This window comes from Manihot esculenta, chromosome 9 (genome assembly GCF_001659605.2).
Source record: "Manihot esculenta cultivar AM560-2 chromosome 9, M.esculenta_v8, whole genome shotgun sequence".
Taxonomy (NCBI): domain Eukaryota; kingdom Viridiplantae; phylum Streptophyta; class Magnoliopsida; order Malpighiales; family Euphorbiaceae; genus Manihot; species Manihot esculenta.
In genome coordinates this window covers 416,643-477,590 of record NC_035169.2, presented here as the reverse complement: position 1 = coordinate 477,590, position 60,948 = coordinate 416,643, and the positions used below count along the sequence as shown (strand labels likewise).

At 32.6% G+C, this 60,948-nt stretch overlaps 6 protein-coding genes and 1 long non-coding RNA gene across 14 annotated transcripts; 3 read left to right on the top strand and 4 right to left on the bottom strand.

Annotated features, from left to right (window-relative positions):
- Nucleotides 1-1,208: 1,208 nt before the first annotated feature.
- LOC110623475 (26S proteasome regulatory subunit 6B homolog) lies at nucleotides 1,209-17,867 on the bottom strand. 2 transcript variants are annotated; one of them, XM_021768436.2, is made up of 7 exons: nucleotides 17,268-17,867; nucleotides 15,238-15,468; nucleotides 13,451-13,609; nucleotides 12,989-13,141; nucleotides 12,638-12,721; nucleotides 4,057-4,185; nucleotides 1,209-1,685 (listed from the first exon to the last, which is right to left on the bottom strand). In XM_021768436.2, exons 1-7 carry the CDS (start codon nucleotides 17,766-17,768, stop codon nucleotides 1,551-1,553), a joined length of 1,392 nt encoding a protein of 463 aa, XP_021624128.1. In that variant the 5' UTR covers nucleotides 17,769-17,867; the 3' UTR covers nucleotides 1,209-1,550. The 2 variants fall into 2 exon arrangements, with proteins under 2 accessions (XP_021624128.1, XP_021624129.1); XM_021768437.2 differs by lacking the exon at nucleotides 4,057-4,185.
- A 3,933-nt stretch (nucleotides 17,868-21,800) lies between these two features.
- Nucleotides 21,801-25,815, bottom strand: LOC110622683. 6 transcript variants are annotated; one of them, XM_043960057.1, is made up of 4 exons: nucleotides 25,479-25,815; nucleotides 25,087-25,318; nucleotides 24,653-24,727; nucleotides 21,801-24,511 (listed from the first exon to the last, which is right to left on the bottom strand). In XM_043960057.1, exon 4 carries the CDS (start codon nucleotides 24,371-24,373, stop codon nucleotides 22,121-22,123), a length of 2,253 nt encoding a protein of 750 aa, XP_043815992.1. In that variant the 5' UTR covers nucleotides 24,374-24,511; nucleotides 24,653-24,727; nucleotides 25,087-25,318; nucleotides 25,479-25,815; the 3' UTR covers nucleotides 21,801-22,120. The 6 variants fall into 6 exon arrangements, with proteins under 6 accessions (XP_043815992.1, XP_043815991.1, XP_021622971.1 ...); XM_043960056.1 differs by having other exon boundaries at nucleotides 25,087-25,205; nucleotides 25,564-25,815; XM_021767279.2 differs by lacking the exon at nucleotides 24,653-24,727.
- A 10,267-nt stretch (nucleotides 25,816-36,082) lies between these two features.
- LOC110623041 (protein NRT1/ PTR FAMILY 3.1) lies at nucleotides 36,083-40,147 on the top strand. Its single transcript, XM_021767877.2, has 4 exons — nucleotides 36,083-36,237; nucleotides 37,697-37,914; nucleotides 38,139-38,698; nucleotides 38,997-40,147. Exons 1-4 carry the CDS (start codon nucleotides 36,087-36,089, stop codon nucleotides 39,946-39,948), a joined length of 1,881 nt encoding a protein of 626 aa, XP_021623569.2. The 5' UTR covers nucleotides 36,083-36,086; the 3' UTR covers nucleotides 39,949-40,147.
- A 2,092-nt stretch (nucleotides 40,148-42,239) lies between these two features.
- Nucleotides 42,240-43,709, bottom strand: LOC110623042 (calmodulin-7). The gene is made up of 2 exons (XM_021767878.1): nucleotides 43,491-43,709; nucleotides 42,240-42,917 (listed from the first exon to the last, which is right to left on the bottom strand). The coding sequence occupies exons 1-2, from the start codon at nucleotides 43,564-43,566 to the stop codon at nucleotides 42,544-42,546; spliced, it is 450 nt and encodes a 149-aa protein (XP_021623570.1). The 5' UTR covers nucleotides 43,567-43,709; the 3' UTR covers nucleotides 42,240-42,543.
- Nucleotides 43,710-46,980: 3,271 nt separating this feature from the next.
- LOC110622409 (probable galacturonosyltransferase 3) lies at nucleotides 46,981-52,382 on the top strand. 2 transcript variants are annotated; one of them, XM_043959895.1, is made up of 10 exons: nucleotides 47,151-47,189; nucleotides 47,274-47,326; nucleotides 47,707-47,764; nucleotides 48,064-48,118; nucleotides 49,544-49,594; nucleotides 49,740-49,877; nucleotides 50,112-50,222; nucleotides 50,309-50,643; nucleotides 50,728-51,673; nucleotides 52,027-52,382. In XM_043959895.1, exons 3-10 carry the CDS (start codon nucleotides 47,754-47,756, stop codon nucleotides 52,300-52,302), a joined length of 1,923 nt encoding a protein of 640 aa, XP_043815830.1. In that variant the 5' UTR covers nucleotides 47,151-47,189; nucleotides 47,274-47,326; nucleotides 47,707-47,753; the 3' UTR covers nucleotides 52,303-52,382. The 2 variants fall into 2 exon arrangements, with proteins under 2 accessions (XP_021622594.1, XP_043815830.1); XM_021766902.2 differs by lacking the exon at nucleotides 48,064-48,118 and having other exon boundaries at nucleotides 46,981-47,189.
- Nucleotides 52,383-53,893: 1,511 nt separating this feature from the next.
- LOC122724577 lies at nucleotides 53,894-55,867 on the bottom strand. Its single transcript, XR_006352018.1, has 2 exons — nucleotides 55,245-55,867; nucleotides 53,894-54,238 (listed from the first exon to the last, which is right to left on the bottom strand). It is a non-coding gene; the product is annotated as an uncharacterized LOC122724577 (long non-coding RNA).
- Nucleotides 55,868-56,750: 883 nt separating this feature from the next.
- Nucleotides 56,751-57,780, top strand: LOC110622410 (calmodulin-binding protein 25). The gene has a single exon (XM_021766904.2). The coding sequence runs from the start codon at nucleotides 56,959-56,961 to the stop codon at nucleotides 57,649-57,651; it is 693 nt and encodes a 230-aa protein (XP_021622596.1). The 5' UTR covers nucleotides 56,751-56,958; the 3' UTR covers nucleotides 57,652-57,780.
- The last annotated feature ends 3,168 nt before the right edge of the window (nucleotides 57,781-60,948 follow it).

Sequence of the window (60,948 nt, the reverse complement as noted above, 5' to 3'; positions counted from 1 at the left end):
TTCAAAAAATTTTAAATCTTCTACTTAATAACCGAGAAAACCTATGGCAGTTTATACACATGTATAGAACCACATTTGTAAAAGAAAATAAAAAGAAATAAAAAAATACTAATTTTTGTGCAAAAATATCTTTTTTTTTTCCGATATCAATGGCAGTATATAGATACTTCAAACGCGATAAATCTGTTGTGGTGAAAAATGTTCAACAATCTGTACTCTCTCTTAGAACAATAAGCTTCGTAGGTAGCTTAGTCTTTGATGACTCTTAAAGAAAATCTTCAACCTTCAACATTTGTTTAGCTTTGGGAAATCTATGAACACAAGTCTTTAATGCCCTCCTTTTTCAAGAGAAAAGGGTCAATGAGTTGACACGTGAAACTAATTTACAAACTCATTTGGCAAATTGCAGCAGTCATTGAGCGTGATACTCGCTCATGTGGCAAATCAATAACACGGTCAATGTGTACTTTTGTGCTTAAATATAAAGATTTTAAAAGGTTCAAATACTTAAAAAGGTCACAAAATTATTTCAAAAAGTGTAACAGAAAATCGTTAATAATTCAAAGGATATATTTAACCCTAATTTAATCATATAATTTATAACTAATGTGATTAATGCATCCAAAATAGTAATATCAGCACTAGTAATGCCTACATTTCAATAACATCACTAACATAAAAATAGAAATTAAAAGAAAAACATAAAGATTTATATATGCTGTATCCTTTTTTACCCATTTCTTAATTACATTGTATTAAGGAACTAGAAATATATTAGAGGACTTTGAAAGCGATTAACAATTATAATTATTAATTATGCCATATATCCACTTAATTAAATTAGATAATATTATATTGTATACAATTTTATTAAAACCATATAATATTTTCCTTCGGTTCAATTCAAAACCCCCCAACTAATACCACCATCCCTAAAATTTCAAATTTGCTTCAAACTGTACAATAGAACAAAAAAAAAAATTAAAATTTATTTTTCGATTTAAATTACCCCAAAACAAATTACTACTGATACACTATTTTGCTTTATTTCAATTTATTCACTTTTTAATAATAATTTAAAAAATAAATTTAAACTAAATAATGAAATTTAGCATTTTTTAACTTCTAATATATAGTTTGAATAAATTTAAACGCCCATAACATTTGTGTGTGCGTATGTGTATAGACACAGACTATATACATATAGGTTTACAAAGTACCTAATGTTTTTTTTTTTTAAAAAAAAGAGAGTATCTAAAGGAATAAATAAATAAACAAATAAAAAATGAACACACTACTTGGGAAAAAGAAGGAAATGTCTACGAAAGAACCTATCCTTTGCGCTATTAAGCTTTTCCTCACCAACACGCTGAAACGACTCTAAAGGGTGCATCTTCAGCTACTGCCAAAATACCATATAGATTGACATTGAAGGACGGACATTTGAATCTTTTCAACAATCAAATATTATCAGCTATAACAAAATCATTCCCCAGAACTAAAGACGATGCCATTAAGATGCAGGCCATTCCCATGTGCTTTAGTATCTCTCATTTGTAGAATTCAAAGTTGGTGTCGGGCTTCTTCACATTGGTTCGGTAACCCTTCTCAAAGTCTTTAGGGAGTATGACATACCTATTCTTGCGAACTGCATGCATGCCTGCTTCCTGGCAAATAGCTGCAATCTGCAGAAGGGCCAAGGAATTAGAATATGTAAATCAATCGAGGCAAAACGTGAGTTCAAAACATACCATCATTATTCACATTAACAAGCTAGATTTTGAAAAATCTGCAGCCAGATCGCTAAACCAACCATCTATTTGCCTCTTTAAATATATCTTCCCGTTGTTTTTTAATTTCAAAGTTTGCCATAATCACCAGCAAAACATTTAAATTACAGTTGCTTCTACAAGGACTCTGTGATGGCACAACTCTTTTTAGAATGGCTAATTACAAAAAATCAATAAAAAAGAATTTCTACTACAATTAATTTCAATAATAAAACAGCCCAAGCGCATGTTTCAAAATGCATTACTTCACATTTTATTTCTATTGCCCATCAGCTTAGTTTAAAAAGCAAAATAAATGACATTAAAAGTTTTACATCATCAGCTGAACATGAAAAGGGTATTCCACATTCAAACAATAAAAAATCAAAATCAAAATCAGCAGAAAATAAAAGGCCAAATATTCTGCAATTCTGGAGAAGTTGAAAGTCATGTCAACCAGTAACTCAATTTTGAATATGTTTAGGATTTTTACCTATTTGACTGTTCTCAGCTTGCGATGATTATGATTGTGGCGACACTGACAGTTCAGAAGAGGAAAGCATATAGCAATCAATTTCTTACTTCCCAAAAAAATGCAATTTTTTTTTGGCTGGAATGCTTTAATTTTACATGGACACCTTTTCATCAAACTAAACATCAGTTTTGCTTCTTTGCTTTCAAAATGGAAAACAGGAAAGCCTTTTTAATCAGGTAATTACAAATGGTGGCCAAATTAATGAAAGATTTCAAGTATAAGAACCCCAGCCTGACAGAATAGTGAAATGTTATATATGGGAGTCTGGAGCGTTGAAGTTTTTCTAAAACGTACTAACAAGCGCATGACATAGGCAAAGGTATAATTCATAATCTACAATGCCGCGTTAAAAAATTTTATTAAGAATCATTTGTCTTCATGCTAGTGCTGTCTTAAGTTAGGATACATCCAATCAACAGTATGCTGCTACTATCAGCACATTGTGTGTTAAGATATGGTAACATCTCTTGTAAATAGACTTGATTATCTTTGATTTGATACTATTGTGGAGCTGTGATTAGGGATGTAATATTGTTTTCTTCCTTATTTGTAACTTGTACTGTGTATAAATACCCCAATTAGTCTTGAGGGGAATAATCAGGCTCATATTCTCCCATGATCTTCTATTCTCTCTCTTTTTCACTTCTGTTTCATGATACCAGATCCCAAAAAGACTTGATTTCTTCTTCCTCTCCTTTTCTTTTATGCCATTTTTTGGACAAACGGCACTGCAGCTCTAGGGTGCATTTCTCTGGTGAGCATCTTGTCTAACCGCTTGTCCAAAAGAACTCAGGATTTGCTGGCGAGTCAGATAACAGAAGCCCAACATCCAGATCCTCTCCACGTGCCACCACCTTATTTCTGTCTCGATACACGCGCTGGTGCATGAGCCCATTTACGGCGGGCATTTCACGCTGGCAACATGCCAGAGAGAAACGACTCTAGCTAGTTGGGTCCCGTCACCTACCCACCTCCTCCACAAATAGAGGATGAACCGTAACTCCAGGTCTACTGTCCAAGGTTTAGGTCTCCTATTCCAGTAGCTTTTGTTCAGCCTCCAAGCACTTTCTTTTATTTTCCTCAACTCACTGTTCTGAGAAACAGGGGCCCCTCAATACATATATCACATTGACTGGAGCAGACAAGGAATATATACAATTCCAAACAGCTAAGCAGCAGTTGTCTTCCTTTAATGTTGATCCCTTCGGTAATTTCTATACTTGTGTTATGGATGCATTTGTGGGCAATTTGTGGGCAAGATATACCAGCGGAGAGCTGATTGATTGTTGTCCTCTTAATTTAGATATTATCTTATTATTATTGTTGTCATCTTAATTTAGTTATTATCTTATCATTATTATTTAGGATCGGAATTTGTTGCTATCATTTATCATAAGGATTTGTTGTTATCCTAGTTTAGCTGTTATCTCATTTCAGTAGGAATCTATACTGTAATCTCTCCTATTTAAGAAGTCAATTTACGTTAATAAAGCAAGCAAATTTTCTAAAATACTTCTGAGATTTGAGACTCTCTCTTCCCTGTGAGTCTTGAGGTAAGGGCTCCCTCTAACGAGCTCAAATCAACAGCCAACATAGATTCTGTAAGAGAGGCACAAGAATGAAGGCAAGATCACAGCAGAAACAAACTTAGTATTCCATCGACCCGTGACACAATCCATAACCTAGGAACTTAACAATTGATATCAAAGCCAATTGTCATGGGCGATTCAACACAATCAAAGGCCGACTTACAATCACTTTTGCAGGAGGTTCAAGCGCAAAATGAGGCAAGAGTGGCACAGGCTGAATCTCGGTTTGAGGCCCAAATTCAGAGTTTGTCACGAAAAACACAGGAACCGTTTGGGACCATGAGCAGAAGTCCTGGAAAGGAACCAGAGATAGAATCAAATAGCAGCAACCAAATGAATCAATATCCAAGGGGAAATGATAGGGTGGATGCCAGGCCTAGTGAAGGAATGGCTCCAAATATACTAAACTGGTTTTTCCAGTATACAATGGCTCTAATGATCCGCTCAGTTGGCTGCACAAATGCAACCAATTGTTTTTGAACCAAAGAACTGCTGAAACAGACAACCGGATTGGCAGCTTTTCACCTGACAAGAGAAGCTCAGCTATGGTTTTAATGCTCTCCAGTAGGAAGAACCCAAAATGACTTGTCAAAACTTAAAAGAATACCGCAACCTGAGGTTTAGTTCCCCTCTTTGGGGAAATCCATTGAGAAAATTAGTTAACTTGAAGCAGACAGGGACCATCAAGGAGTACTAGAAAAAGTGTCAAAGTCTCTTAGTAAGAGCCACCACTGTCCAGATTAACCAACAAGTCAATCTATTCACTGCAAGTTTGATTGTGAGCATCCGATTGGATGTTGAAACGCAGAATCCACCGGACTTAGTTACAGCCATGAATTTTTCCCAAGCATTTGATTTCAAAATAACAGATGGGGAATAACACAAATTTCAGACAAAGAACCTGGAACAACCCGAAGCTGCCAACCTCAATTTCTATTCAGCCTCCGACCACAGCAGCTTCAAAGATCACCAACACCTCCTCACCTTTTATTAAAATATTGACTCAAGCTAAAATGGCAGAAAGAAGAGCAAAAGGGCTTTGTTATAATTGTGACGAACTATACAGCATGAGATACCAATGCAAGAAACTGTTCTGGTTAGATATCAATGAGACAAGTGAAGAATTTGAAGAACCTACTGAGGTACCCGGCATGTCTCTACGTGCCATTATGGGACACTATAATTCTTGTACTATGCAATGGGTGGCAAAGATCCGAGGCTGTCCGTTGAAGGTTCTTATCGACTCTGACAGTATACATAATTTTCTAAGTCAAATGGCAGCTCAGGGATTATATGCTACTATCAATCACAACTATAGTCTTCATGTTGCAGTAGCTAATGGGCAAAAGATTCCAAGTTTTGGAACTTGCAAGGAAGATATAAGGGTGGCAGGTTCTTTCTTTTCCATCGAACTTTTTGTTATGCTTTTGGATGAATGTGATGTTGTGCTTGGAATACAGCGGTTTAAGACATCAGGGCCAATTCTTTGAAATTTTGCAACTCTCACCAAGAGTTTAGAAATGAGGCAGCAACAAATTACATTGCATGGCTTGCAATATGATCCTGGACCACTTATTTATTCTAGGTGCCAAGACAAGAAGCAACAACAACTAGAGGACTTATTAAATGAATTTGCAGCTTTATTCCAGGAACCAGCAGGTTTACCACCAATGAAAGTGTGATCACCGCATTATTTTATTTCCTGATTCTCCAATAGTGGTGCGACCCTATAGATATCCTCATCTACAAAAAGACGAGATTGAAAAGCAATGTGCAAAGATGTTATGTCAAGGCATAATCAGGCCAGTCAATCTCCATTTTCTTCTCCGGTGCTTTTGGTTAAAAAGCATGATGGCACTTGGAGATTTTGTATCGATTACCATGAATTAAATCAAAGACAGTGAAGGACAAAATTCCTAATCTAGTGGTGGATGAGATACTGGATGAACTTCACAGAGCACAATATTTTACTAAATTGGACTTATGATTCGGCTACCACCAGGTCTGGATGGCAACAAGTGATGTTGAAAAACTGCTTTCCGCACCTACCAGTACCATGGGCATTTTGAGTTTCTCATTATGCCTTTCAGCCTTAAAAATGCCCCATCAACATTTCAGGCATTGATGAATGAATTATTTCAACCTTAACTTCGCAAGTTCGTTCTGATTTTTGTTTATGATATACTGATCTATAGCAAGACATGGGTTAAACATACTCACTATATTACACTTTTCTTTCAATTACTGTGATCTTATAATTTATTTCTTAAAAAATCAAAATGTGTTTGTGGTGAGCGCCAAGTTGCATATGTTAGCCATGTCATCCATACTGCACGTGTCTCTATTGATGCCTCCAAAATTAATGCCATCACAAAATGGCCACTTCCTCAATCTATCACAGCTTTTCACAAGGATTTCTAGGCTTGACTGGTTATTACTGGAAATTCATTCGAGACTATGGCCAAATTGTTGCACCTCTTACACAATTGTCGAAAAAGGACAGTTTTCAAAGGACGATGAAGACCAAATGGCCTTCACTAAATTAAAAGAAGCCTTAGTACAAACTCATGTTCTTCAACTGCAAACATTCAAAATTGGCAGCCTATGAAAGGGAGATGAAATATGTTAGCAAAGGCAGTGCAATATTAGTGTCCTTATTTATAGGGTAGATCATTTGTTATGCGGATTGCGGACAGACCATTACAACCTCAACCTCAAATATCATTTTGAACAACAGCTTACCACCTCACCTCACCTCAACAATATTGGCTAAACAAACTCATGGGATTTAATTTTGGAGTTGAATATAAAATGGGCAAAACTAACAAGGTGGCCTATGCCCTTCCCCACAGGGATGATGCAGAAGGTTCATGTATGGCTCTTTCCCACTCCACTAATCTCTTCTTTGATGACATTTGAGGTGATATTGATGTCACTGATTCTTTATTTCAATAATGGCAACAGATAAAAGATGGAAAGGCAGGGGCAGATTGGTCGTTGCATGATGGACTGGTTTTAACAAAATTTATCTCTCGGTCACTTCTCCACTCATTGCCTCAATTATTGGTGTCGTACACAACAGTACTCATGAAGGACTGCAGTCACGAATTTATTGATTGATGTTTGGTTTGTCAAAAAAATAAAACTTCCAATTTGCACCAAGCCGGATTTTTGTAGCCTTTACAGTTACCCACACAAAAATTTGGTCGGATGTTTCAATGGATTTCATTGAAGGCTTTACTCAATGTGCATGGCCAGACAGTATTATTGGTAGTGGTTGATTGCTTCTCCCAATATGCATATTTTTTACCTCTTCATCATCCTGTCGAAAGTATGGCTAATGAATTTTTTTTTTAATTTAGTTCACTTACATAGGGTACTTGTATCCATTGTAAGTGATAGGGATGTTATTTTCACTAGCAATGTTTGAAAAGAATTATTTCGGTTGGTTGGGACGAAGTTAGCATTTTCTTCTGCATATCACCCCCAATTAGATAGCCAAGCCGAAGTAGTGAATCACGCTATTGAGATGTACCTTCGTTGCTTTGCGCGAAGCAAACCAAAAGATTAGGTACATTGGGTGTTATGGGTAGAATCATGGTTTCAAATAACGGCTGTTACAAGTTTGGAAGCTTATCGTGGCTGTTATGGCCGATAAAGAATGACAGGAAAAATTTGTTGCTATAATGGCCGATCTGGCCATTACGCAACGGTAAATACTCTCCTTTATTTCAAATCACTTCAAATAACTTGTAGAAGTTCAGTCCGGCAGCTATAGCTCCGGCCTTTGTCTATGTCACGTGAAAATGCATTATTGAAGGGAAAAAAAAGTACTACTTCTTTTTAGTCTTTTGTCTTTCTTCATCTTTAGTCTTTACTCCTTCCATCCAGCACTCTCTCCAGCTACACCTCCAGCACACACATAATTCTTCCATAGTTTTTTCATACTTATTTCCAACCTCCATTTCATCTTTTCAAGCCACAAATTGCCATATTTCTCTTAAATTTTTTAAGAGCGGCCTATATAGTATATACTTAACTTTCTATTCAAGCATCTGTCCTAGACAATCATTTTGGTGGTATTAATTGAGGTAAGTTACTATATACAATGTTTAAAATTTATAGATTTTATGTTTATTTGATATATCTATACTTATTATTAAGTTATATAACTTAATTTTGATTATATCTTTAAATATCTTTTAATTTCATGAACTTTACAAGTTACAAATTTACTTTATTATAAAATTAAGTTTTATGCTTTAAGTATATTAAAAATTATTCTCTTAAATTAAAATAGTAGTTTCTTTAAATAATTTAAATGATTTTGCATAAAGTAAATTTAAATTTAAGTAATTTGCACACCAATTTAATAATATATTTTTTGTTTTGCAGTATACCATTTGATAATGCCAAGAGGGGGATCTGATAAATCAAGTCAAGATATTGGATGGAATTTTACCACTCCTACAGGAAAAAAAAGGAGAAATGACCTATAATTTTTGTGGTAAAAAAATAACGGGGAGAATAGCTCGCTTGAAGCAGCATTTGGCAAATACACCAGGGCAAGTTGCTGGTTGTCAAAAAGTTTCTGCACAAGTAAAAAAAGACATGGGAAATATGTTCAGGGGTTTTGAAACTGCGTGCAAGGCACGGGCGAGGCACCCCCGTGCCCTTCAAGGCGCCATGTGTATAAATAGCTCTAAATTTGCCCTAGATTTAAAACTTTAAGACGTCACAGCAGCACAGCAGCAAGCAACAACAGTAGGAGAGATAAAAAGAGAGAAAAAAAAAAGGAGAGGAAGAAAAAGAGAAAATTAATCTTCAAGAATCAAGATTCATTCTCAAGAACCTTAACATACCAGGTAAATTATTCTTGTTCTCTTTTTGTAATTTATCATTCTCCTTCCCTTTTTTTTTCTCATTTTCTTCCTTCTCTCTTTTTCTCCTTCTCTCCTATGGTTGTTATACTGCCGAAATGCTGCCAGCATGCTGCAGCAGCCCTTTTTTATGCTCATTTTGCCGATGGCTGCTCTTCCATAGTTCCATCATTTGCCACCAACCTGCTGCTTCTGTCCATTAATGTTTCTGTTTTTTTTTTTTTCCTTTATGTTAATTATCCATAAATTGTGGTTGTGAAAGTAGCACAAGCATTATAAAAATTTGTGATTATAAATGTGAATTGTAAATATAGATAGCTAGTTTAGCAAGCAAATAAAGATTATAATGTATTATTTGATTATGAATTTGTGATTGTAAATGATAAATGTGAATTGTGAAGATTGAATAGTTGGTTTTATTGTGTAATGGAGAAACTTGGCTTTATTTTTAACTTATGAACTTTTTATTAATGTTTCAACTATTAGTATTTAATATTTGGTACTTCACATTATTATATTTAGCTTTATATTAATTGAATTTTAATGAATTTTTGAATTTTTTTTTGTGCACCTTGCATTGCTCAAGCGCGCGCATGCACCTTGCGCCTAGACTCCAAACCCCCTTTATGCCTTAGTGCACCTTGAGCCTTTCACAACTATGCTCTCAACGGAAATATGCTTTTATGCCAAAAAAAGAATAGAAATATGCTTTGGATAGACTTGAAGAGTTTGGTACGCTAAACTGCAAACATGTGGATACTCCCATGGAGTAAATGTCAAACTTATTCCTAAATAGAGCCATTGAAAGATTTTGATAGATTTTGAAGACTTGTTGGCAAACTCAACTATCTCACGATTACACAACTATGATATTTCCTTTGCAGTCAGTGTGGTTAGTCAATTTCATCAATCTTCATGTAGTAATCATTAGGATTTAGTCAATTTATTCAACCTCCATGTATTAGTCGTTAGGATGTAGTCATTTTTATCCTTAGATACATTAAAGGAGCTCTAGGACAAAGTCTATGATATGAAAATAAAGGTCATTCACAAATAGTTGATGCAGATCGAGCAAGAGCACCTTAAGATAGATGATCTATGTCAGGTATTGTATTATGCTTCAACTTCAAGAGAATCAAACATCCAAGGAGAGTAAGAAGCAGGACGTAGTTGCAAGGTCAAGCGCAGAAGAAAAATATCAAGCTATGGCTTTGGCAACTTGTGAACTTATTCGGTTAAAGCAACTTCTTCAAGAGTTGAGGTATGGTGGCATTGGACAAATGAAATTGATACGTGACAACCACGTTATCTTTCATATCACAAATCCAATTTTCCATAAAAGAACAAAGCATACAAAGGTGGATTGCCACTTTAAAGGCCATAGATCGAGTCAAGGTGCATTACTACTAGTTTTCTCAACTCAAATGATCAAATATCAAGTATCCATACTAAAAGCATGATTTTAACTATTAGATATAATAGATGATTGTTGTTGATAGCTGATAATTGATAGCGGATAACTGATTATACTTCGTTGCGGATAAATGATTCTAACTAAGACATTTTAGGTATTTGATAAATTATGTATAACTATTACTATTAATATGTAAAATGATTAATAAGAATATCCACTAATTTATTATTTTAATGAAATAAATATAAAAGTACTAATTTATTATATAACATGTATAATAATTAAAACAAAATTTTAAAATACAATTGTTTTCTATGCACATGTATAATTTTTATTATATAATAATGAATATTATAACTAATTTAATTATTATTTATAGTATTTTTAATTTATGTATTATGTATTATAATTTTAAATAATTTATTGATGTAAAAAGTTTAATTTTAAAAAAGAGCAATGTAGTCTAAATAAAAAATAAAATCAAAACACCTACCTGCTATTAAACCGCTCCAATTTTAAGAGTTCAAAATACAACTGATAGGTCACATATTAGCTACCAATCAGCTATCCTTTAGTTTTTTTCAAAGCTTATCGAACCCCTTAGTTTAGCTATTTGGATACCTAGCTAGCAGCTAGCAGATATATCAAATTGTTACACCAAACACCAACTAAAACTCTGACCTAGAATCGAATATATTTGTAACAAGCTTGGAGCATATATATATGCTCCAAGAGTGTTAACATATAATGACATATCTCTTGTAAATAGCCTTGATTATCTTTGAGTCGACATGATTGTGGGCCGTAATTATTGATGTAATTTTGGTTGTAGTATTGTTTTCTTCCTTATTTATACATTGTACACAAGTAAAAACACACTATTAGCTTGAGGGGAAAAATCAAGCTCATATTCTCTCATAATCTTCTCTCTCTTTTCTCACTTCTTTTTGATTATGAAATTCTTAAATTAACAATATCGTCAATTATGGGTGTGGGTTCAGTTTTTGGTATAACTCTTCGCTGTTCCAACTCTGTTTGGTTTGATTCTCTATTCTTCAATTCCAGTTCAGGTTTCAATTCATAAAGCAATTTCATAAAATTGATTCTATGGGAAGTAATATCTGAATTCCTATTAAAGTTTTTCATTAACACATACATAATATATCTTATAATACACCTTTTTAAGCAATTTCTTGATAATATAACCTTTAACTATAAGGTGTATACATAATTTAGCATGAAAAAATTACTATATCATGTATCTTTAAGCAATTTCTTAATTATATAATCTTTAACTATAAAACACATAAAATTAAGTAATAAGCATATCATATAATGTAGTAGTGTACTCATAATTAGGAAGGATAAAGTGATGTTAATATATTTATAACTAAAACTATTAAAAGAAAGTATAGAAATGAAGGATAATATTAGTTTCCACATATTTCATAATCATAGTTATATAACATAATATTAACTATAACACATATATTACAACACAATATTTAAATATAAAACACATAAAATTAAGCTTATTATAAAATGTAGTAGTGCACTTATAATTAGGAATTATAAGGTGGTTTTAATATAATTATAAATATTTTTTTATGAATTATGTAGAAACTAATATTATCTTTCATTTCTATACCTTTTATTACTTTTAATAGTTTAAGTTATATAATATAATATTAATTATAACACATATATTACAACCTTAATTGCATATAAATATAAACATATATATATATACACACACAATTGCATTGAAGGTATATAGTATGTTAAAAAAAAAATTTCATAGAAGAACATGCATAGAAAATTGATTCTCAATTCCATATAATTCTGATTCAATTCTTAGTATAGAACCAGAACCAAACCAAAAACAGTAAAATAAATTCGATTTGGTAAGGTGCTTAGAAGTGTGGTAAAATTCTCCACTTTGGTTCAAGACCCCCACCCAACCCCCACCCATCAGAAAAACAAAAAAGCAAAAAGAATCAAGCTAGAAATTTTCTAGAAACAAACTAGAAACATATAACTAAAAAATAGAAAAAGAATCAAGCAAAAAACATTAGTAAAACTCCAGATATGGCCGTCGCAAGGTGGCTGTTTTAGAAATGACAGAAGGCTAAAAAATCCTGTGTTTCACTTCTTGCTTCTTACAAGAAAATTATGAATATAGTAATTTATGATAATGTCAATATAAAGAAAACAATAGAATCAACCAAAATTTACTTTCAATTGGCAATCAACTTCACTTTTTCTCACATAATTAATTCATGAAACCTGAGGTATGTTTGATTGTTTTCCCCATGGTAATTCATTATGCCTATGGTACCTAAGATCTTCTCCAAAGTTTAAGGAGTTGGGTCAAAGTAACCCAATAAAAAAATATATGATAAAAACAGCACAAATTTGAAATATGGAGATTGTAAGAAGAGGGAATAAACCTCAGCAGCACTGATTTTATCTGGCCGATAAACATAATCCTCCAAGTCTACCTCATCACTGAGATTCATTTTAGAAGTGCAGACCTATGCAGGAGGGAAAAAAAAATATAAATATAAATAAGAAACCAACTTTAACATCCATTTAACTTGCAATGAAACATATAAAGTCCACAAAGCTAACATATTGTATAAGGATGAGCCAACAAAAAAATATCGTCAAACCTCAACTCTAAAAAAAATGTCATCAAATGCTCTGAACAGATTCAAATAGGATAAGGTTCAGATTTCAGATGCACACAGTAATGATTATCCTTAATTTCCAGTTTACCACATTAAAAGTAAATGAATTACCTGGAAAACAAGCCTCTTTTGCCGTCTATCAGGCAATGGAAATTCAATTTTTCGGTCAAGTCTACCGGGACGAAGAAGCGCAGGGTCCAAAGTGTCTGCACGATTTGTTGCCATTATGACCTTAACATTGACTGTTTGGTCAAAGCCATCCATCTAGAGTCATGAAGAATTTTGGAAGGAATTTTTAATTATATTCCAATTGAATTAATCTTTACAAGGTTTGAGTATTTATACATGAACAATCAACCTAAATTAGAAATATTTACAATAAGAATAAAATCCCTATAATCAAGCCTAATTAGAATTTCAAAGATCTGAATCCTCCTGATCAGGAACCTCTATATTGGTCAACAGATTGCAAGTCATTCTTATGGAATATTCACAAAATTCATATCTAAAGTGTGATTTTACATAGACTGCAAGAGTATAATGCTACGTCATAGAATTTTAGTAAACTCACACCTGATTCAGAAGTTCCATCAAGATTCGTTGAACTTCTCTGTCAGCTCCAGTTTGAGCATCAAACCTAGCAGTAGCAATAGCATCTACCTCATCGATGAAAATAATTGCAGGGGCATTCTCCTTAGCAAGGCGAAAAACGTCACGAACCATACGGGGGCCCTAAAGTAAAGAAAGAAAAAGTATTATAAAGCAATACAAATCTAGACATAATAAACAAACTTATCTGCCTAGCAGAGTAATAAATATCCTAACTACAATACTATTTCATAATTTTCCAAATCCATACTACAAGTATATTAAACGTCATCAACGCATGATTGTTCCTCCTAAGGGATCATTTCTCTTGGGATCAATGGGGCTGTGTGTTACTCTAGTGACAATTTATCCCTTTCAAAGTGTTTGCTCTAATATGGCTAATGTTTAATCTGCATATCATTCACCAGCAAACATGCTGAATAATTACTCCTAACAACTGAAAGAAGAAAGAGCTTCTGAGGTATGAAAGACGTTAAAGAAATATCATTATACTTCACCTTCTCTCTCTATCTTGATCAGCACTATCGCTATCTAACCTAGATTTCTAATCTCCAAAACACTTTAAAATAAAGAAAACTAACATATATATCTGTCTTTCCCTGCCTTAAACAGCAAAATAATTTGTTCCATAGTTTGACTCAAGATTGGTACATTTCATATAAGAAAATTCTCATCTGTACAAGTTTTCCTATTGTTGCCCTCTTGAATCACTTTCCCCATTTGTTAAAGTTTGGAGTTAAGCTTCAATCACTAGAGAAGACAGCAATAGTTCTATGGGAAAAGTTCATATTTGCCCCTCAACTTTTAGAGAATTTCAAACCAGACAATTCCAAACTTCTTTTCTAAATTAACCACAATTTTTTCATTATGCTCAAATAGGCCCTATTTTAGAAAAAAAAATCTATAAAATATTATTTTTTTTCATATTGCTAAAAATAAAATATTGATTTTTGTATTTTCTTTCGATTTAAATTTTTTTATCATTTTTGGAAAAAGTAAAATATTATTTTTATATGTTCATACAACATTATTTTCTAAAAAAATAATGAATAATTTTAAGTATTTAACAAATATGGAAATTAATATTTTATTGTTTACAATTTGAGAAAAAAAAATTTGTCTAACATTATGCTTATTTGAGCATGATCTTGTAAATTAATAAGACAAAAAGTTTGAAAATTGTCCTGACTTCGTCAAAAGTTAGAGGACAAATTTGAAATCTATTCCATACTTCTATTGCAATTGAGCACTCTGTTCAAAAATGATAGTTTTTTTAGTTTATATATACGTATATGCTAAATTTAACAGTTTTTACTTGGTAAAAGACACAACTTACTCAAGTAATTTAAGCCTATTTTAGTCAAGTAAATGATATATATTGGGAAAAAAATTTCCAATTTCTTTTAACATTTTCACCAAGCATGGTTGACCATTACTAGGTTAATCAACATCATCTCCAAAACATGGTCAATAGAGAAATGGTTAAATGCTTCTCCAACAGGAATACTAGTTTAGTAGTTTTAGTGACTACACAGCTAAACTTTTAACCTCACACAAAAAGCACATTTAAGTCCTAATATAAACAATTAAATAAGATGAGACTGCTTTAAAATCCCATAATTTGACTATCACATACTTTTTTTTTTTCTTTTGGAGAGGGGGGGGGGGGGAGGGGCGCGAGAGGGAGGGAGAGACTCAATGGCCTCTCTCACATTGTAATTATAAACACTTCAAGATCTTCAAAATCATACCTCACCCAAATACTTCTGAACAAACTCAGAGCCAACAACTCTAATAAAAGCCGCTGTTGTATGATTAGCAACAGCCTTGGCAAGCATGGTTTTTCCAGTGCCAGGGGGACCATAAAGCAAGACACCACGGGGGGGATCTATTCCAATTTGTTTGTATAGTTCATGGTGAGTAAGCGGCAACTCCACTGCCTCACGGATTTCCTGCTTTTGAATGTCACATCCTCCAATGTCCTGCCAAATCAAAAGAACAGAAAAGAAGAAAATAAAGCCATTAAGGACCTATATATGGCACCATCCATAGACCATTTTATTTATCAATTGAGTAGGAGGGTTCTTAAAACTAAAATAATTACCTGAAATATTCACAAATAAAACCAAATAATTCTAATGGTAGCAGTTTACAAAAGCTCCCAGGATAGTAAAGAATGAAACTTCTCAATCTTATTAAAGAATATTGGAAAAGAAAAACAGAACTGAAAATGTACACATGAAATACATACCAAAGCCTTCCAATAGCAATATTACACAGATGAAGTTGATAAAAAAATTGCTTACTGTCCAGAACTCATAATGCTTACAGTAAGGTTTTGATGTAGAACAAGCTTTGACACCAAGTTAATGTAGAACCAGGGGAACAAGGGGGAACAAATGGGTGGGAAACATTTTCAAGGGTAGAAAAAGACATTCGCTATAAAAAGAAATTCTCAAATCTTATTAATTGTCAAGTGTCAACAAGTCAACAATATTACAATAAACCTCACTAGAATACCTACATTACATAGCTATTTATTGACTAATATTAAAACCCATAATAAATAAATAAATAACAAAATCAAAATCTTATTTACAAATGTAAAATCAATTAAACTTCCACAATAAAATAAAATTCTACTTCCTATAAAATCTTAAATAATATAAACTTCCTAATTAATAGAAATCTGAAATTCCAGTTTTGGGATGAAAAAATAAATTAACATGATTACTAATTTAATCTTCTTAGACTGCAACAGGTTTTCATCACCTAACCAATATGCACATTATAGAGAGCAAGAAGCAAGAGTTTGACCCATCAATAATTGCTAGATAAGATAGGGTTAACAATAAAGTTCCCTAATTAGTTTTTAACCCATCAAACAATGATCAGGACTTAATCTCCTTATGATATCACCATTCCAAGCAGAGAAATGCAACCAAAACAAGGTTTCTTAAGCAATGAAATTGACAAATTAGGAAAGAATTGCTCATCAAATGATAGTTGCCAGTTTGTTTTCAGAAAAATGAGCCTCTTTTTTTTTAACCTTGGTTATATTCCAGTAATTCTTAAGTACTTTATTTCAGAAAAATCGGAAATAAAAATTTTAACAATTTTACATTTATATATGTATTGTTTAGTGCCACTGTATCTCTATTATGACCAATTATTGTTTCCTGTGAAACAACCAAGTTTCACTAGATTCCACCAAGATGGAAAATATACCCACATAATATGGGATATAATTCATTCAAAAGGGGAAAAAGTCTTTGAAAGCACAATTTCTCTACTTGCAAGAAATTCTTGGACTTTTTTCCAACAATAGTCACTAGCAGTCCAGATGAGCACAACCCTACTTGTCGCTCAAACCATAACCAGTACAGAATTTGCTAGCAAGCAAGAGCTACCATTCTCCAGCTACTGACTATTCCAACAGCTCAAAACCATGAAGAATTAAATTCTAATAAGGCAATAAGCAGAAAATTTTTTCGACCACTCACTAACCCAAACTAGAAAATGATTGGAATAAATAAAAGAAAATTTAATTGATTTCAATCAGCAAAAACACCAAGACTGTATTTGGTCTTGAAAAACAAAGAAGAATGACAACTAAGAAACACGTTGCTTCAACAAACCCCATCTCTAGCAACAATTATTCACAATTGTAAATCTATTGTGACATAACCCAGAATATAAATAAACAAAATAATAAAAACCTAATTCAGCTTTTGAGAGAATAAAATTAGAAAGAAAAAACTAATTGCAAAATTGGACTTACATTGTAAGTGACATCAGGTTTCTCTGACTGGCTGAGTAGAGAAATACTGGAATCAGCCTCAGGAGGTAACACATCCACAAGGGCATTGGAATGCCGGTGCAGAGCGACTGAAGCAGAGGGCTTCAAGAGCTCCCTATTGATGGTGCTAAGAATTCTCACGTAGTAATTAGAGCCAGTGGTGGAGCCCACGATACCATTATTTTGTTCGACCATCTCCATGAACTGGCCAATAACGAGCGGCACCGACTGAATCCGCTTGACCTCTTCCTGAGCACGGAGAAGCTCACGCTTCAAATTCTTTTGCTCGTCTTTGACATACTCTTCTTGAATATCGATGAACTCGAGCTGACGCTGAAGGGACTTTAGGCGGCTGTAGAGGTCGTCTTCCTCGGCGTTGGATAGGTCCGCGAAAGCTTGTTGGAGGTCCAATCTCAAAGCAGGGATCGATGGAGGAAGTTCCAATGTGGGCTTGGGGTCCACAACCATTGCTGATGACGCCATTATTACCTGAGAAGAAATCCGATGATTTGATATGCTTTGCTACGCCGGAAGCTCGAGAGAATACGTTATTGGGTTATTAGCAAAACGGGTTGATTGTCACAAGATATAACTACAATTCATTACTGGATCTTTGAAAACTTTAATAATCGGATTAGTGTAAATAGGTAAATTACTTTTTAATCCCTCAACTTTAACATAATTAATAAATCATCTTTATATTTTTAAAATAGAACACTAACATTTCTATCTAATTATTTTAAATATTTAAAATATTCTCGTGTATGCTTAAATCCTTTTTAACATAAAAGAAAAATTTTATATTATATAAACTATATTTTAATTTTTAAATTTTAATATAATTAATAAATTAGTCATTATATTTTTAAAACTAAAGTTTTAAATTTTTTTATATTTAATTCGTCTAAAATTATAGATTTTTTAATCCATCATAGATATTAGTTTGAAATTAGTGGATAATCAAATTTCTTCTAAAAGTATAATTTCTTTCTAAAATATTTTTTGTAAAAATTTATATAATAATCGCCCAAAGAAGGCAACATGCTGACATTTGAAAATAGGATTATGTGGTAAGAGTCTGATAAGATGATACTTGATCCCATTGAGGGAAAAAAAGAATCGGACACTTCAGGTCGGCTTCAATTTAGTTCGTCAAGACTTACCTTCTCCTGAATAGATCAAATCTTCACAGGAAAATATTGTTAGTGGCTACAATCCAGCAGACTCTCTTTATGCCTGTAATCATGAGATCCCCGACCAATTAGCCAGCGAGATCCCTTATCTACGAACCAGCTATATCATTGTCGGATTCTCAGGAAATACTATAATTAATTTCGTCATCATACAGTATAAAAGTCAACGATCATAGAGATAAAGGGCAATTCTTATACAACTACACTTGAGTTCTAAGTAATTCCTTATACTCGCGCAATTCCAGTTTACTAACTTGAGCATTTGGACAAGGATACCACTGGCCTATGATAATGCACAATGCAAAAGAACTTGTCCAGAGATATCATCAATGTCAAGTGCATACAAGCACCTTGAGATCTTAGGAAGTCCAGAAGAAATGCAATTCAGCACTAGAACCATATCACGTGTCCTTAATATAGGAGACGCAGTCCTTAAAAGAACGGAGGTAACAAACACCGAGTCTAGCCAAAAACTAAAAAGATCGTTTAAGGTTCCGAAGGTTATTCGTCTAGAGTCTTATAAACTGGCCAAGCTAGATGGCCAAGTCATTCTCCACTTCTGAAATATTTATAATTTGAGAAAAGTTTATTAATAACACTTAACGATATATTTTTCAAGTGTTATGCTATTCAGTGACAATGAATGATGGGTTACCTCCTCAAAAAAATTAAGGAGACAAGAAAATGCCACAAGAAGGGTTCCACCATACTATAATCCCAGCATCAGTTCCACTAAACAAGGCCACAAGGCAGGTTCTGCCAGGCCACAATCCGGACATTGATTCTGCTAAACAAGGCCACAAGGCGGATTCTATGAGGTCACAATCTAGGTGTCGGTCTTGCTAAATAAGGCCACAAAGCGGGTTCTGCCAAGCCATCCAAACGTTTGTCTTACTAAATAAGGCCACAAGGCGGGTTCAGCCAGGCCACAATCCGGGTATCGGTCTCACTAAACAATGCCATATGGCAAGTTTGGCCAAAAAGTGGGTTTCGCTAAAGCATAATCCGAGCGTTGGAGTTTACTGACTTGAGCGTCAGAGTGGCTACCATAGGCACCAACTATCTCACTTTCTCTTTCTTACAGAATTGACCAATCACAGCACATCTCTATTTTCCAGTTACATCACTTAGTACCACTTATAGCTGAAATTATAAGTATTTTCTGAAAGTTTTAAAATTATAAGTATTGAAGTATTTTAATAAATGAAAATTGAAGAAAAAAGTGTTAAAAATTAGTTAAATGAGATATTATATAGTCTAGGAATCAAGATCTATAGAAATAGATTTAAGAGATTGTTTTGCTTATCTAAATCCACTTACATTGACAAAGTGTTAAAATGGTTTAGCATGGAGGAATTCAGGAGAGGATTTCTGCTTATATTACATGGAGTTTATCTCTTCAAAAACATGTGTCCTAAGACATAAGTTAGAATGGAAAGAGTTTCATATGTTTCTATGATAGGATCCATAACATATATGATAATATGCGCTAGATCAGACGTATCATATGCTTTAAGCATAACTAGAAGATACCAAGTAGACCCAGGTAAAGGTCACTGGACTACTTTTAAAAAATATCCTCAAGTACTTGAGAAGAATTAAGGATAATTTTCTGGTTTATGGAGGGACTAACGAACTCAAAGTTCATGGATATTCATATGCTAGTTTTCAATCAGATTTTGATGATAGCAAATCTCAGTCTGGTTATATTTTTACTTAAATTGGTAGAGCAGTGAGTTGAAAAAGTTACAAACAAGAGATTATTACAGATTCTACAATTGAAGCCGAGTACATTTCTGCCTTTGAGCCAGCAAAGAGGTAGTTTGGATTAAGAAGTTCAGTTTTGAACTTAACGCGGTCCTTAGCATTATTGATCCAGTTACCTTAAATTGTGATAATAATGAAGTCATTACACAAGTAGAGGAACCCATGTCTTATTAATGATTCGAGCATATACTTAGATGATTCTGTTTTATTAGAGATATCATTTAAAGGAACGTTGTGAAGGTAAAGCGAGTTCCCTCTAATGAGAATCTTACAGATCCTCTCACTAAGGCATTATCCCAGAAGAAACATAATTATCACATGGGTGCTTATGGGATAAAACACATAAGTGATTGGTGTTAGTGCAAGTTGAAAATTGTTAGTAATATGCCCTATAGTTGGATATTATATTTCATATATTTTTTAAGTATTTAATACATTTTAATAAAGATATTTATTTATCTTTACATATAAAGGTAAAGTCCGTAAGACTATATTACTATGCAAAGAAAATTATAATGTGGTTATAATTGTGAGATTCTTATTGCATTTAAATAATATCTCTAAATATTGTTGGTCAATGTGCTTATCGTTATTGGAGAACAAGCTGTTGAGACTGGTATATGTGATGTTTTTTTCTTTTTTAAGAAAGAAATCAATTTCATAAATTAAGATATGTGAGATATCTAGAACTTGTATGTAGATTCTTATTTTATAAATAAGTGCACGGTTTATTTTATAAATAAGTACTGAACTGATCCACCTAAGAAATCCATATTGGAGAATAATCTATGTCTATGAATTGTTAAAATAATGGTTATGTAAATGATATTTTGACTTGAAATCAATAAATTATTTTATATAGGGACTTCTATATTTTGATTCATTTTACACCTTACTTAGTTTATGAGTAATAAATGGAGGATGAATTGGATATAATTATCTCATTTGTTCTCTATTAGGATTGATAATGAAATCTTTATGCAAGGTGGAATAAGATATGAACCATCCATTTTTGTGCATGCTGCTCTTAGATCCTGTGGTCCCTCGGAGAATGAACCAAGTTCTCAGATCTTGTTAGATGTCCATTGAGCTTTTTGCACTCTTGCGTCTCTTTAATATTCCCTCGAATCACCTCATAGCTGCAGTTTGTCACATTACTTGACTGATTTGACTTCCCAGTATGAGGGTATAATGATTCTGTTTTAAATTTAAAGGGTGTAATTGAACCCCAATAGATGTATGAAGGCTCAATCGAGTCTTAAAGAAAAAACTAACCAGAAATTTATACAATTTCCCAATAAAAATCATTAAAAAAAATTATTATTCTCATAATTTGAAAAACTCATTAACTGGTGCCTATTTTTGAAAAATACCAAGCATCACAGATGCAGCATGACCACCTAGATTTTGATCAGGAAAATGGTTGGGGTACAATATGAAAGCCTTCTCAATGCAAGCAACCAAGCAAGCACCGAATATAGTGAATCCCTTTCACAGCATGGTTATAATATTTGCCTTTTAAAATGATCCTAAATCATTGTTAAGTAGCCAAAGATGCAAGAAATTGTAACATTTCACAAGCCCAAATGATACAGTTATATTGGTTGCCGCCAGTGCCAGCAAACTTGATCATGGTCAAGCATTGAGTAATTTCATACTCCAATTCAGCAATCCACAAAAAAAGAAAAAAAAAAAAAATTCGGTGCATTTGCAGATCCATTTATGCTGCAAAAAAGCATCAACAGTTTTGGATCAGCTTTACAAAAGAAACCTTACCTGTATTGGTGTATCTTGAGCAGTTTTCATTAGCTAATTTCTCGGTCATTTCAGACTCATCTACAACATCGGCTTCCTCAGCCACCTATTTACCGAACCTTATTTATCATCCTTAGCTTGTTCATCACTGTCTATCACTTCAACCTCCTTGAATTTTGAGGTATCATCCACCATCTGATCAACCTTAGTTGCTGTAAATTTTGGCGCCATTTCTTCCTTACTTTCCCCTGTAATTTCTACCATTTGTGCCTCATTAGCTTCATTAATTACCTGAAGAAGTTCTAAAGGTGTAGCTGCTGGATCCAACTCCCGACAACCCTTCGGAGCATTATGAGCTTCTTCACCACTAAGGAGATGATCAGGTACCTGATGAGAGAAGCGAAACATCTCTTCTTTAGGAATCCTCCTAATTTCTTTGGGGTCCATATGCCTATGAAAGACTGTCTTGAAACCAGCAACCTTAACAAGAGGAACAACAGATACACCATGTTCTTCAGTATAGTCATCAAGCACTTCAACCATGTCATATTGGTGGACCACTTCATCTGGAGTATGCTCATCCCAGTCTGCAGACCAGTTTCTATAGAGGGCCCAAATGTCTCCCTTTCCTGGAAGTATGCAAATGACCCCACGAGTGCCTTTTGTCCATTTAACCTTGTGAGAGAAAGAATTTAACGTTTCGGTAATCTCGTGTTTTCCTGCCCTGAAATCCCCACAAGTCTTGGGAAAACCAGAAACTACCCAGTCTACAGAGCTGAATTCACTGTTGCTCCTTGAATTAAGCCAACTAATCTTCATCTTGAATGGATTCAACGAGATCACTTTGTGGATTCGAGCATAGTATCGAGGCATTCCATCGTCTTCATCATAGGCAGCCCAAACCTGGTCATCCCTAAAAGCATTTTCAGTTCGATCCAAATCAAAATTGTGAAAATCAGGGTCTGGAACATTAATTGACATTGGTCCAGGGGCATCTTTAATGGAATCATCAGAAGAAAAGCCACGAAAAGACTTCTTGCTTCGTTTTGCATCATTCATAATAGTAGAGTCATCATGCTTTGCATCATTCATTACCATGCTTTTCCGTTTTTCTTCCAGTTTTACTTGTTCTGAGTTCCATTCTTCAAGCTTTTTACAAATATCCAATCTTGCCTTCTCCATCAACATGTTTCGGAGTTCAACAGGTAGCAGTTCTCTCTTGCTATTGACCTTATTATCAACACTAGAAAAACCATGGACCCTTTCTGTCTCCAAACAGCCCATTCTTTGCTCGGATGCAGTTACCAAGCCTGATCTTCCATACCCAGTTCCATAAGAATTCACATAATTTCTTTCATCAGATCTTCTCCTTTTGAGGAGTTGGTCAGCTTTTGCTGCTTCATGCTCTCTCTTCACATGCAGATGTGCCTGTTGAACTGTGCTTGCAGCTTGAGCAGAGGTTGACGGTGAAGGAACCGCAGCTCCAGTACTAGCCATCCTAGAAAAATGATTCCACTGTGGATCTGGGCTGTGGGATGAATTTACTCCGAGCCCATCAGGTCCAGAACTTTGAGCTACTCCACAATTTCTTCCAACATTGAACAGGGTAGTATTTGCAGCACGATATCTTGAATTCTGATGCTTTGGACGAGAAGAATAATTGGATGGCTTCATAACATTTGGAGGAGGATCCTTCTCTGCAGCAAAAAAAGCTTCATGACAATTTGGGCATAGGAGGGTGTGATTTAAATAAATCCTCAGATACTCGTATTGTGTCTTACATCTGTTGCATATAGTCCAAAAAGTATCAGGTTTTTTATGAGGAGGAGGAACAAAGGTTGGCCCTGTCCGAGTATTCCTGTTCTGAGTCCTTGCATCTGATTTTACAGCACTATCACCATTGTGAAAGCCATTAACAGTAGATGGTGTTGAGGGATCCTTTGCCTGAGTTGACACTTTCTGTTGAAATCCTACCACATTTAATTTGTCATTGTATGCTAATCTCTTAGACTTATCAGATAACATACTCCATGCCTCTGACACCAGCTTGAATGCGCCATCCGCACCCAAAGATTTGTTTTTATCTGGGTGAAGCATGAGGGCTCGCTTTCTGTACTGTTTCCTGACTGTCTCATCATCAGCTGAGGGGCTTACAGCAAGCACACTATACCAATCAACTTCACCAGTAACTGTTCTTTTCTGTGCAGAGGCATGCACATCAAATGTCATAAGCATTTGAGATAGACCCTCAAGCCCAGGATACAAGCTTTGGGCCTTCAAAGCAAATTTATTTGCCCCAGCAAAATCTCTTTCTGTAAACTTCCTCTCAGCAATTTCTTTAGCCCTGACTGCTTCATCTTTATTACACTCCATAGTTCCCTATTTATGACAAATTAATTATCTCTCCTTGTTACAGTGTTATCAAATTTTCATCCACAAAGGATCAGAATACACAGCCTGTTATTTTTCATGCTTGGAGACCAAGAGAAAATGTACATTTGTGCTTGACACCTGCTCAAGAAAATGAGACCATTTTAGTGAAAAACATTAGATAGGAAGATACCAACTGAACTCTAACATAATCATAACCATAAAACTACCAAATATAACGAGAACTTTGTTTGAAGTCAACATTATGAGAATCCCACGTACATATTCATTTCCAAAAAACATAAGCTTCTCACGAAGATCAAATGATGCTTTATAACTTAGGATACACCATTGTTACTGAAATAAATAAGGAGCATGTTCAACTATTTTAAGCAGAAAACTGAAGTTAACAATTTTGCAGAAAAATAAGTCCATTCCCTTAGTAATAAATATCAGCAACAGTTAGCAGATTTGCAACATAACTAATCAGTCCACATTTCTCCGCTCAGTTTGCACATATGACAAGTCCAATTTCGTTCTGCATCTGGCAATACAAGTAACTAAAAGGTTCTTAAAACAGCCTTCCTCTCTTTGACACCCCACATATACAGCTGGTTGAATTACTAGCATTATCAATATAATGTGATAGAAATTAAGCAGATTCTCCGAATCCTTTCACAAAGAGACAAATAATTAATAAACCAAAGAAGTCAAACCTTTAACATATTCATTTCAATTCAATCCATGCGCTCTTTTGGGTGTGGGTTCTTACTTGAAGCTGCTCTTGTAAGATCTATAACGAACCACATAATTTTAAGTACAAAAGCAGTCGGGCCTGCATGAATCAGTTGGACAAGCAGCATTAAAAATTGATAGCCTTCGTTATAGGATAACTTCGATGTAGCATGACATTTTTCTGCCTAGATGCCAAAAGCAATTTCACAACCACTGAAAATCGATGAAAATCAATGTCACATAAACTTGCAACATATGATATAATGGATTCTATTTCCCATTAGAGCCCAGATACTAACTGAATTAGATAATAAAGGAATAAAATTGTTCAAGTAAAGATAGAACGCATGAAAATGATGCTTAAAACACCTACCTTTCTAACTCTCAGTGTGGATGGTCGAGATATGAACTAAAATGGTAAATGCTATTCCCGTCTTACCAAATTAAGGATATCTCACCTGAAGACTTATCTCTTTCTTGGTCCAAACATCAAGAAATCAGATCAGAGTCTGCAAGTCAAATTTCCAGCATTTTCTAGACAACCAAACAAGAAAACAAACAAAAGTGGTCAAACGTAACTATAGAGCTGTAAAACCAGTTTGTGGGGAAAAAATTTTGACAAATTCTATTTTTCAATTCTAGGGTTTTTTTTTTTTTTTTTTTTTTTAGCTCCTATTAGGAGCTAAAAAGTAAGAACTGGAGCTGAAGAGCGAAGAAGGCGAGGTCTGCATGTTATGATTGTAGGCTTTGCTGGTTATTGAACTGTACCTTTTTGGGCTTACTTCACTGGGCTTTATGCTGCTGCCAGTTCTGGGGCGGATCCCCATTGGCAAATAAGACAATTTTTAAAAATTATGGATTAATTTCGCTTATTACCCCTGAACTTATTAGTTATATCAACAATGTCCATCAACTTTAATTTGTATAAAATTCTTTAATTTTTATTATTAAAGCTTCTCCGATGATATGTTATTATTAATTTACATATTAACTTAAATAATTATATCACAAATGTCTCTGAACTTTAAATTAAATCATAAACATTATAATAATTCAATTTAATATATTAATAAAGTAATATAAATATGCTTAAAAATAATATATGATTTCATTTATCATTTTGTTAATATAAATGTAATTATCAACCTGCTAATTGAATGTAATTAAAATATAATAAAATAGAATAATTTTTGCATTAAAAATAAAATTAATAAAATAAAAATATATAATATCATTCTAAAGTTAAATTATAAAAAAATAAATAAAAAATAAATAGATAAAAGTTTAAATTTTATGGTAATTATAAATTTTAAATGAAAATTAAATAGTATAATTTATAATTCAATTAAAAATGTTTTTATAAATATTTTTTTAAAAAAAAATAAGTTAAATTAAAATTTAAGATTTTATGTCATACAAATTAAAGTTAAGAGACTGCTATTATATATGTTTTTAAATTTAGAGACGATATGAGAAACTTAGATAAAATTTATTTTTATAGATATAAAGTTAAGAGATTGTTATTTGTATTTATTTTTAATAAAAAGGATGATAAAATAATTATTTCGTAGACAAATAAAATAAATATATTTTAATAAACTTTTAAATGTAATTACTGATTTATTAATAACGATAATATTTATAAATTAAATAGTAAATTTTTTAATATTTAATTAACATTTAAAGAGTTTTTGGGAAACAAATAGAAACTGAAAAAGATTATTCCTATAACCAAAATTGAATATATTTTTCATAATTAATCATATCATATATATAGTATTAACGGAAAATTAATAATTCAAAATATGTTTTTTTATAAATTCTTAAAAAATTAAAGTATATTGTAGTTGTACTTTTACCTTCTAAATTTATAAAAATATATATATTTAAGTAAAATAATTATATTTATAAAGAATTATTAAATTAAAACAGAAAGTTACCGCTTCAAAAATATATTAAAAAAATTAACACTTTAAAATGACATTTTAATATTTTTGGGTTGTAAAAAAAAATTATTATAAATAATATTTTAATATTTCAAATTTCATATAATATTTTTTAATTTCTAAATAAAAAAATTGTTATTTTATCAAGAGAGACTAAATAAAATATTAATTTAAATATTAAGGGATCAAAATGTAATAAAAAGATTAAATTTTACTTTTTTAAAATATAATAAAAATTTAATTCAATCCCAAAATATGAGTACATAAATATAAATTGCATGCACCAATGATTAATAAGTTTAACAATTTCCTCTACTCAAATAAATTTAATTTATGAATCTTTTGCTACATGATACACATAAAAGAATTTAACTAGAAAAGTAGGCAAAAAATAAAAAATAAAAAAATCTACTTTTTTTATGAAAGACAAACAATGCCCAAAATAAGACACTAATCACTAACAGTAGCTTATGAAGTACCAAAAGATCTAAAAAAAGATCTAGAAATATATGTATGCCTTATGAAAGTGTTACAGCATGAAAAGCCATTTAATCTACCACATCATTAGCTTTCCCAAAGATATGAGAAATTGAAACCTCCCAACAATATGATAAATTATCTCGTTTGCGAGAAACTAAAGATTAAAAAGCTCCTGGACAAAGAGAATAGATTATTCACTACCTCTACAGCTTGCAAGCGATCACACTCCACATAAACTGCTTGATAATCCATATAACTTGTTCACTACCTATACAACCTGCAAGCTATCGCACTTCACACAAACACATTGATAACTCTCTAAGCCAACTTTAAACCTTCATAAATATCCCCACAGCTCAACTCTCAGATTAAAAACTTTACGATTCACATTGAAAATCTAGCGCCTAAGCTACTCTTCTTGTTTACTTCTCAAAACACCTCCCTCGAAAGCCATCTCTCCATCATGGTCTACCGTATTGAGCTTAATAGAATCACATAATGACACCCAGTCAATAATCCGTGCATGTGGATTTCAAGGCACAGGACAGGTAATGCAAGCCTTCATCATTATGAACGCCATTTTTTGTTGTTTTTCAGTAACTACAACCACCTTAGCCAGTGATGTTAGGCACTATGTATTCCTCTTGATCTAAATTTCAATTCAATAACAACCTCGCGTGATTTTAGCCCCTCTATTTGGGCTCACCAAATTTCTAAAATTTTTGGACATACGATGTTTATAATCAGACTTAAACCAAATCGTAAATTACTAAAATGATTTAAAATCACCATTGGACTACACATATCAAGGGCTTTGATTGATACCAATTTTATAGTTTTTCAATAGCGAAAATTTTAAAGACCCATAAATATGGCCATATCTTTTTTTCAGATAATTATATGTAGTCATGTTTTTTATAAAATAAAAATATATTCTTATCCATAGTATTATAGGCTTTATGTATGTACTTTCATTTTAGGGAAATTCTACTAGCATCCAGAACTGCAATTTTTATTCGGACACGCAGGTTTGAGACTAACCTTTAAAAGATGTCAATATTATAATCCTTTTTATCAATTTTAGATGTTTCAGACACATTCTAGGTATCAAAATTAGTATTAGTAAGCCCAAACTCAAAATTTATATCTTATTATAATATTTGTATTTAGCTTAATACATTACTGAATGTATTAGAATAACTATAATTGAGTAAGGTTATTTGCTATAGTAATATATTATAATCAAGGACTTTAGAAAATATTTATGAAATTTTTAGAATATATTCAATATTTATAGAATTGTAGAGGATTTTAAATATATGAGTTAAAATTTGTAATTTATGATTATTGGCTAATTTTGGCAATACTCAAAAAAGAAATATACTATTGTATTGTGGGCCTAAACCCTTTGAGTTGTTGAGAAATATGAATTATATTTTCTTGTAAGGAGTTAGATTCTACCGAAATTTCAATGCAGACTTTAGAAGTCTTTGTCTCTTTATTTCTGTATTGATAGTCTATTCTTTATTATCTTATGGTGGAGCATTTGCTCCTTATTTAGATTATTGAGATCTACTTTGTTGATCAAAAAAGGTATGTGTTGTTTGCTTTCAGGAGTTGAAAAAATGATAGCGCCCTCATTAGTAGCATTCTTAGCAGTAGCTCGTGAATTGCTAGCCATTTCGAGAGAGAAGATATTTATTTTTAAGAAAAAAAGGTAGGAGACAGATTTTAATCCAAATAAATATAGAGAATTCAATAGATTTTGTAGCAATGGAATCAAATGATGTGGTCGAAATAGAACTGTGCTGTAATTGATCAATTCTGTAAAAAAAAAAAATGTGAGGTAGTTGGCATCTACGACAGCCACTCTGACGCTCAAGTTAGTAAACTGAAGTATATGGCGAGTATAAGAAATTGCTTAGAACTTGAGAGTAGTTGTGTCAGAAAAGTGTACCTTTGTCTCTATGATTATTAGCTTTTATTCAGTAAGAAAATGGAGTTAATTATGACATTTTTTAATAATTCGGTAATGATGTGGCCGACTAATTGATAAAGAATCTCATTGGCTAATAGGTCGGGGAACCCCACGATTTCAAGAGTAATGGAAATCTACTAGATTGTGACTGCTAACAGTAACTTTATATGAAGAATCGTCCTCTTCAAGAGAGGGCGAATCTTAATAAAGAATTGGGTGCAACGGTGTTTGAGTCTCTTTTTTCACGGGTGAGATCGTGAATTGGTTTATCAGACCCTTGTCACATAACCATATTTTATGGTGATAATTTATTATTCATTTTGGACAATTGTTGTGTTATATCAATTATATATATAAATAGAAAGAGAGGAGAATAATGAAAATTTCTAAACTACTGTTATTTTATTTTAATAATAACTAATTGTCCTCCGATTGATTAAAAATAATACAATATTATTATTGTTTTAAAATTTAAATTTATTTAGTTAAGATTGATTTCTATTTAAATTCAAATGATATTTTATTTATAGTTTAAATTTAATTAGTTATATAATTTTAAAGTTATATAAATATAAATTTAAATTCTTTTGTCCTATTTCTACATAAATTCTACTACAATAAATTTTGCTTTAATATAATAAAATTTTTAAAAAGTAGGTAAATCATTGAATATTTAAAATTATGAAATAGCGTGTAAAGTATTAAAAGAGGAATGCGCAATGTCAAATTTATAATTTTTTAATTAAAAACTCAGTTGTGACATATCAATAGTTGATAGACAAAGCCTAAAAGTATATTAAACTGGATGATGAAGTCTAAGTGTAACGACCCGAAAATCAGACCGCCACCGCCGCTAGGATCCAGGTCGGTTTAAGGCCGCCGGAACCCGTAGCAAGCCTAACCTGAACTCTGTGTACCTGATAAATCCCATACATGATCAAACATACACATAAAACCTGAAAAAAACTTTTCATTTCCCTTACCAAGCTTGACCTGCATGCACTATGTCTGACAACATAAAACCCACTCTCATAGGGTCAGCATATCACAAGTCAGCCTTGGTTCAACACATTTCTTATCTTAAAACATAAAACAGTCAATAAAGATCATGCATGACAAGGGATTAACCATACACTAAGGCAAAGCACAACTCTATCCATTACATGACATTATCTCTATACATTATATTACATACTAATCTTTTAATTTACATCATGTCCACTATTCTATTACATAGCCAAAACCTTTACCCTTGACGTCTTCCTGGTCTACCTCTAACCTGCAAAACTGGGGTTAAGGGAGAGGGATGAGCTAAACAGCCCAGTGAGTAGAAACAATGAAAACAGTTCATTAATTACATGCTTTCATGAAATGCGTCACAGCACAAACATTTCACATCTCGAATTGGACATGACCTCAAAACTCCCTCTGTCAGCGCCCGGCCCCCCCTGGGAGCTCACACAGGTCTTTCCTTACTTAACAGATCGTGGGCTATTGAGGTCGCCTTGGTCCATCCACATCATCGATAAATAATGCAATGCATCATATTCGTGACTATTAATGCAATCAACCTATTGCATACTCATGGTGCATGAAACATGCTAAAAGCATTGAAGTTCTCACTTTAAAACATTAAATTTAGTTCCACTCACCTCTGGCAGACGCTGGACTGACTCTGCAACAGTTAACACTAATGGCCTCCTCGGTCCCTCGGGTCCGATCCTACACAGGTGGACTCGAATGAGGTGCCAAACATACTCTAAACAACTCCTAAACAACTCCCCAAAACCCCCTAAAACATCCTCAGACATGCCTAGAAAACAAGCAAAGAAAAGCTGGACAGGGCACCTTCGGCGGCACTTTCGGCTGCCGAACCCCCTCTCCAGAGACGAAACTCGGGCACTTTCGGCGGTCGAAAGTCCCTTCCAGATCCAAAAGTCTAAACTTTCGGGGGCAAGGTTCGGGGGCTGAAAGACCTTCCAGAGCCGAAAGTCATCCACCTTCGACGGCATGTTCGGCGGCCGAACCTTCCCTCCAGAGACGAAAGTCCCAACTTTCGGAGGCAAGGTTAGGCGGCCAAAACAGCCTTCCTAAGGGGTTCGGCGGCCGAACCTTGCTTCGGCGGCCGAACCTGAGTTCATCCAGAACTCAGCTTCATGCACAAACAAGCCACCCAAACCTTCCAACAGCCAAAACATGCAAACCACAATTCCACAACCTGCATATACTCAAGTATAGGCACAAAGGGGTCCAAAACTAACTTACAACCCCAACAAACAACACATCTAAACACATAAGCATGCTTTAACCACAAATCAACCAAAAACCCACTTTACCCTAAACATGCATCTCTACCCATAAACCTCCATAAAACTCACTGAAAACTGCATAAAACCTAAGGATCTACACTTACCTCTTGAAAAACAAGAGTTGGTGTGACCCCAAACGTGAAGATATGGAGATCCAAGCTCCACAAGTCTCCAAGCTTCAAAATCTTGCTCAAAGCTCACAACTCTTCAAAACAAGGATAAAACTCATGAAAACCTTGAAAGATTTGAAGAAACATCATGAAAACAACCCAAGGAGAGCAGGAACCTACCCTTGCACGAAAAGAGAGTGAAACACACTCCATTTCCGGTCAACGGGGCTTTTATAGGTGGCCAAACCGCCTCTTCTTCGGCGGCCTAAGCTGCATGCAAAACCATGCAACGTTCGGCAGCCGAACTTCACCTTCGGCGGGCGAAACCATGCAATGTTCGACAACCGAACTTATCCTTCGGCGGCCGAACCTGCAATTGTTCCCTTGGTCTTTTCCCCTTCAAAACCCAACTCTTTTGCATTCAAAACCATAAAACACGTAAAAACATTGTGAAAACCTTTCTCTTACCCTTCAAAGAACCTCCGACATTCTCAAATTCCAGATTTCAACGGAAACCCGCCGGAAAGTAAGATTTCGATGCCGGCGTCTAGTCGGGTATTACACTAAGCACTAAAAAGGACAAGAGAATGAACCAAAAGCAAAGTCAGAAGCTGGAGAGGCGAGGACATGAAGGAGATCATAGGATTTATCCCATCTCCCGAAGGAGGGATGATCAAAGTAAGTATAAGAACTATACTTTGTTGAATGACTCACGATACATGTTTTAATATAGATTAGGAAAAATAATAAGGAAATCAGGTGGCCTCCCAAGTCTAATCCCGAGAAAGCGAAGAAACGAGATAGGACCAAATAATGTCGTTTCCACGAAAATCACCATCTTACGACGAAAGAGTGTTGGCAGCTAAAAGATGAGATTGAGAGGTTGATAAGGGATGGTAGTCTTTGAAAGTTTATCAATAAGGGAAAGGAAGAGAGAAGACCTAAATCTGAGGCAACAAATCCCAAAATCACTCCTAACCGAGAGCCTGCAGAGATTATTCATGTAATAGCAGAAGGACCTAATAATGGTTAGGAAAAATAAGCATACCTCAAATGTAACATCCGGTTTGGTAAGTTAGACAAGAACTAAAAAAGACCGCTCAAAGGTTATTCACCTAGAGTCTTATAAGTTGGCCAGACTAGATAACCGAGTGATTCTCCACTTACATTTGTAATATAAGGAAATGTTATGAATAACAAGTTAACGAGTTATTTTCATATGTTATGTTATTCTATAATAAGGAACGATGGGATTACCTTCCTCAAAAAAAGATTAAGGGGACGAGAAGAGGCAGGTTCCGCCAGACCCTCTGGGCATTGGTCCCACTAAACAAGGTCACAAGGTGAGTTCCACCAGGCCAGGTCATAAGGCGAGCTCCACCAAATCATCCGAGCGTTGGTCCCACTAAACAAGGCTATAAGGCGGGTTCTACCAGACCATCCGGACATGAGTCCCACTAAATAAGGCAACAAAGCAGGTTCCACTAGGTTAGGTTACAAGGCGGGTTCTGTCAGATCATCCAGGCGTGGTCCTACTAAACAAGGCTTCAAGGCGGGTTTCGCTAGGCCAGGTCATAAAGCGGGTTCTACCAGACTATCTAGGCATTGGTCCCACTAAACAAGGTCAAAACGCGAATTCCACCAGACTATTTGAGTGTTGGTCCCACTAAATAAGGCCACAAGGTGGGTTCTACCAGGTAAGGTCACAAGGCGGGTTCCACCGGACCATCCGGGATTTGGTCTCACTAAACAAGGCCACAAGGTAGGTTTTTCGTCAGGTTAGGTCACAAGACAGGTTTTGCTAGACCACAATCTGGGTGTTGGTCTCGCTAAAAGCCAACAGGCAAGTTCTACTAGAAGACTGGGTGCTAGTCTCACTAAACAAAAGCGAACATAAGAGACCACAAGGCAGGTCTCACTAGGTTTTAATCCTTTATAAAAAATTTTAAGGCATGCCCAAGGCCACAAGGCGAGTATAAGCCAGGCCAAAAAGATCGGATGTTGATCCCAATAATTGAGGCCTTCAGACTTAATTACCGGGTGATAGCCCTATGTAAGACTTTTGAGGCGTTCGAGGCCTAAGTCGCAGGACGGGCGTTCACGGATGAGTATTAGCCTCAAGATTATAAGAAATCCTATAGAGTATTTCAGACTCGGGGCAAGTATTTGTTAGGCCATATATTCAGGTGTTATTTCTACTATCCAAAGGCTTTCAAGCTATTTATTACCACTATGGTGGATGGATATTAACCGTTAATAATTTTTTAAGAAATTGTTTACGTCTTGGATGAGGATTGTGAGTGAGCACAGGGCATAAAGGCACTCAGTGAAAATAATGACAAGATATGAGAAAATATTTTCATTAAAGTCATCAAATATTACATAGGAGGAAGGATATCTTCAAGTTCCTCCTCCTGAGTCTCTATTACATCAGTATTTTTTATATTTATTACGTTATCTGTAAAGATCCGGTCATGGGGACTGCCCTCTGCTTGTCCCTCCCCATATCTCATCTCCCTCCTCCTCCGGGAAGATGTCATCTATCTAAGTAAAGTCTTAAGAAGGAAACCATTACACCAACTCTTTATTTATCGAGTCTTGACCTTGCATGAACATCTCCCCTCCTTGGGCCATCGTCTCCCGCAATTCTGCCTCAAGCTTAATAACTTTGGTAGAGGCAGCTCTGACCTCCTCAGCTTGAGCCTATAACTCTAGGACATGGCAATACGACAAGGCCACCTAGTCCTTGGCAATTTTTGCTAGATTTTCAAGGACTAACTTGAAAGCATTGTCCTCATTCAGCTTAACCTGGAGTTTATCCAATGACTCTAGGGTCTCCCTCATGGTACCCTCCACCTCATCAACCGAGTCTTTAACCTTGGACACTCTTCAACCAAGAGCCTCCTACCCATCTCTTGGGTGTCAAACTCCCTCCTTAGGGCTTTGTGATACTCTTTGGCTATATAAGCACAGAAAGTACTCTTCAAGGCAGAGTGCATGACATTATCAAAATGACCATCTGTCTTGAACTTATTCATGCGACTGTGATCCACGGGTCTCAATGTACTTTTAATTAACATGATGACAAGAGTAGGATCATCAAGGAATGTGGGCGTCCGATTTAGCACCAATACTAGGCGTTGGATGCTCAAAGGCCAAAACATCTAATTTAGTTTTAAAAATGTATTCTTTTTTATAATCCTTTAATATTCATTAATAAAATTTAAACTTATTAGTTTACCGTCCACTTAATTAACATGATTTTGTTATTTTAATAATATTTTCATAATTATTGAGTTTGAGTCTGTATGTTATTTAATAATGTTGAAAAATAATTTTAGTTAAAAATTTAAGGGTTTTTTTACCGTTTAATTTATAATCACCTTTCACTTTTACATAAAGTATGGATTATAGATAATAATTTTTCTCTTTTTCTCTTATCTTTTATTAATTTATTTTTGTGTCATCATACATTAAATTCGGAGGTCAATATTTTTTCTACTTTTTAATATTTTGTTATAACTTTTTTAAAATTTTAATTAATAAAATTCATATTTTCACTCTATATATTAATAAATTGAATATAATGCACCATAAAAAATTATTCTCCTATTTATTTAATTAGGAGCAAACTTTTAATTTTAATTTATACTTTTTAAATGAATTATTTTATTTTAATAAAACTATATCAATTAACAATAGAATTTGAATTTAAATAGAAAACTTATCTAACTAATCAGAGTAAAGATTTTTTTGATTCATAACTTTTAAATAGATTTCAATGCTAGAATGAGGTTTAAATTTAAATAGAAAATCTAGCTTTGTATGTCCAAATGTTGTCTACCATTATCAACATGACCAAAAGCGTTGATATAAATCACTTATCATAGGGTTAAAATTTTAGTTCATAAAAAGCTATATGCCTTGAAGCTGGCTGATCACATGTCTTATGGGCAGTGAAGTATTATGAGAATAAAGACAAGTATGAAAAAAGAATAAGGTTGAGAAATATGACGTAAGCTACGACGTCAGCGCCCTTTCATAAATCAATAAAGTGGGACCATGTATATCATAAGTAGCCTCGTCATAATCATATTTTGTCTTGATATCCTTACTCTTATGATGGTGTGTGTGTGTGTATATATATCTCCATCTCTTATGCTCAGCGACTCATCCTTCACTTGTCACACCAAACAGCAAGAGATGGCAGAGAATGCGGAGGAAAAAGAAAGAAACAGCATCAAAGATGGTGATAAGAGTAAGAAGAAGAAGAAGCTTGGAGGCATCAAGACAATGCCCTTCATCCTTGGTTAGTCTATTTGTCTTTTTATTTTCATTATTTATATTACTAATTAATTAGTTACTTTGAATCTTGACGTTTTTTTAATGAAATTTAGGTGTTATATATAAGTTTAATAAATTACATTATGTTTAATTTAATAAAATTTTTAAATACCAGCAGAGCAGACAAAACCAAACCATGTGCAAAAATATGGGAAACATTAATATCAGAAAGTAAGTTTGTTTGTTTTTATTTTTGAATAAAAGAAACCAAACCATGTGAATAAAAGAAAAATAAGTTGAAAAAGTAAATTATCAGATCCATAAGTAACTTTCTCTCCAAATTAAAGATAATTGAAATTATATTTTTATTTTTATAGTAATTTATTTTAATTGTCAAAATAAAGGGCAAAATAGGTATTTTATTATTTAAAACTTTTCATCTTATCCTCTAAACAAAGGATGAAAAATAACTTTTTTATTATTTCTCTTTTTGTTATCTTTTCTTTCATAAAACTTTCTAAATGTAGTGTTACAACTTATTTCATTTAATTATTTAATATAATTAATAGTAATTATTGATAATAGAAAGCATTGATCATTTATTTTAATTAATATATTTTAGATATTTAATAAATTATATTTAATTATTATTTTTGGTATATAAGTGACAAATAATGATATATAATATATTAATTAAATAATTATAACAATATTAATTATTATATAATAATAACGAATATCACGATTAGTTTATTATTATTTATAGTATACATTATAATTAGTTTAATATGATTTATTGTATTTTTAGTATATATATTATGTATTGTAATTTCAAATAATTTATTGATATAAAATTTTAATTTAAAAAAATTTATAGTTAATAATTTGTAAAAGAATAATATATTTTAAATTAAAAAAAAATCAGAATAAATATCAGCTATTAAAAATAACTCTAATTTTAGAGCTGATTCAAAGTACAGATTTATCAGTCGTGTATTTCAAAAACTTATCAAATACTTGGTTTAGTAATTTGATAAGTAATTATAGTTAATAATACAAAATAATCATATTATTAATAATATATAAATAAAAGATGAAAATAATGTGAAATTTTGTTGATTAAACTTTAAATTCTTATAAAATAATAAAATTTTACACATTTAATTTTGTCAATTTATAGTTTCATTTAAAAAATTATTAATTCATAAAAAATTAAAGCACTATCAGTAATATATATAATCAAATTATATTTATTTTTAATAAATTATCAATAATATGATTAGTTGTATTTAATTATTATAATTTTTATAAATTTAATAAAACATACGAGGTTTGTATAAAATCAAATTTTTGAGTGGTATGATCAGATTTTTTATTAATTGAATTCTCAACCTAAGCCTCTTTTTAAATAATATGTTAAAAAGAATGTTTGTTTGTAATACTTTTGATATATAAAATATTTGTAATGATTTTTTTGGGTGCAGCAAATGAAATATGTGACAGATTCGCAGCCACTGGATTCCATGCTAATATGATAACGTATTTGACACAGCAGCTGAACTTGCCGCTGGTCAAGGCCTCTAATACTCTCACCAACTTCGGTGGAACGGCTAGCTTCACTCCTCTTATTGGTGCTTTAATCGCCGATTCTTTCGCCGGCCGGTTTTGGACCATCATCGTCGGTTCCATCATCTATGAACTGGTCTCTTTCTCGGCATCTTTATTTTCTGTCTGACTTCTTAGTGGAATATTATTGAGAGACTAATACATTTTAAAATTATAGAAGCAAGTACTTATTATCTTTAACTATATTTATTACTTTTGGAAAGATATGAGTAATTTAATGAAAAAAAAAAACTAAAAATTAATTTAAGGAGAGATCAAATTTCAGAGGGGTAATTATAAATAAGGCTGAACTTGTGACAGGGAATGATCAGCATCACCGTATCAGCAGTATTCCCATCACTGCGTCCTCCGCCATGTCCATCTCAACTGAACTGCAAAGAAGCCTCAAGTTCACAATTATGGGTCCTTTATATATCGCTTCTCCTCACATCCCTTGGCACAGGTGGAATTAGGCCATGTGTGGTCACATTTGCTGCAGACCAAATTGACATGACCAAATCAAGTGTTGCTTCTCGTGGCTGGAATTTTTTCAACTGGTACTACTTCAGTATGGGAATGGCAACTTTGACTGCCTTGACCATTGTTGTTTATGTGCAAGATAATGTGGGTTGGGGTTGGGGTCTTGGAATCCCAACCATTGCCATGGCTTTGTCCATTGTAGCTTTTGTATTTGGTTCTCCACTTTACGTCAAATTAAAACCAGGTGGAAGCCCTTTCGTTAGATTGACTCAAGTGATTGTCGTTGCTGTGAAGAAGAGAAAATTGGTGGCGCCTCATGACCCCGCTATGTTATACCAGAATAAAGAGCTTGATGCTGCTATTTCTGTCAATGGAAGGCTTTTACACACCAATCAATTCAAGTATGTTATGTTATATACCCTAATCCAAATAATTTAAAGCCCATATTAAGTTTTCTTCTTCTTCTTCTTTCTTTCTTTCTTTCTTTCTTTTCTTTTTTTTTTTTTTACACACCAATCTTTCTTTCTTTCTTAGCAGAGACAGTTATTGGATAATGCTTGAGGATTTAATTCTTGACACCATTTTCTTTTCTAAAACTTCACAAATGTTTTAATTTAGTTTTTGAATTAATACAATATAGAATTGCCGATCAAGTGCAAATACTTCAATTAATTTTATTGTTTTAATGTGTACCTGCAGGTGGCTCGACAAAGCTGCTATAGTAACAGATGATGAGAAAACAGGTTCAAAGACACCAAATCTTTGGAGACTAGCCACAGTCCACCGAGTCGAGGAGCTAAAATCGCTTATTAGAATGCTACCAATTTGGGCTGCTGGGATCTTACTAGTAACAGCTTCTTCGCATCAGCACAGCTTTGTCATCCAGCAAGCTTTCTCGATGGATCGTCGATTGTCCCATTCCTTTGAAATTCCACCAGCTAGCCTATCCATCTTCAGCGTCCTCACGATGCTCACTGGGATTGTTTTATATGAACGCCTCTTCGTTCCCTTTGCTCGTCGCTTCACTGGAAACCCCTCAGGCATTACTTGTTTGCAGAGAATGGGCATAGGTTTCTTCATTAACATAATAGCAACTATTGTTTCAGCACTGGTTGAAATGAAAAGAAAAGAAGCCGCAGCCCATCACAATTTACTGGATGATCCTAAAGCCATTATTCCAATAAGTGTGTTTTGGTTGGTTCCTCAGTTTTGCCTGCATGGAGTAGCAGAAGTTTTCATGTCCGTTGGGCACCTGGAATTCCTTTATGATCAATCACCAGAAAGCATGAGAAGCACAGCTGCAGCTCTCTTTTGGATAGCAAATTCCCTTGGAAATTACATAGGAACACTCATAGTGACACTAGTTCACAACTATACTGGCCAGAACAATAATTGGTTGCCTGATAGGAATCTGAACAGGGGAAGATTGGATTATTATTACTGGCTGGTCACAGGAATCCAAGTTGTAAATCTTGTTTATTACATAATATGTGCTTGGATTTATACATATAAACCCTTAGAAGAGGCCATTGAAGAAGATGGTAAAACAACTAATGAAGAGATGCAGATCACATGTAAACTGGAGAATGAACATGGGGATAGAGAGGTCGAGCTTGGAATGTCTACAAACGAGATGGTTAAGATTGTTTAGGAGATTAGTTGTGCTTTAATTTAAGGGTAATATATTGTTTAATCCTTGGAGTATGCTAAAATCTCCACTTTAGTTCCTGTATTTTCAAAATTTACCTTATGAGTCCTTCATATTGTAATAAATAGATTAAACAGTCCCTATCGTTATTTTAGCTGGTAAGTAACCGTTAATTTGAGTGAAAAGACACATTTAGCCTTTATTTATTACTTGTTAAACGCATGAAGAACCAATCACACTACATTAATCAATTTGTGAATTCCTCTACACTTGTATGGTATCATCGTGTTTTCCATTTTTTTGTGAGAACAAGAAAAGCACAATGACTCAAGGAGCAACACTAAAGGTAAATAGTGATCCGAACATCTTTGCAGTAGAACTGCTTGAAGACCATCTGGAGGCACTTCCAACCTAACGAAACCAGTTGGAAGATTTTCAGCCCATTTCGCTAGCAATCAGCTGCACCATTGGCTTCATTTAGATAATGTTAACCTGAAAAGAGGGAATGGATTTCAGTTACTTTGATGGCACAAGTCAGGCTAGACAACACATAAAGGAGAAAAATAAGAAATACGCTCAAAAAGTCAATTAATGGCGAAAGGTTATAAAGTTTGAATCAAGAGATTGGAATTGAATGCACTTCAAGAAGAAAAGATTTTCAAAACAAAGAAAATCTAAGCTTGATCCTAGAGGCGATGGCCTTTTTCAAGTGTTCGAATGCATTAATGATAATGTCTATAGGGTGAACTTGTTAGGTGAGAATGAGGTTAGTGTTAGTATATTTTTTAGTTGTACTTTTATTATATTAGTAAATTTACAGTTAAGATTTGAATGATTTTTTATTATATTTTATAATTGTATAATATTAATTAGTAAAAATTTATTTTAATAATTGATAGAATATGGACCATTAGTTTTTTTGAATGGTTAAGTGACGAATAAAATATATGGATTAGATTTGATTTGGTTACAAAACTAAATAATTATGTGTTCTTATGATAGATAAAAATTATTTGGATTCAAATTTGATCTAAATCGACACTAAAGCTAAACCAAATCTAGTTTAGCTGTATTGGTGATTCTACCAAATCTGATCTTCGATTATTGGAGCAAGGAGCCTGTGGTTTCAATACGCTGCAATTAGCACAAGTTGATCTTCTATGGCTAGGAGATTGTGACTGCTATGGCCATTAGCTTCTCTTCTGTCACTGTGGATGATGGATTGTTTATTTAATGTCGATGGTATGTGAGCTAGTATGCGTGATTTCTACATTTGTAGGAGCCAGATTTTTCTTTTACTTGCTTTAGTGGTACCGATCTCTACTTATCCATCATTGGCTGTAGATTTTTCCCTTGTCGAGAGCATTGTTTCGTACAGGTGTGCAGCTTTCTTTGGTTTTTAAAGAGTGGGTCTGATTATCTTAGTTCGAGTTGGATTGTTGAGGCTCTTAAATTGGTAATTTTGAATGTTATTTGGGCCTTGATGAGCCTGATTCTTGTATTCTCCTGCCCAAAATGGACTTATAATGCAAATAAATGTGCATGATAAAAAGAGATTATATCAATTTAATTCCATACAATTATAGTTAATAAAATTAAATTAAACACTATGTTACCGGTGTAGCTAAAATCATAAAGTCTCGTACACCTTTATGTCTTTTGAAAAAAGAGATTGATTATAACTTGATATAAATAAAAAAATTATACTCGCGGGAGAAACAAAGTTTAATCTATCATTTATTTTTGTTTCTTATTAATTAATTAACTTTCATAAAATAAAACTAATAGCAATCACAACATAGGAAGCAAACATTAAGACACCATAAAATTGAGGCATTCAATTCAACCAACGTAAACTGCCAGAAACGTACCCAAAAATAAATCGAAACAAGACACTACAAACATCACAGTAAAAGCAACACGCCACCACCATGGACACATCACAACTGCCTTTTAAAGCTTGATTGGACATCACCAGATATAAGTCCCCAAGAAATTAAATAAAATAAAATAAATATGAAAAGCAAAATCCTTTCTTTTAACTTTTAGGAATCCTTCTGTTCTAGTTTTATGGTGGAAGTAGGGTGATCACTTTGACACCATGACTTTGGCAAAATACTCATAATTTTTACATCTGTTTCTTCCCTTACCATTTCATCAACTTCTTCTGTCAGCATCTTGAGGAGGTTTGTCATCATAACAGATGCAACAGGATATGTCGACATTACGACACTAAATCGTTAGCATAAACAAACAAATTAGTACCAAAATATAGAACCAAACAAAGACATAGATAATCCAAAAATCCAACAGATTGCATTGAATCATTCAAGGTAATTTCAAGTTCAAAGAGACTACTAAAAGAAAACAAACTGCCAAAGGCAATTGAGTTTAGCAATACATTAGAAACATGACATTAAAGGTAACATCCAGCATTCACAACCATAGATAGATCACAACTGCCTTTTAAGAGCTTGATTCAACAACGTTAAATAAAAATTGCCCAAATATAGAAAATAACATAAAAAGGAAAAAGAGAAATCCTTCCTTAACCTTTTAAGAATCCTTCCATTTTAATTTTGGAGGGACTCTGGTTGATCACTTTGCCATCATGACTTTGACAAATTCCTCGTAATTTATCTGGCCATCACCATCAACATCTGCCTCCCTTATCATTTCATCAACTTCTTCATCTGTAAGCTTCTCACCGAGGTTTGTCATCACATGGCGGAGCTCAGCAGCAGAAATAAAACCATTCTGATCCTTGTCAAAAACTCTAAAGGCCTCTTTCAGCTCCTCCTCGGAATCGGTGTCTTTCATCTTCCTAGCCATGAGATTGAGAAACTCAGGGAAATCAATAGTTCCATTCCCATCAGCATCAACTTCATTAATCATGTCCTGGAGCTCTGCCTCAGTGGGGTTCTGTCCCAGTGATCTCATCACAGTCCCAAGCTCCTTTGTGGTAATGCAACCTGCCAATTTTCCAATTAATCTCCATGGTTAGAGACGTAGTAAGAAAGTGAAATGATCACAATCAGGAGGGAAATATAACTTATATGGAAAGCTAGACATCATTTTCTGGAATGCAATCATGCAAACAAATAGAAATGGAGCTGAAATGGTTTCATGGATCCAGACACGAAGAATCATAATGTTGTGATATTATGTGAATATGCCTGCTTATGTAACAATCGACTTTTGTTGTTATGAAATACGTGTTTTATAAGGAAGAAGAGAATCAAAATCCCCATTTCTTGCTTTCTGACCCAGAATAAACAATTACCAAATCCTAAAAAATGCAAATCGGAATTCACATTTGCAACAAAAATGGGTCAAATAGAAGATCCAATATTAAATCAAATTCTGAAGAAGCGATTCTACCATCAAACTATCCCAAATCGAGACAAAGAAAAAACAACAACGCATGAGAATAGTAATATAGCCACAAGAAAATCGAGAGAAATAAGAATCAAATCAACACAAATAACAAAATACAAGGCAGATCTAGGCATACAGCGAAAGATAGAAAGAGAGAGGAATCGAACCATCTCCATCTTTGTCGAACAAGCTGAATGCCTCCTTGAACTCAGAGATCTGATCATCGGTAAGTTGATCTGCCATTTGTAGTCGTTTTTCCTTAGTTTTTGAGAAACTGTTAACTTACAAAAATTTCGAAGATGAATGTAAAAGGAGAGTGATCCAAAAAAATCAGTCTAAAGAAAGGAGAGAGATGCGCAAATCACAGATGGCGTTTTATTTAAGCTAGCTTGAAAGTCCTTTCAGTTTGTTGTTGTTTTTTTACTCAGTTAGACGTCTGACCATTATGCCCTTCCAACACTATTTTTTTTATTTTCTGTTTTTATATTTAGAAATTTTACATTTATATTTTCTCTGAATTCACGCGCTAATTAATAGTTAGTTATTCTAAGAAGTGTGGGGCTTGTGTGGTCTAGGGTTAAGCAATCTTACGAGAAATTTTAGAATGTAATTGTCCTATTTAAGGGGTTTGAATCAACGAATTTAAAGGCAATAATAGATGAAAGGATATAAGGATTTAAAGCATTTTTTTTAAAAGAAAATAAAAATTTTAAACAAAGTGTATTTCTATGTGCATAATATTTTCCACAATAATTCATATATTTTTATTTTTATAATGATTTATTTTGCAAGAATAATTTTTTTATAAAATTATATATGATTTTAAATTATTTTTTAATATTTTTAATTTAAAAAATTAAATTATTTCATTTTAAAAAACAAATTAAATTAAATTAAATTATTATGAAATTTTTTACTCTAATGAATAGATAAGCTTAAATGGTACCTTTATACCCAATTAGTTGAATCAATATTATACAAATCCTATCTTAGTTAATTAAAACGTACAAAAGTATCGTTTTGGGGAGGAATAATTACTGAATTTTATAAATTTTTACGATTTTATTTATATTTTAAAAATAATTAATTAAATTTTATATTTTAAACATTTAATCAATTATACTATTTAATTGTTAATATGCTAACAATAGCATCACATTATACATCACGTGTGTATATGCACATAATATAATATAATTAAAAAATATACTTATATTTTTAAATCATTACAATTTTATTTTATACTTTTCAAGTAATTAATTAAATTTTATACTTTGAATATTTAATCAATTTTATGTCACTAATAAAAACATATATTATATATTACATTCTCAATAAACTCCTAATTTATTTTTTAATTTTATTTTTTCAAAATAATTATCTTAAATATTAGATCATAAGTGAATTATAGATTATTTTAGAGACTAAAGATTTATTGAATTATTTACGGTTAAACTAATATGATATGAAATTACTTGGCTAAAATTATATACTTTTAAATTTTTATCATTTTAATCCATATTATAAAATTATTAGTGAGATAATAGTTAAAATTGATGGGTGTATAAAGCTTAAACTTAATTGATAATTTTATAATATGGATTAGATTGACAAAAATTTTAAAATTACATAATTTTGACTGTTCAATCTAAAATAATTTTCTAAATTTTCATTCTTTGAAAAATATTTAATTCACTTATCACTCAATATTCAAAATAAATTAATATTCAATATTTTATAGAAGTGATTTATGGATATTTCAGAAAATGAGAATTAAAAAATGAATCTAAGAGTTCACAAAAATTCATGTGATATAATTATATAGTGTTTCCATTAATAACATATAAATTTTCTTAAAGATAAGTCGAATTAATTAAATGCTCAAATTATAGAGTTTAATTAATTATATTGTGTTCGCGGTATACAATGGCACATGATATAATTCTAATATTAATGCATTAACTTTAAATAAATTATTGGTGTAATTAGTTAGTTATTTAACTTATAGATTTTAATTAGTTATTTTTAAGTATAGTATAAAATTATAAAAATTTATAAAGTATAAAATTAAATTAATTATTATTATTAATTTTACCTAATGCTGATTCTGCCACCCCCCAAATTTATGAGGGGCGGAGATATGAGATATTCTCCCTACTTAAATCCTGTAATCTACCCTAAAAACTATTTCATTAAAAAATTATTTTATTTTATATAATTATTTTACTATCTTTATGATTTTGTATAGTTTATAAATCTAAGCTCATCATGGTGGTGAGAAGTGTGAAGAACTGTAATATTTTTATACCAAACATCTCACGATTGAAAAAGAAATACAGAAACAAAAATACATTAAATTATTGATTCAAAAAAAAAGAAATACATTAAATTAACATTAAATTCAATCACAAATAATAATTTAATATTTGATTTGGCAAAAAAATAAAATTATATTATGGTTGGTTAAACTAAAAAAAAAAAAAATATGAATTCAACGTTCACTCCAACATTTAAATTAATAAATTAGAAAATAATTAAAATATAAAACTTAAGAACAGTTATTTAAGAGAATTGCTATCTTTATTTATGTGATCATTAGATTTTATACTATAAAAATATAAAATGAATATGACATTTTCTATAAATTTAGTGAGATTTAGCCCGATATTTAATAAAGGATATCGTCAGCTAATTGGTCGGTGATTCTGTAATATAAATATGCTGGCATATGTATGTTAATGGTAATATTGTGTTGAGACTCTATCTTTTCAGGAGAGAGTAAGTCTTGATAAAGAATCGGATGTAACGGTGTCCGAATCTTCTTTTCGAGTAGAATCGAGTAACAATTTTATCAGATACTTGCCACTTAACTTTATTTTATTGTTATAGCTCATAGCTCATTTTGGACAATTTTTATATAATATAAAAGGCTTTCTCGTTAATTTTCAATTTTTCAGATTTAAAAATAGCTGTTGTTCTCATTATATAAGACATATAGTCCATCGAAATTAATTTTTTTCCTATTCAGATCGTTTTACCTTTTAATTATGCCTGCTTTATTTTTCGATCAATATTATCTTTTAAAATAATATTAATTTTAAAATAATATTAATATTACAAAATAATGATAATATTTCAATACATTATATTTGTTTGATATGTTAACAGAATAAATAAATTTATTATTTTAAATTGACAATAATAAATATATAATTGCCAGAAGTGAGATAGATGATGAATGAAAGAAGAGAAAGCTAAGCTCACCATTGTGCTTAGAAGTATCAAGTAAGAACGGTAATATTTTTATACCAAATATTTTTAGATTGGAAAAAGAAATATTGAAAAAAAAATCATCATAATGATGGCTGAAATTTAATAAAGTTATAATATATGTATTAAAATATTTATTTTTAGAAATTTAGACATAAATATTAGCTGGATATGATTTAATGATTAAATAATATTATATATTTAAAGTTATTTTGATTATTTTAAAAATAATTAATAAAAATTTTAATTAAACATCTGATAGAATTAAAATACAAGGATTAAACTGTTAAATTTTAAAAATATAAAACATATATATTAATTTTGACATATTTCAGGGATATAAACGTAATTTTACCCATTTCAATCGTTGAGGAAGGCCTGTGCTGATTTCACCAGTGTGAACGCTGAAGAACGGCCATGGAAAGATCACAAAACAGACCAGACCAAACCAAACCAAACCCGATTCCTCTCATACAGATGTAAAAGCATTGCCTTTCCGTTCTTCACCTGTTTCCATCTCTTTCTCCTTGTCCGTTTCTATGGAATCTCCTACTTTTTCATTCTGGACCTTGGCTTCTATGCTGCCCTTCTCACTGGTACGTAATATTCTCATCTTCCTTCTAATCGCTTGAATTTTTCAATTTTTTTCCGTATTTTTGGTTCTAATTTCTTGAATACAGGTTCTTTTTCATGTTATTCTGATCGGGGTAGAGTCTTCAGTTAATCCTCCCGTGTAAGATCTCTCTGTAAACGTTCATGTTTCTTTTTTCTAATCTTTGATATCTGAAATTGGGTAAAATAATGATTGAAACTGGATTTTCAATCTTTAAAGGTTCATGGGATTGGGGAATTCTACCCAACAAAAAAGAAAAGGAAATTGGAGTAATGATACTAGACCAATACTTTTATACCAACTACTTGATCCACTTGTGCCGTTAAAATGTGGCTTGGATCGTCTGAAGGAATGAGTGGACCAATAAAATTCTGTATTATTGCAGAAGTTTCAAGTGGCTGATACACTAGTCTTGGTTCAAGAACGATTTATCTGTTAATTGCAAACTAATTTCTTAATGTTGACTCCATTGCCTATACTTTTATTTTCCTTTATTGCAGTCAAGGAGAGCTAAAAGCATATCAGCCATTGTTTGATTGTGAAGGACATGATGGAAAGGTTTGAATTTTAACTTTGTTTTCTTATCATTACTAAAGATGCCTTTTGGCTTTCAATTGTAATATTCTATTTGTTAGTTCTTATGGCTTTCTTTCTTGGAACTACAATTGTAGTCTTTAATAAGGTAAAATAATATACGGGCCAAAAAGCTTAAAGTAGGATTTTTTTTGTTTGTTTTTCCTTTGCTGTTGAATTTTCAGTTTTGGTCTCTGCATAACACACCTTGGTTATAATTCCAATATAATTTTCCCTTGATGTAGATGATGTGCTTGTAATTACCTCTTCTTTTCCTTTATCAGGGCTTTGGTTCAAGTGTATGTGTTATCATTTTTAGAAGGTGCACAGCTTATAAAGGTTGGATATAAACACTTTATTAAAGTTTATAATTGGTGCATTGTGTTGTATGCGTAGTGAGTCTCACCCTCACTTGTTTTTACATTGTGAGGTAGAGTCTCATATTTGGTCCATTTACATAGAATTGGGTTTGTTTACAGTCATTGGAGACTGTCTTAGGTGTAAAATAGAGAGGTTTTAGTGGATAAATTGATGTTGAAGTGCGCTAGGATTTACTTTTCTATTTGGTGGTTTTATGGAGTATATGGGTGGAGAGGTGTGCAAACATTTTCAAAAGCCAGAACTTTTTCTTCAATCTATTATGGGGTAAGGCTGTTTTATTGGCCTCATTGTGGGCTTCTGTTTCTGAGTCCCTTTTTAACTTTTTATGGCACAGCAGAGTAGAATATTAAAAGAGCTCTGTAAAAAAGGTGGCAATTCTCCTTTTCCTGTAATCCCGTTCATTCCATGAAGTCGGTCTGAAATTTGAAACTGTGCTGCAAGGGTTTTCAAAGTAGTGTCTTTAAGTAATTCAACTTGAACGTTCTTTGTTCTTGTTTTTATGTGTTATTTGTGTTCCTGTGTTGGATAGGTTGGAGAATGCCTAATCATCTACATTTTCATGTCTATGCATGACATTTTTATGGTTTTATTTGTAGTGGCAGCAGCCAGGTTATTAGTTGTGATAATGAACTTAATTGAACTAACCTTTAATCCAAACTAGTTACCTTCATTCGACTTAGTTTAGAGCTACATCTATATAAATACCTAAGCTGTTGAATCCTTTCTCACTACTTGCCCCATGTCCTCCTATGTTTTTCACTTGCTTTCTCATTTCAAAAACTTCAATGTGGTAATATATGAGTGCATCTTTTGCTACACAGAAACTTCATTGAAGCTTAATGCACCACACAAGTGATGTCAGATACTTGATGTCTGTCCATTAAAACTCTGAAACTTGATAAAATAGATTTTCATGCCAAGATTGTGAAAACTTGAATTTCATTTAAAGTAGAGCTGAAAACTTAACACATACTGCAGGAACTATAAATGTACTGGCATGTTCCATATTCTTTAAAATGTTTCACAGAAAATGTAAAATGTAATCTTATGAATGTGTGTATGATAAAACATTTTTTTGCCATCAATTAACTAAGCTAGAACAATTATTTATTGATTGATTGTATGAGAGATGTTACATTTGGTGATAAATGATTAAAGCCACCTGATTTAGCCAAATTTATCTCCTCAATGAGTACAGTAGCAAAAGAATTTTTTTGTGGCTGGATCCATGAGTTATTAAATTTCAATAATTATCCATTGCTTTGATCCTTATTTCTTGTTATCCCATCTACTGTCTTTTGGGTGATGTCATTATTACTTTAGGATACACGTGATGTGAAAATTTTGTGTTTACTTATCATGTATCTTAATTCTGGTGAACAGGATCAGGATACATTTTCTGGTGCTAGACTTGGAAATCCTCTGGATGAAAAGGTAATTAATACCATTGACAGTTCAGTTGACATCTGTTAATTTTGATGCTTATGTATGTACATTTCATCCAGAAAAGGTAATTAACGCCATCTTTCTGTTCAGTTGACACCTGTTTTTGATGCTTATACGTGTACATTCTGTCCAGGACATTGACATAATTGCAACATATAGTGGCACTTCCGGTGATATTAAGATTAAGAGGGTGAAAATGAAGGACTTGTCTGCTTCCTGGGTTTTGGAAAATCCCATAGATAAAGGCCATGATAAGCCAAAGGCTTCCTCGGTAACATTAACACCAACTGGTTCTGGTGTTGAGTTTTCAATGGAAACAATTGCTGCAAAATAAAGAACAAGTTCACTGAAAAACAATTTCCACAAAGTTATTGGATGAATGAAAGAACAATATAATGTTACACCAACAGTATTTCCTTTTGAAATTTAGTTCATGGATAATGGCACTCGAGTTTCCAAGTTACTGAATTTGACAGGAATTTTTCCTTATCACTTCCTTTCACAGACATCAAAGGACTCATTTCAATCTGTTCCCAAACTTCAAGATAATGTCGAGCATTCTGGGAATCAACAACCTCCTAATTTAGCAACAAGTCCAGTGAGGCTGCAGCGTCGGGTGAACTCACAGTAGCCTTTGCTTGTGTTTACAATGTGTGTCCAGTGCAGTTAATTTGGTTTTAATGACGGTTATTTGCACTTTAGCTATTGAGGCAAAGAAGGAGGGATCTTCGAACTGCATTGCTAGCTCGGCAAGATGAAGAAGCGGACAACCAGACAAGAGCAGCAGCAATAAAACAATCTGAAAGCTTGGACACCACTGTCAAGGGAAAGTACAGTATATGGAGAAGAGACTATGAGAATCCACATTCTGATTCTATGTTGAAACTAATGCGGGATCAGATTATTATGGCTAAAGCATATGCAAATATAGCCAAATCTAATAATGAAACCAGCCTTTATGACTTGCTTATGGAACATTCTAGAGAAAGTCGACATGCTATTCGAGAAGCTACATCAGATGCTGAGCTTCACCCTAGGTATAGCTATTTTGTTCTTCGACTTTTGTTTTACCAGTTTCCAGTTCTAGGTTCTCATGCAGAAATATTCTTTTACTTTACCAGTGCACTTACTCGAGCAAAAGCAATGGGTCATGTGCTCTCTATAGCAAAGGATAGATTGTATGAATGTCCTACTATGTTGCTGAAGTTACGTGCTATGCTTCAGTCAAGTGAAGAGAATGTAAATGCTCTGAAGAAGAAGAGTGCCTTCTTGATTCAACTAGCTGCAAAAACAATTCCAAAACCATTGCATTGTCTTCCTTTGCGGCTTGCTGCTGACTATTTTTTGCTCGGTTATCAAAATAGAGAGTATCCAAACAAAGAAAAGCTTGAGGATCCTTCTCTTTATCACTATGCCATCTTTTCTGATAATGTACTAGCAACATCTGTGGTGGTTAATTCCACAGTGCTTCATGCAATAGATCCTGGAAAACATGTTTTCCATATAGTCACAGATAAATTGAACTTTGCAGCAATGAAAATGTGGTATCTTGTCAACCCCCCTGCAAAAGCAACAGTACATGTTCAGAATATTGATGATTTCAAGTGGTTGAATTCCTCGTACTGTTCTGTTCTACGTCAGCTTGAATCTGCCAGGGTTAAAGAATACTACTTCAAGGCAAATCATCCTTCCTCCCTCACTGCTGGGTCTGATAATCTCAAGTACAGGAATCCCAAATATTTGTCTATGCTGAATCATCTTAGATTCTACCTCCCTGAAGTTTATCCAAAGCTAGATAAGATCCTTTTTTTGGATGACGATATTGTGGTTCAGAAGGATTTGACGCCGCTTTGGTCTGTTGATCTGAAGGGGATGGTGAATGGTGCAGTGGAGACTTGTAAGGAGAGCTTTCATAGATTTGATAAATATCTCAATTTTTCTAATCCAAAGATCTTTGAGAATTTCAGCCCAAATGCTTGTGGTTGGGCATTTGGAATGAACATTTTTGACTTGAAGGAGTGGAGAAGACAAAATATCACCGGAATATATCATCATTGGCAAGATCTGGTAAAATCTTCAATAATTTCTTTTCTCCCCAGTGCATAACCTGTTTTCCATATGCATATTTATATCATGTTAGTGTCTTGGAGTATGTTTGAATTATAGACTACACTGAATGGTATCAATCTTTCATGAGAATCTACAATGCATAACCTCACTGGAATTGCACCTTTTCATTCTTTTGATGATGATGTCCGAAAATTACTTGTGCTTATATTCTATACTTCATTGGCAACTGGTGAAATATGAATGTTCTCATCTGTGCTCTGATTCTGTATAGTTTGCCTTAAATGTGAAACAGCAAATTCTACTTCCAGAATTTTGTCGAAAAAACAATTAATAGATGAATTATTTTGCAGAATGAGGATAGAACTCTTTGGAAGTTGGGAACATTGCCTCCAGGATTGATCACTTTCTATAATCTAACCTGTCCGTTGGATCGTCGCTGGCATGCCCTGGGACTTGGTTATGACCCAGCCCTTAACCAAACTGAGATTGAAGATGCAGGTGTAGTTCATTACAATGGAAATTACAAGCCTTGGTTGGATTTGGCTATCACCAAGTACAAGTCTTACTGGTCTAAATATGTAAAGTATGATAACCCTTATCTCCAACTTTGCAACGTTAGAGAATGATGTTTCTTGAGGAAAATTTTTGTCAAGTGCCTTGTAGAAATATTTTTATTCTTTATAAACGTAGTTCATTCAATTTGTCATTTCCAATTTCTATGTGAAGAAGTCCTTCCATATTGTTATTATAGTTATTATTTTTGCTTTACCCGAAAAAACCCCGACACACAATTGAAAGGTTCCATTACACACCTGAACTATATATGTCACTGCATATGTAGGCATACAATTTGTACTAATTACAAGGTTATTTTAATTACATTTTTGGATAGTTCAATGTTGTCTTAGAATGTGCCATGAGGTGTTTTTGATAAAATTTAGGGGGTGTAAATATGAATTTTGCCAAATATTTTTTAAAGCAACTAACATGAAATGAAGAATTGAATCTCATTAAAGATAATTACCAAATAGCGGGGCATTCCTTGATTCTCATCCCTCTCATGTTCCACTTCTCTCGTCCTTCTTGTCTTTACCTGCCGAACTCTTTATAAATCTAAATAAATTTACGAAAGGTTCAAAAAGAATACATATCCTACTACAACTATATAGAAGAAATGAGAAAGAGATTAATCTATCTGGAACAGAGGAGCATGACAGTAACATAGTAGGAGAGAGAATTTACTAGACTCAGTAAATATGATGATGGCATTATTGCCTCAGAAAGAGAAAAATGTTTAAGGTTTTGAGTATAGGTTGAACGAATCCATCATACCGCATATCACAGCCTTACCGATTGTTGATTTTGCAAAACTAGTGTCAGCAGCATAGAATGTGAAAAGGGTACCTTGGAAAGGGCATGCAATACAGATCCATTTGTTAACAAACTTTGAGAAAACCTATCAATGAACAAGTTAAAACCAATGATGATGTAGTTGTGTAAAATGAAGGGACTATACTTTTGTCTATGAAGTTCGATGAAATTTGAAATCACTTGTCATCGAGAAAAGAATATGCATACATCTGAATGGAGTGATATGAAACATGACACAAGTAGTCCACCCATTTAATATGAAATTATATCGATTTTTCTATTCCCAGAATGTGGTTCCTTTCTTATATCCACATTTAATGAGCATATCAATCATATCATGGAAGTGATACACCTCAATCACATGGAAAAGTTTTTCACTCACACTCTACACTTTATATTTTTTCAATTTTTTAATTTTGTTAACCTATTTGTACTATAACCTGAATTCAGGTTACCCTATCATACCTTTTTTTTTTCAAAGAAATCTGAATTCAGGTTTTGCTTTCAATCAAAGTTTCCCTATATTTCCTATATGTTGGTCATGAATTCAACTCTCACACACTATACTTCATATTTTTTTAATTTTTCAATTTTTGTAAGGCACAAATATCTGATTTATTCAAGCACAAGGAGGTATTGTAAGGCACAAATAGAAAGTATTTGGTTCTGTCATACAGAAACTTTAAAATCAAATTTTATCTCAATTGGAAAAGGACTGTGATCAGTATAAGAAAATCTTATTTAATAGTTGTCGATACATATTTTAACTTGGATCAACATTGACTTAAAGTCATTAATAAAGCAAACATCCCGGTCAATACAACCTTTTAAAAAGTGAGCAAAATATAATTAACGGCTAACAAAAAATGAACTAAAAGCCAACTATCTTCATTTAATTGTGTCATTACAAGATACCAAAACAACAAAACAGTGGCTAAAATCTTATCTTTCAACTATGTCTTTGGGTTTTGCTTCCCCTAACTGGTAATTTGCTTCTTTTTATTGAAGGTTGAGCTGTTGCTTGTAGTTGGTTTAGAACTTCTGGAACTGGTGGCTGTGATGATTGTGTCTCAGAAATTAGTGCTTGTGAAGAAATGGGTTGTGATGAAAGAGTATTAACTCTTATGTCAACACCTCTGATTGCTGCAGCAACAGATAAAGGGCCATATACCACATTGACAGAATTCTCCCCTAGTATCAATAAGACAATAACTTTTATTAAGACAAAATGAAAAATCATAACTGAATATCCTAATGTACCTCTTACCCTTGCATAGATAGTCCCAATGCTATCAGAAATCATCCCCCCATATCCTTGTCTTACCTAATATGTATTAAGCTTTATTATAATGAGTTGTATATGGATATCATCACATATTCATAAAAATTATATTACATTTCTCCTATCTTCAACAATTTCCTTCCTTATATTATATTGCTCAGATGTTTGTTCAAAATTTGATGCATATTGAGTTGCAGTCCTTTTCTTACTTAGAATTCCAAGTTGTCCCTTCTTCAGTCTACCTCTCTTGCCCTGCGACAATTACAAATATTCATCATCATCTTCCAAACCTAACCCCTTAACATTGTCCCCATTTTATCCATTCTCAAGCTCACTTTGTTTTTGTATTGCATCCAAGTATTCATCATCATCTGTTTTCGAATCATTACCTAAACTCACATCATCAGATTCAGCATTATTGTCCCTTATACCATCATCATGAGCTTCAACATCTATTTCAGGACATTCATTCTCATGTACTAGCACATCAAACACATTATCCTCACCAAGACCATTAATGGTGTTATTATTTTGGAATAAGTCTACTGGATCACTCTTGAATTCAATAAAAGGTTTCAAAAAACTAAAGTCAACACCCTCTTCCCACATTTGCTTTACCTCTGTATCATTACAAACAAGGGTCTGATATTGCCAATCACCCCAATGTTTATACTATCCTACTTTCAATACATCACCATATCCTAACTCTTTACATTTTTGTACAATATCAGCATAATTAAGTTGTTCACAATTAACCAACAGTCAAGTATTGCTTTCCCCAGGTATTGCCAAATAATTCAGATGTAAATAAACTACATTTTAGTTGAGGTAATGTTCTAAAACTCAATAAAATATTCAAAGTACTAACCCATTACTATTTATTTAAATGTCTTTGACTAAAAGAAAGGAGAATACCTTGTTTGCTTTTGGCTCAAATATTCCTCCCACATTGTCCTTTTTTTGCTTGTCTTCTTCTTCCCCTGTCATTGGCTAAACCAATGTTGTATACCTCTACCAGTATTCAACTCTATAGCAAAGCAATAAAGAATGTTTTCTCGCCAACGCTTTGTCTTTAACACTCTGGACCACCTCTACTGTTAATCGAGAGTATTTTAGTATGGGTTTAAGGATAATCTCTCAAAAAATTGCCAAAGAGGAGACCGATTTTAATAGTGACAGATTTTAATTTTAGGGTTTTTTTATTCGGGTTAATGGGTTAATATTATTAGCTGAGGGTTTAACCTTTGTTAGAGTTAGCTTAGATGAAAAAATGAATAATTAAAAAAATAATATAAAACTCCAAGTGGAATGCAAGCTGGGTGATGTGGCACTTGGTCAAAATTGATTTGATAGTTTGGTTAAAATTGTGTCAAATGTAAAAAGTTGGATTTAATCGTTTAAAATTGAAATTTTAGGATATAAATGTAAGAAAAATGAAAACGTTTAGATTTTTTAGGTTTATTGGCCAAAACATTTTTATAATTTTTTTTAAAATTAAAACATCAATTAATAAGTTTTGTTATATTATAGGAAATAGGTTTTATTTGGTTGGAGGTAATTCAGTTAAAAATTTTAAATTTGTGGATAAATATAAAATTTATGTATAGTTCGTTGGTATTTTTTTTTAACTTTTTAAAAAGGTCAAAATTTTTCTTTTCGGATAAATAACTTACTTTTTTTTAATTTAGTTAAATTATTTTTTAACTATTTGAATTAAATAAGATATAAGTAGTTAAATTTTTTTTAAAAAAATTATTATTTAGTTATTATAATATGTAGAAATTTAGTAATTAATTTTTTTATTTTAAAAAAATATATTAAAATATTTCTAACATTTTAATAAATCTACTAATTAATTTTTTATTAATTTTAATAATTAAATATTATAAAAAATTTAAAATATTTTTAATATAAAATAATTAATTAATAAATTTATTAAAAATATGAGAGATTAATTAATATTTTTTAAAATTATAAAAAGTAAATAGTAAAATATTTAATAATAAAATTAATAAAATAATTAATTAATAAACTTTTAAAATATTAAAAGTTTTAATATATTTTTTAAATTGAGAGATAATCTTTTACTAAATAATAATTTTATTATTATTATTATTCCAAAAGTTGACAATAACAAATAGAATGAAGAGAAGATTTTAGAGTGCGACACCTAAGGCGAGCCGGCAAGCGACACGGCTTGACAGCCAAAGCTCAAAGCTCAAGGGGCTCAACTTCACTTTGTGAGTCTCGACTGACGCCATTTATTATTATTATTGTTATTTTTATAAAAAAAAATTATTCATATAGTACGATTCAATATACAGAAGAAAGAACAGTGATTTGATTTTAATATAAATAAACAAATACACTTTCATCACAGTCAAAAATAAACCATGGTTTGTTGAAGTTAAACAAATACCTCGATCTCCGTACCACAAAGCTGACGCGTGTTCTCCCTTTAACAACGCGGTTTCTCTTTCCCTTCACCGCCCTATTTGATGTTCTCCTTGTCTCCTTTCTCATCCCCTCTCATCAACCCTGTCTTCCGAGTCAACCTTCTGTTTCAAAATGCTTTGAGATCTCTCTCTCTAGTTATTTGCTTCAAATTTTCAATACATCTGCACTAATCATGGCATCATCCGATAATTTGGCCTTCCTCTTTAGACCCACTTTCACTGACTCATGGATTTCTGAAGCTTATGCTCGGGATACCCAAACTCTAACTAAAGCCTTCCAGCAATCCCTTTCCAATAATATTTTCTCTACTTCTTCCTTCTCCATCTCTCAAACCCTTTCTTCCGATTCCTTTTTCAACCTCCTTTCCAGCTCCCAAACACCACCGTCCGCGACTCCTAGCGCCTCTAACGTTTCAGGCTCTGACGCAGAAACACCGGCTCCCAAGCGTCAGCGGAACGGGATCGGAATCCCATCTGCTACTTCAAAAGTTTCGAAACGCAAGTCTCGTTCGTCTAAACGCTCTCAGACTACGTTCATAACAGCGGATCCGGCCAACTTTAGGCAGATGGTGCAACAGGTTACCGGTGTTAGATTCAGTAACGCCCAGTTATCTGCCGTTCCAGTACTGAAGCCGGAGCCACAGAGACCCGGTAACCGGTCGCTTGAGGCGGGCGGGTGTTTGCCTACCCTAGATACGTCGGCGTTTCTATTGGATCACCATCATCAACAGCAGCAACAAATGGATGTGGTTTCTGGGCCTATTAATGGGTCGGAGACGGTTGCTTTCCCAGAAAGCGTGGTCAGTGGGCCTGGGTTAGACTTTGATGCATATTGTAGCTTTCCTACATTAGAGTCGTGGAATTAGCAGTTTTCCCTTTAGGCCTGTAGAAGGATTGTATATTTTAGGTGCTTAGCTGGGGTGTTGCCTTTTGCTTGGTTTAGTTGTTTTCTTGACCGTGAAGTGTTTGCATAATTTATTTACTTTTATTCTGCATATCTTTCCCATGCCTATTTAAACTTAGTAGTAGTACTCCTACCAGCAAACTCTTCATTTCATGTTCAAAATAAGTGAAATGATTCACAATTTTATTATAACTTTTTACAAAAAAAAAATGGTAAAATTAATTATTTAATAGTGATTAATAATGGGACTAAATATTTTTCTTTAATTAATTTATGTAATTTTTAAATATAATTATTTAGTGTTTATAATTTGAAAATAATATTAAGATTAAATAGATTTTTTTAAAAAAATAAATATACTTTTTTAAATATATTATATAAATTAAAAATATAGTTTATATGATTAAAGTAATAAGTTTTATTTAATGAAACGAAATAAATTTTAAGATGGATTATATACTGGTTTTTAAAAAATTACAAAAATGAGGATAACAAGAACATTTTTCTTTGGAAGGAAATTCGAGTAAAAGGTTGAAAGAAACGTAAATTTTGTGCGGGCAGTTCACTGTATTCCAAGTCAAAAATCTGTAGTTATTGTAATGACTTAGATTGATTGAAATAATACCCTACACGTGTCGACGATTTGTTCTCGCTTTTATAGTCCTGAAAGTACATCTTTAACCTGTTTGCATGTATGCCACCGGACTCTTTCTCGATTTTTTTGGCCACTTTCTTTTCTTTAAAAGCTTTTAAAAAATCGAAGTTGGTGATTTTCAGTTTGGAATTTCAATTTACTGTTGTGATTTTGGAGAATAGCGGTTATGCCGCTATTGTTTGGGTCACTGCTATTTTGCCATTGTTTCTGTTGATCTGAAAGGTTCGGGAAGACTTTGACACATTTTTTGAATTCGGATTAATTTGATTTTTTGAGTCTTCTGTTAGTTTGATTTGATTTAATATTTTAAAATTTTAGTTTGGGCTGATTTATATATAATTGGTTATTTTTAGATCACATATTATATTGTGCCTTAGGCCTTATAAAATGTAATTTTCTTTGCATTGATAAAAAAAATAATAAAAATTGTTGAAATATTTTTTCTATAATATATAAAAGTGGAAAGAAATAGAAAAATAATATTTTATCCGTTTTATAATTTTTATTTATTTTATTTTTAAAATTTTTTTTAAAATTAATTATTAAATGTTTAAAGTGAAAATAAAAAATATAACGTAATAAAATAAACTTAAAAAGATAAATTAAAAATGAAACAAATTATAGCAAAATTTTGCAAAAAAAAATATTATTTCTATTTTAAACATTTTATTAAAATTAAAAAGAAAATTTTTAAAAGTTTAAAAAAATAATCCAGCACTGGATGTGATGCACTACTGACGTGTTAGTTCAGTCGCAAGTCAGACTCGCAATTAGTTTTAAAAAATGAAAACTCTAGCAAATAAAAAAGTAGTATTTTTTGGTAGATAAATTTCAATTCAACCCCTTATAATAATTACGTTTTATAAATCCCTCCTTTTTATCCATTATCTGTGATCTTCAGATTTTTGAGATTTTGAATCTTTTCTTTTCTCTTTACAACTGAAATTTGAAGAAAGATTTGCAATTAGAATGCAGTACAATATTCCTTTTGATCAAACTGAGTTATAAGTCTTCAAATCACCTTCGCAAAATTTCATTATTCCTTATGCAAGCATTTAACAATTCACATCGACAGCTTAATATTTTTTAATGCTGTGAACCAGGAAGCGGAGACACAAAAAATATTTTGTTAACCTATGAACATGTTTCGGGTTAGATGTTAAATTTCAGCAAGTCTTCAATTACTTTTTCCAAAAATGCATAAACTTTCTACTTATCAGATTTTAGGGGTTGGGGAGCAAGACACTCTTGGTATTTATTTGGAATTGCCTTCGCACGTTGGTTGGAACAAAAAAGATATTTTCGCTTATGTGAAGGATCGGGACTGAAAGAGATTAAACTCTTGAAAGCAGAGACCGTTTTCTCGAGCGGATAAGGAGATTTTGTTAAAAACTATTCTCCAAGCTATTCCTAATTATGTGGTGGGTTTGTTTCTACTGCCTAAAACACTTTGCCAAGAGATTGAGAGAATTATGACCAGCTTTTAGTGGGGTAGTGGTAATAATTATGATAATAAGGTGGATGGCTTGGGATAGACTTGCTCGGATAAAGACTGTGGATGCATAAAAGTTTCTTCTTTCCTAAAATAACATAATTGAATCAGATTGATTCGATTCGATTCGATTCGTTTTCTGATTAAAATCAATTCAGTTCAATTTTTATAAATATTACAATTTCAATTTTTGATTTATTCAATTCAGTTTGATTTTAAACTAAATTTTTAGACAATCCATAATATTTTTGTGCTTAATGTTATTCTTTTGGTCTTATCATTTAGAATTGTATTTCTATTTTTTATAAACTTATATAGATTTTTTATTATTTTAATTATAGGTATGCAAATGATACGGTTAATACTCTTATAACTGGCACTCATTTGGCATTAGACTTGAAAGAGGGGATTATTTCATCACCTCCTTCTATTTTGAATTTATTTGATATGAATAAACACAAAATTTGCCTAAAAAATAAAAAAGAAATCCACATCAATAACAAATATAGGAACAACATCCTTAATTATCTATAAATAACTAATTCTATCAATTTTTTTTTTAAAAAAAAACTAATAATATCAACTAACTATTCTATTTATCATACCAATGACAAAACTTAAGCAATATTAAAATATAATAATTCGTACATGGGATAACTTTTTATTTTTTAAGTTTAAAAATCAACTAAACAATTACCACACGATTAAGTTACTTTATAAACACAGATAATATAAATTAATTCGATAAACTTACTAATAAATACTTATACAGTCTCTATTTAGTAAACATAATTAATTATTTATAAAAAATTATTTAATTTCGTTTATAAGGTATACTAATTTTAAATACTTTTTATCTCTGTTCAGAAATATTTATATGATTAAAAATTATTTTATTAATAAATAAATAAATATATATATATATATAAGAGAAATAAAAGAAGCACTCCAAGACTTAGTCTGGTGGAAAGTGCATCCTGTAACCTTGCAAGGTCTAAGGTTTAACTCCCCCAACCCTCTATTTCAAAAAAAAAAAGAGAAATAAGAGAAAGTGTGTTATTCATATGCCACGCAAATAAATATATTATTGATAAAAAATTAAAATTTTTTTA

Bases quoted from the DNA above. Each gene is read 5' to 3' on its own strand.
- LOC110622683 (XM_043960057.1), bottom strand. From the start codon at position 24,373: ATGGAGTGTAATAAAGATGAAGCAGTCAGGGCTAAAGAAATTGCTGAG.
- LOC110622410 (XM_021766904.2), top strand. From the start codon at position 56,959: ATGGCATCATCCGATAATTTGGCCTTCCTCTTTAGACCCACTTTCACT.
- LOC110623475 (XM_021768436.2), bottom strand. From the start codon at position 17,768: ATGGCGTCATCAGCAATGGTTGTGGACCCCAAGCCCACATTGGAACTT. The intron at 15,469-17,267 runs GTAAGTCCAATT...TTGATTTGGCAG, and splicing joins AACCTGATGTCACTTACAAT to GACATTGGAGGATGTGACAT. The intron at 13,610-15,237 runs GTATGATTTTGA...TCTTTACTTTAG, and splicing joins TTCAGAAGTATTTGGGTGAG to GGCCCCCGTATGGTTCGTGA.
- LOC110623041 (XM_021767877.2), top strand. From the start codon at position 36,087: ATGCTCAGCGACTCATCCTTCACTTGTCACACCAAACAGCAAGAGATG. The intron at 36,238-37,696 runs GTTAGTCTATTT...TTTTGGGTGCAG, and splicing joins GACAATGCCCTTCATCCTTG to CAAATGAAATATGTGACAGA. The intron at 37,915-38,138 runs GTCTCTTTCTCG...AACTTGTGACAG, and splicing joins GTTCCATCATCTATGAACTG to GGAATGATCAGCATCACCGT.
- LOC110622409 (XM_021766902.2), top strand. From the start codon at position 47,133: ATGGAATCTCCTACTTTTTCATTCTGGACCTTGGCTTCTATGCTGCCC. The intron at 47,327-47,706 runs GTAAGATCTCTC...CCTTTATTGCAG, and splicing joins TCTTCAGTTAATCCTCCCGT to TCAAGGAGAGCTAAAAGCAT. The intron at 51,674-52,026 runs GTAAAATCTTCA...ATTATTTTGCAG, and splicing joins ATCATCATTGGCAAGATCTG to AATGAGGATAGAACTCTTTG.
- LOC110623042 (XM_021767878.1), bottom strand. From the start codon at position 43,566: ATGGCAGATCAACTTACCGATGATCAGATCTCTGAGTTCAAGGAGGCA. The intron at 42,918-43,490 runs GTTCGATTCCTC...GAAAATTGGCAG, and splicing joins GTTCGACAAAGATGGAGATG to GTTGCATTACCACAAAGGAG.